Consider the following 72,089-nt stretch of genomic DNA (forward strand, 5'->3'; position numbering starts at 1 on the left):
TTTCCCCACCCCTAGCCCCGCCCCAACTCCGCCCCTTCCCCCACCCTAACTCCGCCCCCTCCTCCCTCCCACTCCCAGCCAGGGGGAAAGGGCTGCCCCAGTGCTACCAGCATCACGGTTTCCCGGGCAGCCCCCAGACCCTGCGCCCCCAGCTGGCGCTTCCCCAGCGCAGCTGGTGCCCGGGAGGGGAAGCGCCCAGCCGGGGGCGCAGGGTCTGGAGGCTGCCCAGCAAACCGTGAAGCCGGTAGCGCTCGGGCTTTGGGCAGCCCCCATGCCTCCGGACCCTGTGCCCCCAGCCGGGCACTTCCCCTCCGGGGCTCCGGCGGCTCTGCGTAACTTACACTGTATAAGTTACACAGAGCCGAAGAGGAGCAGAGCCCCCGCAGCTGGAGGCTCTGCTCCTCTTAGGCTCTGTTTAAGAGCCGGGCTGCCCCAGCGCTACCGGCTTTGGGCAGCCCCCGTGCCTCCGGACCCTGCGCCCCCAGCCGGGCACTTCCCCTCCCGGGCTCCAGCGGCACAGGGTCTCCAGGCACGGGGCTGCCCGAAGCCGGTAGCGTTCAGGCAGCCGGGCTCTTAAACAGAGCTGCCATTTTCCCGGACATGTTCCGCTTTTTGGCAATTCCCCCCGGACGGGGGTTTGACTGCCGAAAAGCCGGACATGTCCGGGAAAAAGAGGACGTATGGTAACCCTATTAGTGTGCACAAATTCAGTAGGTAGGTATCATCCCTACTGGCATGTGCACATGCTATTTGTGAGTGGAAATCAAAGTTCTTGCATGTGCAACAGCTTAGTTGCCCAAAACTAAAACTGCAGAACAGAATTTTGCTTCGTAACTTTGGAATCCCTTGAGCCACGGCACAGACACAGGTGCCCACTCCATATGGATCAGATTGCAGGCTCTCAGCTTTGGATATTAGGGATAAATCCTGACTACATTTAAGTTCATGTGAGTTTTGCCATTGTCTTCAGTTTTGCCAGGATTTCCCCTTAGGTTGAAGCCACTTTTAAAATTTGGACCATCTGTCCCACTGCTACTGAAGGATTATACCTTATGCTTTATTGTTAACATGCAATGGAAGATATCTTCAACTGCATCCTTAGGGAAGAAACTGTACAAGCTACAAATCTGACTGATGTATGAAATACTATCCAAAGTTACAACCCTCCCAAGTGGTATCAATTATGCATCACATCATTTTGAAGTGTTTCTATTTTAAAGACATGTGCCTGTGATCTATTTCTGTCTGAAAACAGATTAATACAGTACACATACTGCAGGGGCAAATACTGATCTTATTTAAATCAGGAATATCACCAGTGAGGTCAATAGAGTTGTTGTGGATTTACACTCATGTAAAAAGAAAGTCAGCATTTAATCTATTGTTTAGCCATTATTGGAATTAACTTTGCTGTCCATTAACTTAGAAAATTATGTTAACATTTTATATCTTGAATTTAGCTCTTTATTATTTAACAGTCTTTTCAATATACAGTACTTTAAATCTATTTCTTCATACTCCTTCCCTTTCACAGCCTCTGCCCCCCTGCTCTGTCTTACATATGCTGAACAAACTTTGCCACTGTCTAAGGTGTGGAAGTCTTGGAAAAAGTGGAAAGTTGGCTCAGTCCTCAGTATTTTATGTTTGCGATTAAACGTCCCAGGCAAAAAAATACTGACTTTGCTTCTCAATCCCCACACATGCTTGGAAACAAAACCAAAATCAAACCACCCATGTTAGACACTGTCCTTAAATATAGGGAAGGAACTATACCAAAAAACAAAACCTTCTGGAGGGAGAATTTTTTTCTTTAAGAGGAAAATCAGTACTTGCATTCAGAAAGTTCCTTCCTTTTATCTTATACCATATGTGTTTTATTCTCTATAGCCATCTAATTTCTAGGCTAAGGCTAAAATAATTTCTGCACACTGACAAGACTGACAAAAATTGTTATTTTCAAGTTATTTGTATGTTATGAATACCTAGCTTAATGCACTCAAAACAAGTAGTGAGGTGAATAACCACAAGTCTCTAGCCACAAGGCCAGCATTGGAGACAGTTGCCGATTGAGACAGGTATAGTGCCTGACATGTCAATACCTACATGCCTGTAATGTCTACGGTTGTGTATGCAGATTGAGATAAACCATGTAGTCCGGTGTTACTATATACTGTCCTAAATACAATTGTATACATACCATGGGCATCTGAAGCAGAAGATAAAGTATAATACTGAAAAGCCTGATATACTATAATTTTTTCATGTTACACTTTTTGGACAAGTGTCTAAAAATCAGGCCTTATACACTTATTTTGTGCGTATGACAGGTTTTTTAGATTATTGATGAGGAAGAAGTAATAAAGGCCTGAACCAAAACCCATGAAAGTTAATGGAAAGACTCCCAATGATTTTCGGATCAGGCCTTAGAGAGGACATATAGTATACACTACAGATCCATTGATAAGCATAATAATAATAACAATAATTATTATTAATAATAATAATGGGGGACACCTCCAGCAGGGCCAGCCCACAACATTTTGGCACCTGAGGTGCGGAGCTCAAATGACACCCCCATGCCCTCTCGCTTGGGCCAAAACTTTGAAAGATCTCAATTCTGCCTTCTTCTTGTTCTACTCCTCTCATGGTACTGCTCTGCTACCTACCCCAATAAAGGAGAACTAACAACTTAAAATGCCTTTTTCAAAAATTTTAAGTAACACTTAACTTTCAAATGCCTCAACAGCAAATGTAACTTTTCTTATCTGCATAGTAAACACTGGCATTTTTATCAGTTTGAATAATCAAAGTGGTGCTTTCCACGCCTTCTTGGTTACAAAGATTTGAACTGCTTCCTGAAGGTCCACAGACTGGGCCAGCTCATGCTCTATTGAGATGGTTGCAAGGCCGACCAACCTCTCCTGTGTCATTGTGGAGCACAGATGTGTTTTTATTAACTTCAGCTTGGAGAAGCTGTGTTCTCCACTGGCAACTGTTACAGGAAGTGTTAGAAGTATGCACAGAGTAACAAAAGCATTTGGAAAGAGGGTGGTCATCTTATTTGTGTACATATATTTCAGAACAGTCTTTGGAGTTGATCCTGCTGAAGTGTATCTTGAAAGGGCTTTCAGTTCATCACCTAAATAACTCGCATCAATATCGCGCATATCATCATGTGTCAACACTGTCTCTAGTGCCCTGCATTGCTGGTGTAGGTCTTCTTCAGGTATAGTGAGGAGTTTTGGAATATCATACAACATCCCAAATATATTGCTGTGTTCCTTGAGCTGCATGAAATATTCTTCAACTGGCTGTATTGCACAGTCTAGCACCTGGTTAAAGAATTCAACTTTGAATTGTTGTTTGGGGTCTCTTTATGGGATTATCCCATGCCTCTTAATCAAAATGTCTTCTTCTTCGGTGACTTTTGTATTCCTGAATGGGTGGGGAAAATAGCTTCAATGTGAAGTTCCTCCACCAACTTCTGTTCACTCTTCAAAACGTTTTGAAATCCCTCATCTGACCGGTAAGACTGTAGGTATGACTTAGCAGTCCATTTGTTCCATTGCTCCAGATATATCAAGGTCAACGCCTTGAAGTCTCTTGCTTACAACATTCATTTCAAACAGTATGTCATGCCACAACACTAAGCCACACAGAAATTTGAAGTTATGTATGTTTCTGGTGATTCCATTTCCCTCTGCCACTGTTCTCCCATGAACAGTTCCTGTCATAGCATTATCCTCCATAATGGCAACTATGTCATCATCTATCTTCCAAATTTGATGTTTGATAGGCTTTATTGCCTCCATTCGACTTTCCCATCGTGTGGCACTCAGTGATTTCAGTGTCAGAAAGGATGTTCCCAGATGTTGCTTCAAAATTTGCCATTGATGAGTTGATGCAGAGAAAAATACATAGATGCTTTGAATTACATTAAAAAATTCAGCAGCCTCACTAGAAGCTGATGCTGCATCACTGACCACCAAGTTCAACGAATGTGAACTGCATAGGACAAAAAAAGCTCGAGGGTTTAACTCTCGGATCCATGTCTGCACTCCTCTGTTCTTTCCTCTCACATTGGCACCATTATCGTAGCCCTGACCTCTCATGTCAGCTATCGCAATTCCCGTATCTTCCAGCTTTTTAAGAAGCACATTTGTCATACCAGCTCCTGTAGTATCATCAATGTCAATAAATTCTAGAAAATGCTCTATGACAGTCACTATTGCAGGGACATTTTCACTAGGTTCTGTTATTGTTACAAAATGCACCATTAAAATCATTTGTCCTGATGTCAGGTGTGCAGTCCAGAATAATAGAGTAATATCTTGCTGACTTCAGATCTGCCACAATCTTCTGTTTGACTTTTGTTGCCAGTAACTGTATGATCTCCTTTTGAATTGTTTTTCCAAGGTAGTGGTGTGTGTACATTTCTTGGGTAGTGACTCTTCTTAGATGCTCCTGGAGTACAGCATCAAACTCAGCCATCAGCGCCACAATTTTAAGGAAGTTTCCATTGTTTGGCACATACAGCTGATCTGAAGTGCCAACAGTGCTAGGTTTTGGGTAGCAAGCATTCTCACAATGGCAATGAGCCTTTTCAGAACATTTTGCCAGTAAAGAGACTCTGATGCAATCTTCTCTTGATGCTGATCATCTATGGTGGCCTTTAACCTTAGTCTCATCTCAAGCTTTTTCCACCTATGGAATGCTCTCTGGTGATTTGCTGCCTTCTCGTGGCATGCCAGACTTCTAGCCAGATTTTTCCAGTCCTTTGTTCCTGTAGAACCCAATGTGTCTGGAACATTAGACTGGAAGAGTTTGCAACAAAAACAGTATGCAGCATTCTGGGTTTTTGAGTACATAAGCCCTGGCCTCTCCACTTTGTCACCATTGCAGATTTCACACCAGTAATGTGTTGGATGGAAACTTCTATTTTCATTGTCTTTGGGGAACATGAAGTTTTTCACTTGCTGTGGCCCAAGCAATACAAGGAAGTCCCTCAGGCTACTGCTCAAGTGGGTCCACAGTCCTGAATCATCTATACTTAAGGAACTAAACTCAGCAACAGCTGTGTCTTGTGCCTCCACCACCCTCTTCTCTGATCTACACTTTTCTTCAGGAATGTGCATGGTTACATCCATTTGAGATGGAGATATAGATGCTGCCGTAGCTGCTAGGTCACCTGCACTCTGATTAACTGGAAGATCAGGCATCTCCTCACCATTCACATCCTCACTGGGGCCGGAAGGCTCACCGTGAACATTTGTGTCTATGTATCTCAGGAGAGCTCCTTCCTGCTTAGATAATAAAAGCTTCCTTTGCTTTCTTTCTTTTTCTGAATGCTGCCCCAGAGGGGCGTTTTCTTCTTTCACTCATGACTGCTGTTCTGTGCTAGCTATAGTGGCTCTCAACACTCAATTGAAAGGGACAAATAAGCAGGCTGGCAGCCAGGGCTGATGCAACCACTAGGCGAACTAGGCGGCTGCCTAGGGCGCCTAGTGGTTGAAGGCGCCTAAAAGCCCGCTCAAGCGAGGAGGTGGAGTGGAGATGAGCTGGGGCGGGAGGCACACAGCCCCCACTCTAATTCTCCTCCAATCGGCGCCGCAAGCCTGGGAGGGGAGGAGAATTAGAGTGGTGCCGGCGTGCTCAGAGGAGGAGGAGGAGTGGAGGTGACCTGGGGTAGGCTCCCCGGGAGGGGGACGGTGGGTGGGGTTAGCTGCCGTGGAGGGGGACTCCCCGGGCGGGGTTAGCTGCAGAGGGGGAGTAGCTGCTGTGCGGGGGGCTCCCCGGGCTGGGGGGGCAGCAGGCTCCCCAGGTGGGGGGGGTGGGCTGGGTTAGCTGCCGCAGTGGGCGGGGTTAGCTGCCGCAGTGGGGGCTCCTCCGGTGGGGGGGTTGGGGTGCGTGGTTAGCTGCAGCGGGGGGGGGGGGGGGGCGGGAGGCGGGATTAGCTGGGTGGTGGGGTGGCGCAAGGTGGAAGTTTCGCCTAGGGCACGAAACTTCCTGGCAGCAGGGCCTGAGTGAGGGAAGATATCAGCGTCTTAAGGGCCTAACCGGCTCCTACTACTTCAGCTGACTGCCTGTTCTCCTCAAATGGGTTCAGGGAAGCAGCAGGAAACAAGAAGCTCCCTGAGAAGCTGGTGTTAATCAATCCAGGCTCCTGGGGGTGCTAGAGAGGTACATAAGAGCTCCTCCTCCTCGCTCTCCCTGCAGCTCTTTCTGCTTTCTGTTATTCCCTCACCTTTTCTCCTGCCTGCCTGTTATGTCTCTTGTGCCCTCCTTCCTCCAGCACAGCACTCCACCATCTCTGTGCATCTAGAGCAGAGAGAATACATATGCACCAGCAGCAGACACAATTTTCTACACTCTGGGTCCTAATGGCACCCCTCCACACACAGTCTGGCACCTGAGATGGCCGCCTCAGTTTGCCTCATGGTAAGGCCAGCCCTGACCTCCAGAAGCACAAATGGGATTTGGGTACCTAATGCCCAACTGTGCCTTTGAAAGTCTCCCCTCACTAATTATCACTTTTATAGCTTTACAGAAGCAGATGGTTCACAGACCAGAAGAAGGTGGAAAACAAACTAGGAGTGGAGATTCTCTCACTTTACAGGCAGTAGGAAAGTCTGTCTGGACTGCTGAGAAACTGTTATGATAATGCAGAATAAATGCACGTGCCAACTGGGAATTGTCACAGACAGGAAACTGTGAGCCCTCCTGATAGGTCATACACTTGATACATCTTTGCCATAATAAAAAGAGACCTGGTTCTGCAAATTGTAAATGATTTCATCCTTCCCAACTTCAGATACACAATTTTAGAGCATTTCTTAACGTGTGAGTGCCTAATTTTGCAACAGTAATGTTGTTTTAACATTGTTTGTGTAAGTTTATATAAAATTGCTGTAGTATTAGTGGTAGCAAACAACCTTCATCCATTCAATTTATCAGCCTTCAGTGTATACTTTAAGACCTCCCATACCTCTAAAGTGTTGGGTAGGGCTACCTATGGTGGTATGAGACCCTGGGAATTGTGTGAGAGAGGTCAGCTAATTTCTATTATATTTATGTTTTCATGGGTTGATTTAAGATAGGGGAACTGATAAGTCTATTTAGTGTAACTTTTTCCAAAGCACTTGAGTAACTTAAAAGTCAAAGCCCCATTTTCTGAAGTGACTAGGAGCCTAAGTCTCATTAAAGGTAGCTCCTTTTCTGACTAAACTACTGTTTAGTAAACAATAGAACTGGTCAAACATTGCAAAAGTTATCCATGGATATCTAACTTTTTAAAAAAGACTCATGCCCCTTTTAGCCCTCAGCTGACATGAATAATCTAACTAATGAGTTTACTGATATGAGTGTTTGCAGAAACATTACGTTTTAAGGTAATGTTGGAGAATGTTCACAGAAAGCAGTGTTTGAGTTCACAAATGAATGTATTTGTACCAGAAATCTGTGCTCATCCAATCAGGAAGTAGAAACATGCTGTCATGCTATTCATGTGGCCAATTAAAACTATCCAGCACTGCTTAAATTTCAAATTTCAGATACAGCATACTAACAAATAATCTACAGGCAAAGAATTACTCACAGAAATTGTCTGGCAAATTTCAAACAAATGTGGCAAAGCCACAATCTGCTCACGGACAATTTGTGGACAGAAAGAGGTAAAGCTGGTTGCATATCATATTAGTTACAAACTTTACTAGACCTATAAAACCATAAATATCATTACACAGCCTTGGGAATGAGCAAACCTATGTAGAGATTTATAAGGTATATTTACACTTTTTTTTACATACATTATATTTATCTGGGTGACAAATGTTAAGACAATAACATTGTTCAAATCAACTGGAAATTACAATGAAAGTCTGAAGAACTGAATGAAAAACTGGTTTAATCTTTAAAGGCATAGTCTATGGTACCATGTGGGTTTCCCCCACTTTAGATTTCCAAGTGGCACCTTGAGCTGTCTCTGGTTGTTACACCTCCTTTTCCCAGGCTATCAATCAAGTAACAGCTGCCATCAATCTTGGGCATTCATTTGGAAGGAAAGAATCCTTGTTTGTTTTTAAAGCTTTGTGTAAATAAATTGTTTAGACAGGACTAAGAGGTGTTAAAACAGGAAAAACAGCCAGTGTCCTAATCTGCTGGTGTCAGTTACATGAAGCTATACATTTAGGGTGGGGCATGGAGAAGTCAGACTGTCAAAGGTGTCTCCTCTCTAAAGCCCCCTCTATACACAAATGAAATCATACTAGCAGTGTTCTAATCTATTTACCCTGAAAAGGGGGGGAGGGGGGAGAGGGATTTTTGCCAGAGAACTATACAAGCCAGACCATGTTACAGATGAACCCTATAGGTAGCCTTTTTAATATGGTTTTGTAACAATTGGCAGGAAGATTATGCTAGCAGCCATCAGTGACGCTAGTTTGAACACAGTTGTATGGTTGTTATCAGTACAGTTTCAAATGTAGCATGGATAGGGCCTAATATAGATGGCCATTTTCAAAAGGTTCATAGGAGTTGTTCTGCCCAGAGGCCTAATCCTGTTCCACTGAAGTGAATGGGAGTCCAAGGGAGCAGGATCTGGCCCAGATGAGCATCAAAATGTTCTGTTGCTCACTTGAATCTCACTGATCTAATCATCATCAAACTGGAAATATCACAAAAAAACGGGCTCAGAAAATTTTTAGTACAATGGAAATAGTGAAAAACTACTTTCTTTTGCTTTGAACCAAACCAGGCTTTTGAACCAAACCAGAACTTTCCTGAAATTTACAAAAAAAGTTTCAAGCTTTTTTTTAATTTTAACTGTTTCACCACCCCACTCTCTAGATCCTCCTAATCTTTTCTCCTTTAACTAAGCATTTGAAGATTTCCATCCTGAAAAAAAAAGAAATGGATTTCTCTAACAAAAGTAGAACAAACTACCAGTACTTCATAGATGTATAGAAGGTGCATAGATAAAATTATGTTTTACAGAAAAAAAATACTTAGAGATGGCCCACACTGGAACAGCTTTTCTGAACTGTCCACAAACGTTTGGTAGGAGGTTGGGGCAAGTTTGGGATCCAAACCAAGATGCACATTTTGTGATTAGGGACTCTTTCTATAATGGGAATGTGGAAGCAGAGAAAGAACTGACAGGAAGGAACTGCAATGCATGACAGTTCGTTAGCAAGAGTCAGGGTAACTGTAACCCTAATAACGCGAGATTTGTAGAAGCGAGGATTGTGTGAGGCGGGTGGGAAAGAACTGTGTGAGAAGTTGTTGCGACCTTGTGTAGATAAGATATAGAAAAATATTGTATGTAGGCTAGAGTCAAAACAAGTGAGAAAATAAGATATCAAGATGGCCTATGTATAAACAAAATGCAGCTGTCCTCGTTATTATCTGTAATGAAAGGTATAAATGCTTGCTGTAATTGGTTACCTGAGAGAGACCTGCTTAGCTCTCTCCCTCTGCACAATTGTGAGAGTTAATAAAGCATCTGACTTGCTGTACCTAAACAAAAGAGTGAGAACTTTGTTTTTCTCCGACAGGAAAAAACAGGGGCTTAAACCTGAACCTCCTAATATGGTGAGGATATAAAGTTAGTCATGAACCCGAATCTGAGAATTCCATGGTACTGACTAGAACTGTTCAGAAGAGCTTTGATGAAAATAAAAACATTCTGTGAAATCATATTAATTTCACTGACATTTTGTTTAAGAAAAAAAGGAGTGAAAAAAGTTCTAACATCAAAATGGGATGAATTGACATTTTTGGAACAAAATGTTTTGATTCTTCCTTTCAAAATGACTTGCAAAAAATTTATTATGTAAGTTATGGTAACAAAATTTTACAAAGTCAAAATCAAAACAAAATGTTTCAATATTTAGAAATGAATTTTTTGGCATTTTCCTTCTGAGAATTTCAAAATTTTGGGGGCTTTTATTCTAAATTACAATGAAAACAGATTTCAAAATCTCAAAATCCTTTGCAAAATTGAAGTTCTGTTCCGCACACAGCTCTGGTTCCAACCCATATCTACTTATAATGCCTAACTTGAATTAATGTTATCTTACAGCCAAGATTCCTAAACCTCTTCTTAGGTCCAGGGATTTATGTGTGGGGAAGCATCTCTGCCCAAACTTCATAGAATATTATTCATGAGTTAATACAACTGAATGCTATAGAACTCTGCTGTTTAAAGGAGCGGGGGTAGATTGTCCAGAGGAGCAACTGCTGCCATGTGGAAACCTGGCCTCCATCTGAAGCTTAGGGCAGTACTCTTTGCTTCTTTCACAGTGGCACAAGAGAATCCCTCACCCCCACAAAAAAATAATGCGTAGAGAACTCTGAAAGAGCACATTCAGAGTTTTTCTTCCCTCATGGAAAGGCATGATCTGGGCCATAAATATATGTGTTGGCCAAGAGAGAGTAGGGAAGGAAGTGTGAACAGACTTGGGTGGCTCTATTCTAATCTATTGTATTTGTCTGTGTTAATCACTAATTTATTATTATTTATTTTATTGCCATAGTACCTATGAGCCCTAGTCATGGACCAGGACCCCATTGTGGTAGGCGTGGTACAAACACAGAACAAAAAGACCATACCTGCCACCAGGGGTTACAATCTAGGTAGAAGACAAGAGACAACAGAGGGTATAGGCAGGTTGGAGGAGTACAAGGAAACAATGACACAATATTGGTCAGCATTATAGGCAGTAGTCTCAGTACACCAGCAGCCTGTTATCAATTTTTTTGTAGGCATCACAGCAAAGGAGAGCTTTGAGGAGGGACTGGAAGCTAGATAATGGTGGTAGCTTTGCAGATGTTTATGGGGAGCTCTTCCCAAGCATGAGTGGCAGCATGGGCGAAAACAAAGTTACAGATTTTACTCGGTATGTTAATTTTGTGTGCAATTGTGGCTACAATTGGCAAAAACACCTTTGTCCATTTGGATTTGGCAAACAAGCTCTACCCCTTGCTGTCAGACAATGTCCTGGACACCGTGACACGGACCTTTGCGACTTTCAGGCTGGATTATTCCAACTCATTACATGGCAGAATGAGTTCATTGACCTTAGTAAAACTCCAGCTGGTTCACAGCACAGCAGCCTGTCTCCTAAGCAATATTGGCCACAGAGATTACATCACTCCAGTACTCCGCTCCCTACGCTGAATCCCCATAGGATACTGGGTAAGATGCAAGATATTGGTCTTCATCTTGAGAGCTGTGGTGATAATGCCAACAAGAAGCACTTACACAGTATCTTTCAAATGAAGATCTTGAAGTGCTTTACAGCACTAATCAGTCCTCCAGAAAAAGCCTTTGAGGTAGGCATCATTATTATACCTAAAAACAGGCACAGGGAGGCTAAGTGACCTGTCAAAGATTGCACTGTGAGTCAATGCTGTCAAGAACAGAAACCCAGTGGTTTGGACAGCCCATCTCCTGTTTTAATCCTCACTGCAGAGTTGCTTTTGCAAGACAAATGGCTACGTAGGTTGAATTGAAACAGCCATGTTACTCTGAGCTCCATTATTTAATAACTTGAAAACAATTTGGCAGAGAAGTTGGGACACATCTTTCTGCTCCCCATATGGCTGGGATATAAAACCTCTGAATACAACAGTCTATGATGGGAAAAAGTAATTAATCCCAAATCAGTTGTAGAGACATGAATTAGGACAGAGTCCAGAACTTTTCTCATCTCTTGTTACTTTAGTGATGGATTAAGGTGGAGATGGAAGGCTTGGCTAGAATTCAGAATGGGTATGCAAACCAGGAACAAATGTTTTTACACCCCAGACTGAGAAAATGCTCCTGGTATCCCCACTAACTTTATCAGGGTGATCTTTCAAAGAGGAGAAAGACAGAAAAAAGTCTTCTGGGCTTCTGCTGCAAGATCAATCTTCCTACTTAGTACTAAGTTTATCTATTTTGCAGAAATATTTACTAACTCAAGCCCTAGTAGTTTTAGTTTCCAACTTTTTGAATTTAGTAAGAGATGCAATTAGTAAGAGATGAGGAGAATATCTTTAACACCTTTTAAATATTTTATTTCTTTTTTTATAAGGCTAATATGCAATGACTGGCAGAACAACTCATCCTGAAGTGCCTAGTGCCCAAAGGAAAAAATTCTTCTTACTATCCAATATCTTTCCGTTCAATGCTGCTATGTGTTGTGCAAAGATCCGTTCAATGCTGCTATGTATTGTGTGTTGAAATTAATGGGACAAGTGTCCTATATTCTTTAATATAGGACTTGGCCAAATAAAAGCAGTTGTAAATACAAGTAATGAGACTGATGCCAAAAGTGATCACAGAAAGAAGTTTCTAATAATACTTTATTCCCTTCTGCAGCACCTTCCCCTGAATTTTGCGGCACTGCAAAGCAAGTTTAGTCTTGCAACGCAACTGCAACGAAACAAATACAATACAACATCCTAATTTACAGATAGAGCCACAAAGACACCAATGATCTCATTCAGCAAGGTACTAAAGCACATGCTTACTTTTAAGTACACTAATTAGTCCAGTTGAACTCAGTGGGACTTTTGTGTGCTTACGTTTAAGCATACGCTTCAGTACCTTGCTGAAACAGAACCCAAGTAACTTTCTCAAGTTCTCACAGCAAAGTCTGGGCTTACATTGCAGTGTAGACATACCCTGAATTCATAATCTCCACTGAAGGTGCATGGGAAAGACGACAACAGCTGCATCCATTGTTTCAAATACAGGTTCTCCATTTGATCTGCAGGGCTGGCTTTCCTCCTGATTTCCTGCTGCTACATTGCACTAAATGACAGAGCAGATTTTCCTAAAATCACATCTCCGTGTGAGCATTTGCTGTAATTGCCACAGGGATGTTATGTGATGGCAACTGGGATAGGACTTCAAGTAAGTCACTCCTAATGACTATTTCCTAAATCAAAACAAACACATATTTATTCCCCACCTCTCCTGTTAGGTTAAGCCAGCATAGTATGTGATATACGACATTAGGCAGCTTTTCTGCATGGCAAATTATTCAAGCCTTTCAAGCAGCTTGTCTTCTGATCCCATGCCCCTACATCATGGTGCAGTCTCCCTCCATCCTCAAGCAGTTACGTATGCTATTGATTACATGGGCGAGGTTGTGCCTCTGCTAACCAGTCACAGCAAGTCCTATTTACTCTTTGGCCCTCCCTTATGCTCCCCAATCCTACTGCTGTAACACACGAGCATCGTTTTTCCTTTACAAAGGGAAATGCATTTTTCACTAAAACATGGTTCCTTTTTGGCAACAAAACTAAACTAAAAAAAAAAAAAAGTCAAGTGAAACTGACACTTCGGAAAGTGCTTTTTTGCTGTTTGATGACACAGGCATAAAGCCAAAAAGTTTACCCATTGTACTTCATGTGCAAAACTTCTTCACACAGCTCTAAATTGCTGACTGCCCTTTAGCTATAGCCACGCTACTGGGAACTATTATAATAGTTCACTATACCACCGTTGTGTGGCAATGTCTATGATTTGTATCCCAAAGCTGGAAGACTCACCAGTCTGTTGACTGCCTCTAAATCATTTTTTTGGAAAAGACTTAAAGCACTAAGATTGCAACTAGAATTACTATTGTTCAACTGGCTACATCCAATCTTTTTTCATTAAAAACCAAAAGAGTTTGTAGACTCTTAAAGCCCATGTGCAACCAAGCACAGGAAAATGCTTATTTTTCATAGGGGAATACATGCAATACCCTCAGCTATATGCAACCCCACAGGGCTTTTTTATTGGTGCAGAGCTGAATTTTTATTGCTACAGAATAAAGTGGTCTTGACATAAGTATTTGGCCTCTGACACTAGCAAGATTCCCTCTTGGTGGCCATTAGAATATAAATCCTCCTTCATGTCTTCTTACTTTGTATGATGCATTATCTACTAAATTTTTAGTGGGAATAGAGTCAGAGAAACAAAATAAGCAAATGTCTCACAGCTGGAGATTGGCCAAAATGAGTTGAAGCGGGTGTCAGATATCCCTAAATCTGAGAGCATTCAGCCCCTTGGGTAGGGCAACCTGCCTCAGTCTAAATCAAATGCCAGTAACTGTCATTACTCCTGGGAGTACTGGTCTGAAAAGGGGGAGGAACCGTTACACCCTCTCTTGCTGCTTGTGAGCCATCTCCTGTACCAAGGAGTATCAAAACAAAAGACAAACTAATGGTGCAAGCAGAACAGGAGCATCAGCAGCCTCTCATTATTTTCAATGTTCTGTTGTTGCTTAGTTCACTTCTATGAGACTCTTAACTGATAAGACTAATATAATTACTTTTGTAGGTGATGCCAGTTTGTTGTGCAATTTTTGGGAAGGTTGGCTACATGTACAGACTTATGCAAAACTTTTGCAGTGCTGTTCATCCTTTTTTCTGCACACTCATCCTTCTCACTTTTTTTTCCCTCAAAGAAATTAGATTATCGCTTCCCACCACCTTCCTAACTTCTTCAGCCTGAACTTGATCAAAACACTTAATTACCCCCATCAACCTTCTCTAATATCAAAATACGATAGATAAAACAGGAAGGAAGGAGGGAAGGAAACTAGAGTGCCACTGGCAACAATTGTGAACAGATTACAGCACAAGCAATTCTTAGAACCCTGTGCCTTGTATCTCATTCTCTACCACAGCAGCCACTAAGTCACATCCCACTGAATTATTCTGATCATAAATCGCTTTGTCAACCTCAATTCTAGAATGCAGCACCATTCACTGCAAGAAACCAGCAGCCTATATCATAGATGGTCTCTCTGGACACCAGAAGTCTCACACCAAGCATTGGTTCATTAATAGGAGTCCCCCTCTCTCAAAATTCAGTCTAATCTTGGTGTTAAAGTAGTATTAGAAGCCCTGAAGGAAACCCAAGTCAACACTTCTGACTTTGAACCCTGCCTTTTTTGGCTGGTGAAAGATAGTCAGGAGGACCCCTGGTCCCAGCTAACAGATACTGTCAACATTTCCTTTGAGGAAAAAACTCCAAGAACCATCAAACCTCCTTATACCCTGCCCTGTATTTAAAATTTTTGTTTAATATAACAGACCTTGCAAACTACTTCCCCATATCTAATCTCCAATTTCTGAGAAAACTAGATGAGAAGGTAATGAAGAACCACCTTCGGCTACATTATATGTCCTCTGTCAGTGTCCTGAATCCCTTCCAGTCTGGTTTAGGCCAGGACACAGAAGAAAGATCAAAATGGCCACACTAATGGATGACCAAACCTATGAGTTCTTCATAGAAGAATAGCTTCTCTGCCTCTGGAGACCTCATCTGTGGCATGTTATATTGGTCAATCCTCCCCCTGACCTATTCAACATCTAACAGAGACCACAGGAAATTGTAGGACAACATGGACTCATATACCAGAGATATACCCAAGCGCAACGCCTCTTTTACATCAAACACAAATAGTACCATCTCCCATTTATCCAAGTGCCTTCATAGGTATCAGCACTTGAATAAGCATTTGAACTCATTGCTGCTGAAGTGTTCTACCAGTGGAAAACCTCTGACCGCCAATAGCCCATTGTCATCAGCTACACTGCATACTGCACAAACTGGCTACAGCCATAACACCGCACAAGACTTGTCTCTGGATGACTTTAGATGTATGGAATCTAATTCATCATTGCACTAGGGCTCATGCTAGTTAAAGTAAATAAAATAAATAAAAACAAATGTAATGCCAAATGAAAGTATTTTATTTATTGACAGTATGTTATTGACTGTCCCCACAAATACAGGACAGATAATTGTATAATCAGTCTAATGACAACTAGCCTTTTTCGACAGACTATGGAAGCCAGAGAAGGATCTGTAAGTCAGTCCCTTTCTACCCAGCTCCAGAGAAACAGCCTTTTTCAGGGAGTCTGCCTTTAAGGGAGGCTACTTCAGGCCTCTGAATAGCCGCAGGGATGCATATAAAGAACAATACACCATGTCACGGCTGGCTGGTGAGAACAAGACAGAGGAGCCCTTGCAATGGAGCAAGCGATGAAGATGGATTGTTTGAACTGATGTTTAAATTTGGTTTATTATGGGGCTGTAGTTGACAATGCTGTGAGCTGCTCACCTCCCAGAGAGATAGGCATGTGGGCCATTCTTTGATTTCATAAATCATCCAAGAACATATCCAGAGCATTGACCTTTTACTGGGAGCGAGCTTAGGGCATGCAGCATAATTTAACACCAGCAAGTCGGATGGTGTCCAGCACAGTTTAACACTCCTTAACCTCTGCCTCATTAGACATCTGTCCTGTCATTTATCTTGCTGTTTATTTTTCAAGTGATATATTATTGGATATTAAGGAATGGGCACTGATGTTACATCATGGAGCTGCCACCAGTCAGCATGTAGCCAGGCAAAAGTTGCTGCAAGATTGGTACACAAAGCAACACGTAAAAGATTTCAGATACTTTCCTCTCTAAGCAATTTCTTCAGGGCACATGTAGTTAGCATCCCTCTTATATGATCTTTTATTTATTTTTATCCTTCCCATGTCGATTAGCCAGGATTTCATAGTCTTTTTATACTAGCAGTTACTAGGGATGGTTAAAATACCTGGCTCGTTCTTTTTTCAGCAGAAATTTCATTCAGTCCCTGGTGACTATAGCTAAGGAAGAGGCCAGTGGAGAAGTGGCCAGTCTTCAACTGAAACCACACACACACACACACACCCCAACAACAACAACAACAAAAGATCTTTGCTTTCACTTAGGCTGTTGCCATAATTGCAGATATAAAATCTTGTGTCTAAATAAAAATACTGCATCACGGCTATAGTTGATTTAATGTTGGTGGTTTCAGTTCTTATGCTTTGCTTTATCAGGTAGCAACTAACTATATAACCAAATCCTTGAATGCATTATGTGGGGGGGGGGGAGAGGGGAAAGAAATATTCCCATTTTTTCTACAATGTGTAACATATGTATTGTATTATTGGATATGAAGTAAATACCTGCTAACGTTCTTTTGTAAGATGTACTATACATCCTGTACTAAGCATGCATTTTGATTTCTATATCAATAATGGGGAAGGTGGAGTAATTTACAAGTCCAGAAGGAGCCATAAGTGGGAGGAAGACATCCAGTGTCTGTTTATAGTGTGAATATTTCCATGTATGCTCTATAATGATTGTAATAACTTGAAAAAATGTGACCATGTTTTATTTAAGCCAATAGCAACATTTTGCTTTTAAATCCATCATCACATGCAACATAATGCAATTTTGAGCAGTAACACCACTTTAGTAATAGCACTATTATTACTGAGAAACACATTGAAACAGTTAGGAATCTGTGGCTTTCCTGATGCGTTCTCCATAAGAAACAGATTCAGACTGCTATTCAAGATGACCTGAAACGTTATGATAAACAGCAGCATGCAGGTACCCTGAGCTTTGATACACAAAGATGGTAAGAGCCCTAGAAGTCAGATAACTGGGGTTCCTCTGCTGCCCTGTTTTCCATCATTCACAAAAATCACTGCACCCGAAAAACAGCACTACTAAGGACAGTACTGTTAATTTCCTTTCAGGATTGGTACTTTTAAGAATGAATTGCAAGGGTGAAGGAGAAATCTCATGTATATCTGTGGCCCTACCTCTCAACTGTACCTTATTTCTAAAGTGCATCAACCTCTTTAAACTTCCATCCCACACATTAACCTTGCCTATTATTGCCATCAGAAATATTGATGCTTACCACTGTGGTTATAGAAAATGACACCCACTAAAGAATTTACACTGCCATATGAAAATGTGAAGTAGCTCCTTGATAGTTTTGAGTCATGGTCCACATTTAGCTTTTGTGTGACGCTATTTAAAGACTAATGTCACACAATGGAATCTTAATAAGTTGAGGGCTACCATGTTTCTACCTCTTTGCCTTGTATCTTGCATTATCATTTACACCTGTACAATGCAAATATAAAAATACTACTACATCAATTCACTAATCACCACTCACTCTTCCAAGCACTGTGCATAGATGTAATTGACAATAAGTCTCAACTGCCTTGCACTGTAATTTACATCTGTTCTTGGAGCATGCTACCTCCGGTGAGCGTGAGTGTTCAATTCTGATATGGCAGCATTTTACACTTACTTTGCACGAGAGCAAATGACAATGCTAGGTACAAGGCAGTGCAGAATTAGGCCTCTTGACTTCTGAGAATTTCACCTGCAGCTTCACTAGAAAAAAAGGTGAACTCAAGTGTGCTAATGTATGGTAACTGACACAAGATAAAATCCTAGTGAATATAAGGCAGTTTGTAGTATTCATGGGCTAACAGGTAAAAATAGACCCTAAATTTCTCCATAGTCTTTAACTCGATTTGGGAACACAATAAAATAAGCATTTATGAGTGCCTATCTAATATGGCTTTCTTGAGGACCCCAGCGGGTGCTGTGCCGCATGGAGGACCGTATCCCTTGAGATCTAGACCCAGCCACTAATATCCATTTTCAGCCAGAATCCAGGGCATCGGACTGACCCTGCCCACCAGACAAAATTTCTAGAATGTCATCAAGGAAAGATTTGTCCACTGGGAGCTCCACAAGTAGGCACAAAACAAGGTGAACAGAGCCCTCCCCACTCACCTCCTGAACAAGACAGCTGTTGCTGAGAGTACCATATCTATGGCATTCTTGGGTACAATCCAGATCAGTGAGGAGTTGTGTGCCCCCCCCACACCTGAGGTGCCTCACAATGCTTCGCTGTTGTGTCTCCCACCTGAACCCTTCACAAACAGCCTTCCAGCATGCAAGTCATACCTGGAGTGTCTGTGTATAACTGCAGCCTGCCAGCCCACTCCAGTCACACTCTGGCTTCCACCAGCTTGTTACCACATTCCCATTCCTGGATTTCCCCACCCTCACCCCCCAGAAATGTGTTTTCTGTACTGCACTGTCCAGCTCTCTCCGGGACAGTTCAGATAACGAAGATCCGTTGTCCCTGTAAGGGAACAATATACAACAATGTGCCACCTTAAGTGGAGTTACCCACACAGTTCACAAGAGTGGATTAATTTTGATTAAAGAACAAAAAAGATTCATTTAAATATAAAGAAGGATTTTAATTGAGTACAAGTATTAAGGCATTACCATTAGAAATGGTTACAAGAGAAATAAAGATAAAATGATTCCTGATACTAAAACTTTGCAAACCAGGCTTGGTTCAAGGTAGAATTCTCTCCCATGCTCCCAACAGCATTACTGACCAATCTTCAGGTCAGGATCCCGCCCAAAGTCAAAGAGCTGGATTCTTTGGTCTTCTTAGATTCAAGAGAGATGGAGAGGAAGAGAGAACCTGGAGTGTTTTTGTCCCTCACTTTTATGGTTCAATCACACTGTAAATGCATTTTCCTGAGAGTGACCCCTAGATAAAGTTCTTTACAGCTGAGAGCAAGGAGACATTGAGTCTGGTGGGGAAGAGGTGTCATGTTGTTTCTTTTCACCAGTGTATGTTGAAATGCAGATTTTCTTTGTCTTCTTTCTTCGCTGTCTCACTGTCTGAGGATTCTCTGTACAGCTTATATGGAAACTGAGGTAAAGACATATCCCTTTGTCTAAGACAGACCTGCTTGACCAGTTCTACTAGGGTGACCAGACATCCCGATTTTATTGGGACTGTCCCGATATTTACTTGTGTGTCCCGTGCCCTGACCCATGTTTATTCGGGACGCGAATTGTCCTGATATTTTGCACTCCGGCACACAGGCAGAGGGGGCTCATGCCCACCCACCCCCAACTCAGCCCTGGCTCAGCCCTGAATCTGCCCCCTCCCTGCCCCATTGGATCCCTCTCCAAATCCCCACCCTGGCCCCACCTCTTCCCCAAGCATGCTGCATTCCTCCTCCTCCCCCCTCCCTCCCAGGCCTGTGCAAATCAGCTGTATGGCAGCTCCAAGCGCTGGGAGGGAGGGGGAGAAGCAGGACGCGGCAGCCCGCTCAAGGGAGATGGAGGTGAGCTGGTGCAGTGGGGGACGGGGCAGGGAGCTGCCAGTGGGTGCTCAGCCCCCACCAATTTTTCCTATGCTCTCTGCTGCTGGCTCTCATTTTTTTTTGCTCCACCAGCGACATCCCCACCCCCCTCCCCTGTGTCCTGATATTTCATGTCTCTCATCTGGTCACCCTAAGTTCTACCTAACAGGTGCTACATGAATCAAACGTGTCTTTAACATCACACAAGGGGGGAATTTCATAACTTTACATACAGAATGCTGTGACATACATTTCACGGTGCTATCATTGACCAGTGAGTTAGTAGTTTTCAAACGACACCTCACAGGGCATATTTTATACAAAGATTATTACACCAGTGTATAGGGTGTGACTACAGTGTGCATTCGGTCACAGATGGCCCTGCTGGAGAAAGTTGCTGCAGACACAGTAGATATCAAGGCCACACTACTGCTGACTTGATTAATTTTCTCTCTGCAAGTGCTGACAGGACAGGTGAATGAAGCAGACGGGAGAATATCATCAATGGAGGATCAGGTACAATAGCTCTCTGCCCAGGTGCAAAGAAGCTTCATAGACATATCTTCTCTTAACTGTAAAGTGGCAGACCTCAAGGAAAGGTCTTGCTACAATAATTTGAGAATTATAGGAGTATCTGAAGGAGCACAGAAAGGCAACCACCCTAAAATTTGTTCCCCGGCTCCTGTCAGAAGAGAGATGATTTTAAAAATTTGATTCAGAGAGTTCATAGGTCCTTGGCTCCTAAGCCAGCCTCAAATAGCAAAAATCATGCACTGATTGTCAAATTTCTCAGATTTACTGTAGAAGAAAGAATAATGCAGCTAGCTCATGGAAAAATGAACTGTTTGGGGGATGACCCAAAACAAGATAATGATTTTTCAAGATTTTTGAAAAGATGTGGTTGAACAGAGATCAGCCTTTAAAAGAGCAAGAGAACTTGCCAAGCAGGGAGGGCTCAAATATTTTATAAAGTTTCCAAGCTCAGTTTCACATCAAGGTTGGTGAGGAAGTACATCTGTTCCAAAAGCCACAAGAAGCAGAACGTTTTCTTAAATAGCTTGCAGTGAACTGAGTACCTGATCTGTTTTATACCAAGTTTACCTCCCATTTGTTATGTCTGCCCTTGCTGCACTTATGAAATTACCCAGTTACTGAGGCTTCTTACTTATTTGAATTCTCTTTGCTGCTCCAAGTTTATACTTTATGAACTTTTGGGACGTGTATATCAATTGTTAAAAGTCAGAATGTGAAGTGCCCCAGCAGGAATTAAGGGGACACCTCATCCCAAATTGATCTTGTGGGAGTGAACCGACTGTGGAAAGGATTTATTTAAATTGTGTATAATAATAAGTATCTTTTGCTCCCGTATTTGTGTTGGGGAATTAAACAATTAACATTGCTAACTGGACAGATCTACATGAATCTCTGTATTAGATCGACACCAACATACACAAAAGAGAGGAGGACAGTGCAGCTCCCTGTTGCTCTTTAAAAATTTGAGGACTCGGACTCCAATACTACTTTTTAAAATTTGTGCCAATGGGAGACCCTGCTGTGTTGCCACAACTTACTGCTGAGGGTCCTCAAAGCCCAGTAGCTTGACTTCCCACATGCTGGATGCATGAGAGATGGCTCTCCTCCCTGCAAGACATCATGGAAAGCAGCACAGGAACTGAGCAACATAGTTGTACCCTCTGTGGACCAGAGGAGCAGAAGAGAAGACCAACATGGGTTGATGAACTACATTGACACTGATTTCTGCCCTCCCTATCACCACCTACTTCCTCCCTCTCACCCGGCCCCTGCTTGCCCTTTTCCCCATGTCCCCTGCTTTCCTCATTCTCTATGCTCCCTCTCTCCCTTTTCCCTTGTTGCCACATCCCCTCTTGCTCTTAACCTTCCCCCTTCAGCTCCTTCCCCAACCCAAACACCTTCTATAAGTTCAGACCCCAAGTCCGTGAACATGAAGTTAATATAGCAGAGTCACTTGTTCAATTGGAATGTTTGGTGTGTTCTTTGGTGCGGTAATTTACAATTTGTAGGAGCACTTGGATTTGTTGCCCCTGTTAATTTTACACGGGAAGGATAACAATGTATGGTGGTAAACTAAAAGAGGGAGGGCGTACATGGTGCTGGGAAAGTAATCCTCCCAACATACATCTTGCTCAGAGTACCAAGCTCTATTACCAGTACTCCAGTGTTTGGTTAGGCAAACTGAAAAGATCACAAATTAGCGGATACTACTCAGGTTAAGAAATATTACATTTGTGGAACGTCTACTTCCTCTCTCTCTCTCTCTCCTGCTGCTACTTTGTAATATGGGCAAAGTTGGATGCCTGTTAAAATAATAATTTCAATAATGGATGTTGGCAGAGCTTCTGGCCTGGATATTGTGTCTTCCCAGCCCGCCCCATCCAGAACATATAATTGGTTTAATTTTGTTTATAGTGTTAAGTGAGAGATAATTGTTTCCTTTTCATTGTGATCTACTATGCCTGGCAATATGTTAAGTAGTTATATGTATGTTATTTGTTTGGGGTTTTTTTGCTTTAACTTGTCTTTTTGGTGCTTTTCCCTCCCCCTCTCCAGAGCCTTCTCCTCCCTGTTCTCTGGAAGTCTAACAAGTGGCAAGCAGCTGCCAATGTAATTGTGGAATATTGTGGAAAATCTGTGGAATACATGTCTGAGACATTTTATCCATACACTTTTCTATGTGGGACGGGATATAACGCAGCAAATGATACTAACATTCCATCACCTTCATTTGTAAGGCTACACATACTACAACAATTCTTAAGCACTCTTAACACAGCCAAATGGTCCAGAATCTCAGGGCTGCCCGGGGTGGGGGGGGGCAAGTGGGGCAATTTGCCCTGGGCCCCACAGGGGCCCCCACGAGAATATAGTATTCTATAGTATTGCAAATTTTTTTTATGGAACGGGCCCCCGAAATTGCTTTGCCCCAGGCCCCCTGAATCCTCTGGGCAGCTCTGCAGAATCTTAACTTTATTTCCTGGAATGTAAAGGATCTCACCACTCCAATTAAAAGAAAAAAATGTGTACTCATGACTAAGACAGCAAAGGCAGGTGCAGTGCTTTTTCAGGAGCCACACTTGATCACACATGAGGCTGCTAAATTAGAATATGACTGGGTAGGAAAAGCAGCGTCTTGTTGCTTCTCATCCAAATCCATAAAGGTAGCCTCTCTCTTCCATAAGCATTGGCAGTGACGGCATTTGAGACTATTTCAGACTATCAGGATAAAACAATTGAAGATAGTTGGCAGTTTTTCAAAGAGACATTATTAAGGGCACAAGAGCAAACTATCCCACTGCATAGGAAAGATAGGAAGTATGGCAAGAGACCACCCTGGCTTAACCAGGAGATCTTCAATGATCTAAAAATAAAAAAGAGTCCTAAAAAAAGTGGAAACTAGGCCAAATTACAAAGCATGAATATAAACAAATAACACAAGTATGAAGGGACAAAATTAGAAAGGCCAAGGCACAAAATGGGATCAAACTAGCTAGAGACATAAAGGGTAACAAGAAAACATTCTACAAATACGTTAGAAGCAAGAGGAAGACCCAGGTCAGAGTGGGCCCGTTACTCAATGAGGGGGGAGGGGGAAACAATAACAGAAAATGTGGAAATGGTAGAGGTGCTTAATGACTTCTTTGTTTCGGTTTTCACCAAGAAGGTTGGTGGTGATTGAATGTCTAACATAGTGAATGTCAATGAAAATGAAGTAGGATCAGAGGCTAAAATAGGGAAAGAACAAGTTAAAAATTATTTAGACAAATTAGATGTCTTCAAGTCACCAGCACCTGATGAAATACATCCTAGAATACTCAAGGAACTGACTGAGGAGGTATCTGAGCCATTAGTGATTATCTTTGAAAAGTCATGGAAGACGGGAGAGGTTCCACAAGACTGGAAAAGAGCAAATATAATCCCATATATAAAAAGGGAAATAAGGACAACCCAGGGAATTAGAGACCAGTTTCTAGAAGATAATAAGATAAGTAACAGTCAGCATGGATTTGTTTAAGAACAAATCTTGTCAAACCAACCTGATAGCTTTTTTTGACAGGGTAACAAGCCTTGTGGATGTGGGGAAGTGGTAAACATAGTATATCTTGACTTTAGCAAAGCTTTTGATACTATCTTGCATGACCTTCTCATAAACAAATTAGGGAAATGCAACCTAGCTGGAGCTACTATAAGGTTGGTGCATAACTGTTGGAAAACTGTTCCCAGATAGTAGTTATCAGTGGTTCACAGTCGCGGTGGAAGGGCATAACAAGTGGGGTTCCTCAGGGATCATTTCTGGGTCCGGTTCTGTTCAATATCTTCATTAATGATTTAGATAATGGCATAGAGAATACACTTATAAAGTTTGCAGACAATACCAAACTGGGAGGGGTTGCAAGTGCTTTGGAGGATAGGATTATCATTCAAAATTATCTGGACAAACTGGAGAAATGGTCTAAAGTAAATAGGATGAAATTCAATAAGACAAATACAAAGTACGCCACTTAGGAAGGAACAAGCAGTTGCACACATACAAAATGGGAAATGACTGCCTAGAATAGCTTTAGAGTGGCAAATTAAAGATCTGGGTCTACGTGATATCTGGAATCTTATACAGCCAATGGGCAAGGACTACATACTTTTTCTGATAGATAGGTTCTATGCCAGTATAGATTTCTTTTTGATCTCCAGGGACTTGGTAAATTCTGTAATTGACTCCTCTACTAATACAATTGCTGTTTCTGATCATGCCCTTATAACGCTTCAAATAACACCAGACCCAGGTGAGAAACAGCCAAGCAGACAGACATTTAGTACATCACTTTTATTAGATCCCCACTTCAAAAATTTTATTGAAAAAGAAATTGGCCTGTTGCTACCCCCAATATCTTCTCATGATAGCCTGTTAGAAACACTCAAGTCCTACCTGAGGGGTTGAATTGTAAGTTGTGTGTCTGCCCAAAACTGGAAATCTGGAGAAAATATGACAGCCCCATCTCCAGATTTTCTGTAATCCCTGAGTAATTGTAGATATGAACTCAATAAGCTGCACTTGATATAAGCTGAATTTGCTCTATTTCAACTCAGGCAGGACTTCTGGGAATCAGGTGAAAAGCTGGCAAGTCATTGGCATACCACCTAAAAACAAAAGACCACTGCATGGAGAATCATGGCCATTTGTGATAAACATAATAAATTTTGAACATTACCTAAAGATAGAGATTTTTAATTTTTATACAGGCTCATCTAGCTATCCAAGGCATACAATTTGTTTCCATGGAGTGTTAATTGATGTTATAAGCAGACAGTGCCCTTTTGTTACCATCCAAACCAGAAACCACTATTTCAGCTGTCCTATCACTAATACAAAATTTGGAACAATATCTGGTTACAAAATAAATTGGGACAAATCAAAATATTGGAAATCTCCCAGTTGTCATGTAGTGGGCCTTTTTCCTCAAGGGAATTTCCATAGGCAAACTGATGCTATTATGTACCTAGTTAGAAAATTACTAAGGCTAGGTCTACACTACCCGCCTGAATCGGCGGGTAGAAATCGACCTCTCGGGGATCGATTTATCGCGTCCCGATGGGACAATCGATCCCCGAATCGACGCTCTTACTCCACCAGCGGAGGTGGGAGTAAGCGCCGTCGACAGAAAGCCGCAGAAGTCGATTTTGCCGCCGTCCTCACAGCGGGGTAAGTCGGCTGCGATACGTCGAATTCAGCTACGCTATTCACGTAGCTGAATTTGCATATCTTAAATCGACTCCCCCCTGTAGTGTAGATGTACCCTAAGAAACATTACAAAACTAGTGAAGATAAATTTAACATATCAGTTTGGTCCAGATGCCCTAGAACTGCCAGAGGCCCAAAAGCTATTGGGAACCTTGGAAATGCTTCATAAACTCCCCAGACCCATGTCCACTGTGTATGCTTTACCAATGAAGATGAACTCCATTGGTCTGGAGTTCTTTCTGAAAATGTGAGAAGGGGGTTATCACAGCCCTTAAAACAACCCCAGTGACAAAGCATATTAGGGAATGTTAAAAATGCTTCTGTGAATCTCAGACTATGACTGATGCAGCAAAAGAATGTATTAGACACCACAGACGTTGTGCAAGATGAGGGCCTTGTCCTCTGATGTTTGTTGGCACTGTAATAAAGAGAAAGAAATCCTGGAGCATATGCTATAGGACTGTCCAACAGTCAGGCAGCTGTGGAAAGAGGTGGACACAACAGTGAAAACAGTGGTTGGCTTCAGCAACCAAACCTCAGCTGAAAATTATATCCTAGTTATGTACCTACTACACTAAGTTGAACTCCACCACAAACATTTTGGTTCTTGAGGGCTGCACTGATTACCAAGTGGCGGAATAGGCTGATGCCCAGAGCAGAACAGTGGTATTTGGACCTGTCTGAGTTAGCAGTGAAAAATAGAGTTTATCAATATAGAGAGCAATTATATTAATTTGAAGAAATTTGGACCCAATTTCTTGATACATTTGGATAAAGAATGTTGAGATAGCTCAAATAATGCCAGACTTCCATTCCACCTGACCTCTCTGCTTTTTTCTTTCCCATTAATCAGTCCCCTACTTCTCTTTTCCCCTATTTGTGTACGTCTTTTATTATTATTACTCCCACCCTAACATGTTATGTCTGTGTAATACTGTCTGATTTTTGTTTTGTCTGGTCTTGCAGTTTTGACAAGTTTTAAAGTTGCATAATTTTATTGCAAATCCTGTGAAAAGTACTGTGTTTGGTAACATATATATGCTGTAAGTCATTTACCCTTTTGTATTTTTTGTTTCTTTATGAAAATTATTAAAAATGAATCAAATATGTGGCTTCATTTGTTAGAAAGTTCATGGAGAGTACAGGAAGTGGACTACTTTATTGCTTACATTGGGAAAAAGTCTATGCCCTCAGTCCCATCTGAAATAACTGTATTCTCTGGAACAAACAAAAATAAAACAGATATTTCAAATACTAATTGGCTTTTGCTGTATAAACACATTGCACTTGAAAAAGCCTTCATCATTAGCATTCAGACATTAAAAGAATCTATGTTCATAATTAAAAGAATAACTTGGCAATCTACCCTGATGACAGAATAGGATATATCTGTGTCAGGTTATGAACCCTATGTTGCACTGTGAGTGAAACAAGCCTGGACATGCCCAAAGACAATCTATTGTACTGCATTCGGACAGCTGCCCTGCCCGGAAATAGTGTTTGACACCTCATTGAAGGACTAAGGCCACAATGTGGAGCCATTAGTTTTGGTCAATTCCCAACCCTCATGAAACAATGTTTTTTCTACACAGGGGCCTGCAGATGGGCCAGCATGACAAACTGCTTAAGAGCAGGGCTCTGCTGAGTACAGGGAAGTCAACCATTACCAAATCAATGTAAGGAGGACTTGTAGGAGACAGAGGGCAGGATGGACTCTGCCCAGCCTGAAAGGGGGCCAGATGAGATTAGGGGAGGTTACGTCTCAGGACCTTTGTTATTTTCCAAGACCAATAACTCTTGAATGCTTTACGTTTCTGTCATTAAATTCCTTTGCCAAGCCTGTGCTCTTTGCTCTCCTCCCACATTGTCCTCAAAGCCCTGGGTGCCCACAACAGACTATTTGGAGCAATGTAAGCAATTGGCAGGGATCGGGAGGGCTCTCAGATACTAGAGTTTCAGGGTCTGGGATGGCAGAACTATTTCTAGTTATGACTAGACTCTACCTAGACCCAGTTGGCTTGGGAGCACATGGAACCAGAGAACTGGATTCCCTTGTACCAGACTGATGACCTTACAGAGGGGTATCTATTTAGTATTGCATGTCCTTCTCTGATTAATGCCTGCAGTTTATCAGCTTCCTCTGAAGATGCTCAGTGCCTGCACATAACTGTACCATATGATTCATTTTTCTGTTGTCAGGATCTAAAGTAGTTATAATACAAAATTTTAAAAAATTCAAAAACAAGAAGTTGTTTCAAAATGAAATTTGAAGTGGGCGTTTTGATGCTGTTGGAACTTTTTCCCCACCGTTTTCTTCTAAAACAAAATTCCAATAAAATTGACACAATTTCATGAAGTGTTTTGCTCTCTCCTCCTAGCCCAGAGACTCCCTCCTTCCAGCCGAGGCATCCTATATCACCCGCCCCAACAGCTCCTCCCCTTTCCTTTGTCTTTCATCCCAGGTAAACAGGTCACTGGGGCCCTCTCTCTTCCATCCTTTATTTCCCTCTGGCTGGAACTGGTTGGTCAGGTCACCGGGGTCCTCTCTTTAGCCAGAACCAGCTGGCTGCCAAGCTGGGGTAGGCCTCTTAGTCACCAGGTCACCAGTTGTTAGGGTTCCCCATTTCCAGGCTGTTGTTCGAGGATCCCGGCTGCTAGGCGAGATCACACCTTGGTCCTCTGCAACAACAAACTCTCTCCCACCACCTTGTTAAACATGCAGCACACAGGGAAACTGAGGAGCGCACACACTATTCATGTAAAACACTGCAAAAATCCCCAACTTTGTCACACAGATGTCTTCATGCTCCAGGGCGTAAGTCAACTGCTGGCTGATAGGGTTAGAAAGAAGCTACCCCTACGCATAGTTATTCCCTAATTATCCACTGGACTGGATAGAACATTTGTCTGGCACTTTCCATATTCCTATGCATCCAGCAGGGGATGGGAGAAAAAGTGTTGCAGTCTGCACTGCCACAGCATTCCCCGTTTTGGTGAGCTTGCCCTGCACCAGGTTCATGCCGCTAACAGTTCACAACTGGCCCAAATCGGGCCCACAGTTCAATATCCACCTATAGCTGTAAACTGAGTGCACCTTTTTGTGTCAGTTTTGCCTACTCACTTTCATAGGTCACCAGTTTTCTCTGTTTATATAGGTCTAACCCTTTCTTTGCACTTTTGTGTTTACATACTCAGATTACTTTTATGTCATGGCTTACAAGGCAGCTTATTCCTCAGAGTAGCGTTTCCTCTTGTTTAAAAACTGTTGAGTGCCTTCTTGTATTTATGAGTGAACCTAGCCACAGTTCAAGCAGAACAGCAGAGTTTATTACAGGTCCTATTTATTACATGTCCTGGAGAATTTTATTTAACAAAATATTTGGAATTTGGGCATGCCATTATTTAGGAATTGGAGGGCAGTAAACTTATGCACAAAAGTCCAATTCTTACAATGATTCAGACAGAGAGTTATCTGTTTCCCTAGAGCTACCTCACTGACTGAAAGACACTAATTCAGCTGCAAAAATTATCAGCCATGAGGTCATGAATAAAGCTGGTCAGTTTCAGCCGTCACTTTTAGAGGCTAGTGCTTGCTGATAAAGCTAAAGGATAGAAGATACTCTAGTTTTTTGTAAGTAGCTGAGTTACAGTTTAAAGGATTTTGATTATGCTTTCTTTGAAATTTCTGGACCAGTTTTTCAGTCAACCTTTTCCATCAAGCTGGCCTGAGGAGCCAAGGACTATGACCATGTCCCAGCCAAAGAACAAGTAAGAATTTAGATTGATAGTATAGCTGGTATAACGTAACTTGGAGAAAACCTTCCAGGAAACCAGGCTCTTTTCTTAAGAAGAAAGTTCTTCAAGCTTTTGAGCTACAGAGAGTTTAATTAACACCAGTAAAAAATGCTAGTAAGTATTAAGGCAGCAAGAAATGATAAATGTATCACATCTTGAAAAGCATTCCATTATGTTCCCTGTTCTATGGAAGTTCATACACCAGACTTATCATCACAGTATTTGAGTGCCTATTTGACTGAGGGGATGTGTCAATTAATGGGAGCACCATACATAATGTGAGATGGGGCCAATTTAGCTGACCTCTAAAAGCAAAGGCCAACTTTTTTAAATGCAAGTGCTAAAATTGGATCATCCCTAAATAAAAATGGCCTGATTTCCAGCAGTGTTGAGTATCCAAAATTGCCACTGACTGTAGTACGAGTTGCAGATTTTCATCCATATTTAAGCGATCTGATGAGCACCTACAACACCCTCCAAAATCAAAGGGAGCTTGTGCAGGGATGCAGGAAGCTGTCTGCTCCAAACTCTTTCCTCCCTCCCCCCAACACACACAATTTCACACTCACACAATACCAGACAATCTGTCCATGTATGTAGAGAAGAATTCAAAATCCTGGATCAACACACCCATGTGCTATGGGAAAATTTAGATCTGGACCCAAACTTTACAAGTCAGGGTCATGTCTATTATAAGCCAGAAAGCTTTGTCATGATTAAAGCACACGGCTAATTAGTTTCAAATCAGCTGTCTAATTCAGGGGCCCCAGAATACATGTATCTTTTCTCAAAAATGAAGTGAAAGACTTTTCTGCAATTTTAGTTACACTTTGAAGTTCCAAAGTATTGGCTTATTCAGAAGCAGGGAATTAGTCTGGCCTTATCTCTTCATTTAATGTTCCTCCTTTGCAAGAGTTTTAGGATGTTTCTTTTCTGAGTGAGAATTTTACGAATCTCATATGCTGTATCAATGGCTTTTTCTTTCCTGTTTTTAGCTCTTATGAAACCAATAATAGAACTAGACTTCTCCAAATACTGCTCCATATGAAAAAAAGTAATACTTTAAAGTGTTATTTATTGCAAAACATCCAAAGTGACAGAAAAAAGGGGAAAACTATAAAAAGCTGCTGGAGAAATCTGCTTCAGCATTTTTATAATTTGATTATATTATGCCTCCTGATTGTTGCTGAGCTAAAAGTACCATTTTATTTTTTCAAATGACAAAATTACTCTCATCTGTGTGCACGAATCCGGGTCATTAATCTGGGTCACAGTTGTTTCCTTCAGCTAAACCCCATGTCCACAAGGCTTCATGTCACAGGGATCTTTCCTCTGTTTAAGAAGTGCTGAATAGGACGCTCTCTGAAAGACATCAACACCCTTCAGAGTAGTCACTGCAGCATGGCACAAATGATCATGGAGCAGGTCCTCCAGGAATCAATTATGAAACACTTAGAGGAGAGGAAAGTGATCAGGAACAGTCAGCATGGATTCACCAAGGGGAAGTCATGCCTGACTAAACTAATTGCCTTCTATGATGAGATAACTGGCTCTGTGGATGAGGGGAAAGCAGTGGATGTGTTATTTCTTGACTTTAGCAAAGCTTTTGATATGGTCTCCCACCGTATTCTTGCCGCCAAGTTAAAGAAGTATGGACTGGATGAATGGACTGTAAGGTGGATAGAAAGCTGGCTAGATCGTCGGGCTCAACAGGTAGTGATCAATGGCTCCATGTCTAGTTGGCAGCCGGTTTCAAGCGGAGTGCCCCAAGGGTCGGTCCTGGGGCCGGTTTTGTTTAATATCTTTATTAATGATCTGGAGGACGGTGTGGACTGCACTCTCAGCAAGTTTGCAGATGACACTAAACTAGGAGGCGTGGTAGATACACTAAAGGGTAGGGATCGGATACAGAGGGACCTAGACAAATTAGAGGATTGGGCCAAAAAAAACCTGATGAGGTTCAACAAGGACAAGTGCAGAGTTTTGCACTTAGGACTGAAGAATCCCATGCACTGCTACAAACTAGGGACCGAATGGCTAGGTAGCAGTTCTGCAGAAAAGGACCTAGGGGTCACAGTGGACGAGAAGCTGGATATGAGTCAACAGTGTGCTCTTGTTGCCAAGAAGGCTAATGGCATTTTGGGCTGTATAAGTAGGGGCATTGCCAGCAGATCAAGGAACGTGATCGTTCCCCTTTATTCAACATTGGTGAGGCCTCATCTGGAATACTGTGTCCGGTTTTGGGCCCCACACTACAAGAAGGATGTGGAAAAATTGGAAAGAGTCCAGCGGAGGGCAACAAAAATGATTAGGAGTCTGGAGCACATGACTTATGAGGAGAGGCTGAGGGAACTGGGATTGTTTAGTCTCCAGAAGAGAAGAACGAGGAGGGATTTGATAGCAGCCGTCAACTACCTGAAGGGGGGTTCCAAAGAGGATGGAGCTCGGCTGTTCTCAGTGGTGGCAGATGACAGAACAAGGAGCAATGGTCTCAAGTTGCAGTGGGGGAGGTCCAGGTTGGATATTAGGAAACACTATTTCACTAGGAGGGTGGTGAAGCACTGGAATGCGTTACCTAGGGAGGTGGTGGAGTCTCCTTCCTTGGAGGTTTTTAAGGCCCGGATTGACAAAGCCCTGGCTGGGATGATTTAGTTGGGGATTGGTCCTGCTTTGAGCAGGGGGTTGGACTAGATGACCTCCTGAGGTCCCTTCCAACCCTGATATTCTATGATTCTATGATCCTTCTCAGAACCAGAGCTCTCTCTACAGTAACGGTTTTCAAACTGTGGCCTGCTTGGGGACCAGCAGTGGCCCTCAGAATCTTTCTTGGTGGTACAGAATGAATCATACCCGGAACAGTGTAGCTAGAGACTGGAAATTGGTCCATGCAGGGATCTCTTATGAATTGGTCTGCAGAAGGATGCAGATCTAGACTGACTGCTACAGCATTCTCGGCTGTTGCCATTGTAGAAGTCAAACTCAAATCTCTCACATGGCAATGAAGACTTCTAACATGACAGCCACCTAACAGACCCATACAGAAGCCTTTTGGCAACCTATTTGGACTTTTAAAATATAGAACCACTTATGTCTCTTCTCTCTCTACTTTACAGATGTGCGTAGCCAGAGAAACTATACAAACAAAGCATTTTACTGGAATTAAAGAAGCCTGAATCCCATGACCACTTCCTCAGATCCCCAATGTTATAACGTCTCCCCTCTTCTCTCCCTCTCCTCCAAACTCTTTGGAGTTCACTGCAGGCCACTTGGTCTGTCTTCTGAACAATCCATTGTTGTATAGTAAACAAGATGAAGGAAGGGCTTGATATAAAACTGACACTGGGATGACCTGAAAATGCATGACTTGACTGGCATATTTGTGGCACACATTTCAGGGGCTTGGTTTGGTTCACAGCTCTCACCAGGTTTTATGTTCAGACATATAATCTCATGAGGTGAAAATGGAAAGCAGCCCCAGAACATTTGGCTATTGCTGGGAAAGAATGCAAATTAAATATCTGAAAAAGAGAGTGTGGTGCGGGGGAGTATGTCATGGAGGCTCAGAGTTCCATCAGGTGTCTAGCCAGCTTGCACAGCCTTTGTGTCCACATTGTCTGCCTGTTGGATGGAGCTAAAAGACAGAAGAATGACAGTCTGGGGTAAAGAAAGAAAGACAGTAATTATGGGACGTATGTGATTAGCATGGTAGCCAGAGAAATTAAACCACTAGTCCCAGGAATCTTCCCTTCTGTAAGATACCTGTGGTGGAAGAGAAAAGCCCCTTGCCACAGAGTTCAGTTGGAATCCACTCCCTGCTAGTTTAGTTTGATTGCTTTTCTGGATACCTACTGTGGGAGTTCAGCTCCTTGACCTTCCTTTCTATAGAACTATATTGTCCTACCATGAAGAAAGGCAGATTAAGAATTTGCAGGGATCCTTCCATCACTAGGCTCTGACAGGAGAGCTTGGGGAGTTAATTTTTCATGGCTTAAATTGCCTCAGGCCAAGATTCTTATCAAAATGGTTTGGTTTAATGTAAAGTACAGACTTTTATTTCATTTTAGCTCCATAAAACCTTCTCCCCCTCCCCCCTGCCCCAATCTCCCCTTTGAACAGTAAGTTCTTGAGCTGCTTTCCTTTGAGTAAGGTATACATTTGGGTTCAGGTTTATTGTTGCTGAGTAAATCACTTCAGTTAAGAAGTTTATAATTTATTTTCAGGGAGGTAAAATGGTTTATAACAGCTTAAACGTCTGAAAAATTCCTAGCAATAATTAATTAGACCATGTATTCATTGTTTAACTTGTGCACCACTTTTATAGCTGCAGACTTACAGGATAGTTTCCAAAAACTCTGTCCTTCTGGTGATCTTATAGTTCTTGTCAGGATAGGAATTAAAAGGAATTAAACCCCATGTAGGTTTTAGCTGGCATTTGTATGATCCATTTGGGGGTAAGGTATTCTCTATTCCTCTCAGGACAGCACTGCTCCCCCCCTTTAACTCTCAGATACCCTAAAGTTCTCACCTTATGGAAACTACTCTTCTGGTTGAGTCTGTCATTTTTAGGCAGCAACAGAAGTCACTATGTAGTGGCACAAGAAAGTCCTTCTGTTCTTATCCTCAGGAGTAGAAGGCTGCCTCTCTAAAGCTCCCAATCTTACAATTGAAAGACTAGGATCTGGAATCATGATCATCTGATGTATGGTAGTGACCACTGAGTCATTAGACCAGTCCAATATCTCCATTTTAGATAAGGTTACTTCAGTATCTGCACTATTCCCTTTCACCTGCCTGTAATGGGGAGGTGCAATACTTAAATACTGTTATTTGTTTACTGCAAATACTTAGTTATTTAAGAGGAAAATAGTAAAATTTAAGTGCTACCACTCTATCCTCATTCACAAACAGTCCACCAGACCTTCATTCTCTTCAATATTCCCCATCCCTCAAAAAAAATTTTTTTAAACCACCTCCCCAAATCACTTGATAATAGAACTTTAAATTTTTTTTTTAAAAAGTCTTAATGTTGTCTTTCACGGAGTTATAGTGCTGGAAGGGACCCTGAGACATCATCTAGTCCAGTCCCTGCACTGAGGTAGGACCAAGGAAAACTAGACCAGCCTAACTTGTTTGTAAAAACCTCCAATTCCAATAACAGGGATTGCACAACCTCCCTTGGTAACCTATTGCAGTTAAATATCCTAACAATAATTTAAAAGTTTTTCTTAATATCAAACCTAAATCTCCCTTGCTTCAGATTAAACCCATTCCTTCTTGGCCTACCTTCAGCTGACACAGAGAACAATTGATCACCATTCTCTTAACACCCCTTAATATATCTGAAGACTTAAACTCCCCTCCCCTAGTCTTCTTTTCTCAAGACTAAACCTTTCATCATTTTGTGTTGCTCTCCTATGGACTCTCTCCAATTTGTCAACATTCTCCTTAAAGTGTAGCACCAAGCACTGGACACAATACTCCAGCTGAGGCCTCACCAGTGCCAAAGAGAGTAGGACAATTACCTCTTGTGTCTTACATTTTATACTCCAATTAATATATCCCAGAATGATAACTTTTTTTTTTGCAGTTGCCTCACACTGTTGGCTCATATTCTATTTGTGATCCACTATAACCTTCAGATCCTTTTCCGCAGTACTACCACCTCACCAGTTACTCCCCATTTTGTAATTGTGCAATTGATTTTTCCCTCTTAAGTGTAATACACTTTGCACTTGTCTTTACTGAATACCATCTTGTTAATTTCTGACCAGGTCATTTTTTAATTTTAATCCTGTCCTCCAAAGTGCTTGCAGCCCCTCTGAGCTTTGTATCATCCACAAATTTTATAAGCATACTCGCCACTCCATTATCCAAGACATTAATAAAAACATTCAATGGTACTGAACCTAGAACAGACCCTAGCAGGATTCCACTTTGGGAATTTTCTAAATGAAACATTTTGATTTTCCAGTTCAAAAGGACTTTTCATTTCAAAATTTCCTTCAAATTTACTTAATCTTTTTTAAAGCTCAAAATTGAAGTAAAACATTTCATTTTACCATTACCTGTTATGCCTAACCTGCCAATCAAATATATAAAAAGTAGGCCTGTAGAATTCAATAACCTAGGATATCAGAGTCAAATACTGTAGCTGGATAGTTTTTACTTTGTGGGAATTATCCTCTTTTCAAACCTCAGAGATCTCTGTCTTGTTAGCTAACCAAATGCTGTGTACTAACAATGTGCCAGCATTCTCTCAATGTTAGAAGAAAAATAGTTGAGGCAACATATTTGATGGATTTATTTAGGGTTTTGTATCCATATGGAAGTCATTTGTTTCTCTTCTGCAAAGAGTGTTTGATTGTTCAGTATCAACATTAAGTAGACAAAGTAGCTACAATGCTCCCAGTTGTGTAGAGCACAGCTAAACCAAACACAATCTGAAAGCAGGTTCAGCATATCCTATACCCATTAGGAGAATGAATGAAGGGGAAGGAGGGGGGAAATTAAATGATGACAGGCATCTGGATTTCTCTAACAACATTCTAGTGCAAACTATATTTGAACTGTTGAATAAATTCCTATTCTGTCCATTTGCACAGAGATAAGATCCAAGAGATAGGCACAAATCCACATTTAAAAAAGGAAGTTTCAGAGTATCAGCAAATTAAGGCAAAAAGGTCCATTGCAAAGTTAATCACACAATACCTTTCCAAAGAAGAGCTCAAGCATCTCATACACCTTCCATTGGTTAGAGCAGAGCAAGTATGTAGCACTAATGGTTTCTAGCTCTTATATAGCACTTTTAATCAGTAGATCTCAAAGCACTTTACCAAGGAGGCCAGTATCTTTAGCCCCATTTTACAGATGGGGAAACTGAGGCTCTGAGCGGTGATATGACTTGCGCAAGATCACTCAGCAAACCAATGGCAGAGCGCAGACGAGAACCCAGATCTCGAGTTCCAGTCAAGTGCTCTATCCATTGGGCAACACTGCTTCCCAACATGTAAATTTATTCACTGAATTTATTTCTTATGTTCATAGAATGCCACTGACTAGCTTGCAACTTTCTAGATTCCTAATGTGAATTAACAGAAAGCACATTTCAAATTCACTGTACTATTTTATGTTTAAGCTTAAAATTAATTTTTCTAAAAATATATTTTTACCAGTAAAACTCAAAAGCAAATTTCTTTAAATATTAAATAGTCAAACTAATATTCACAGAGAGCCTTTTGCACCATTTGCTCAGCTCTAAACTCTTTATTTTAAGCTGCTGTTTCCTTTATTAGAATCACAGGTGACCAAATATAATCAACATATCTCATAATATTTCCAAAAACTTCTCTCCTGAGATTTCACTTGAAGCAATTTGGCTTCTTCAGATTGGCTACCAGAAGTACGTAAACCAAAATATTTGAAAGTGCCTGCTTTATAAAATTTCAAACTAATTTTGCAAACACAAGAGCACGGATAAGATTTGAACAAACAGTTAACTTTAAGGTATTTAGCCAAATAGCCAAACCACCCTTTTGAAGTTATCATGAACAACTAGAAATAAGATAAAGAGCAGTTTTTCAGGTTGCAGTTCACCTTGTCACTGAAAAACCAGGGATGATTCAGAGCAGAGTTTCAATTTACAAATAATAAGCATGAACATTTTGTCTATCACTTATTGAATTAAAGGCTACAAAATAGATTCTATCTTGGGCCAAAATTCAGTTTGCAGCAGGATTTGCTCAGGATATTGAAAAATTTATATCAGAGCCATACAAATGAGTAACTTTTTTGGAAAAATATACTGATCTTCCAGCTGCTCAAGCAACCCATGCATTCCAGGAGGGAGGGGGAAAGCCACTTCATAGGTATTCAAAGAGGGAGAGAAGACAAAGGGGAGGGGAAGGTGTAACATGAACATACAGGTTATACAGAGCATAAAGATCACTGCTGCTCCTACAACAGGCCTTGCAAGTGAGAGTCTCTCCAGAGTTGCTTGAATTGACACTTTTGAGCTGAGTTTTCGAATGGGTTTGTAATTAATACCCAGGTGTCTTGTTTGAGCATTGGCCTGCTAAACCCAGGGTTGTGAGTTCAATCTTTAAGGGAGCCATTTAGGGATCGGGGCAAAAATCTGTCAGGGACAGTACTAGGTCCTGCTGTGAAGGCAGGGGACTGGACTCAACTCAATGGCCGTTCAAGGTCCCTTCCAGTTCTCTGAGGCTAGGTCTACACTACCCACCTGAATCGGCGGGTAGAAATCGACCTCTCGGGGATCGATTTATCGCGTCCCGATGGGACAATCGATCCCCGAATCGATGCTCTTACTCCACCAGTGGAGGTGGGAGTAAGCGCCGTCGACAGGAAGCCGCAGAGGTCGATTTTGCCGCCGTCCCTACAGCGGGGTAAGCTATTCGCGTAGCTGAATTTGCGTATCTTAAATCGACCCCTCCCCTGTAGTGAAGACCTGCCCTAAGACAGGTATATCTAAAACAAACAAAAAACAAAAAAAAAATGGGGGGGGGAGGGATAGCTCAGTGGTTTGAGCATTGGCTTGCTAAACCCAGGGTTGTGAGTTCAATCCTTGAGGGGGCCATTTAGGTATCTGGGGCAAAAATCTGTCTGGGGATTGGTCCTGCTTTGAGCAGGGGGTTGGACTAGATGACTTCCTGAGGTCCCTTCCAACCCTGTTATTCTATGATTCTCACCTGTGCTTGCATGGCATCAAATAGTCACCTTTCACTTAAAGGCTGGAGTCTGAACCTTTCATTTCCCCCCTAACCTGGAACATCTCCACTGCCATAGATGGGCTTGCCAAAGTATACACTGCTACTTTATGTGCCCTAAAATCTTTCAATAGCACTAAACTTGGGAAAACACAGCAACAATATACTTCTACAAATAATAAATACAACACCTGCCCTGACAGTAACTTCAGCAATAGTCCTTTAATTCAACTCCTCACCCGTTTGTGTGAACATTCAATAAATCAACATCCTCTCAACAGTCACTTTCTCCCTCCCCCTTCCACTATACCCCACTCACCATTCATTGTCTGTTCTTAGTGAAGTCAAGTCCAGGAGACACTCAGACAGGTCCATCTCCTGCGCCTAGGGTAAGTGCTGCCTGGTCTAGCCCTGAGGCTCTACCATCTAACCCAGCTAGAGTGATTTCAGCTTGGTTGGTGCTGGTTTGGGGGAACAAGAGAGGGAGGCTTCAGCAGAGCTCAGTCAGCTCTAGCAACTTTCTGAAGTTTCAATGAACAGCCGCCTTGCTGGTACCACTTTGTAAAGTCTTCAGTGGATAGGAACTAATAGCACAGAGGATTCTTGAGCAGAGTCCCTACTACCCGGGACAAACTCCTTGCCAGAAAGTCAGAGTCCCTTTTTCTTTTGTGGCCATGTTCCACTATCCAGCAGTGCAAGACCAAGGTTTGCTTATGGTGACCCCTCACCCACAGCATATTAAGTACAGTTCCTTTGCCTTTTAGTCACACAAAGATAATAACATTTCATTACCCCTACACATAAAACAATGAATTTTAGCCAAAATGGCCCAAATGTTCACACAGAAATGGAAGGTAACAAGGCAAGCAAGGCCTGGCTCATTCTATTGCCTTCCCTGCCCATCAAGAGATGGCAGCAGAGAGATCCTTCCCCTATGAGCTTCTGTCTTTTTGGAGTTCAGAAGCAGCTCTGGGCTGCTCTTTCTCTTGTTCACCAATGGGAATGGTGAATTTCCTTCCCTCTAACTTCAGTGTTTACATAGTAATACTTTGTTCTTTGATAGTACCTCTTGAGGATCTTCAATCACTGCAAAAACGCTAATGAATTTGGCCTCACACCACTCCTGTGAGGAAGGTGAATATTATTCCTACAGATGAGAAAACTGAGGCACGGGATGTTAATGCCTAAATTTTACAAAATGTCCATTAATTTGGGGTGCCCAGGATTGAGACAACCTGGGCTGTGTTTTCAGAAGTACCCACAAGTACAACTGAAGTCAATAAGAGTTGCCAGTCCTGAGCCCTTCTTGGCCTCATTTTTGGATTTCTCAAGATGGGCACCTACAAATTGAGACCCACAAATTTAGGTAATTCAAAATCTGGGCCTATCTGGGAATAGAACTCAGATTTCCTGACTTCTGGTCCTATGCCTTGCCCTTGAAAGAAAAACTTGAAAGCAGAGGAGCGTTCTACCTTCTCTTTGCAAATAAACACTACAATGATTTTTAAAAAGATGTGATTTGGCTTTATTAAAATTAGCACTTGAATGAGAAGAAGTGTCTATCTAATCCTGCATCTAGCAAAAGTACCAACCTGGGGCACTTCTCTCACCCATAATCTCCATGCACAGTGGGAGGCAAATGGTGGGTCATAAGAAAACTGCCTGATTGTCCAAGACATTTCAAACTATGTATTAAGGGGTTGTGCAACTTAAGAGAAAACATCAGTACATTTTCCCATGAGGTTGTTTCTAAAAAGGGGATGATGAATGGGTGGGAAACAGTGGAGCCTGGAAGATGCCCTACAAATTATAGTGTTTTCATGTAACATGCTGAAGATTATATGGCATAGAAGGAAAACATGTGAGGAACTGAATGGACAAATATAACCCATTGCTTTCAAAAACATGCCAGGACATGGATTCCCCCACCCCCTTCTCAGTGTTAAATCTGGAATGTGTATCACATAGTGTCCCTTACTGCTTAGAGGAGGAAATAGCCATCTGCCCCCACCCAATCCTTCAGGTCCTGTGAGGGTTCTATGAGCACAAACATATCTGAGGTTTAATACAGACAATGAGCGTACAATGAAAAGACACAAAGGCCTGTACTGGGGAAAGCTCAAAGTGGTGCAGTCAGCTACTCAGACTCTTCTAATCAGCATAAAGTAGTTTAGGGATTGTCCCAACTACAGTAGCAGCAGTGAATGGCTAAAGGAGACATTGTACAGAGCAGACTGCCTTTCTGTTCTTCCATCTTCCATCTGAGATTACTTTCAAAGCTATTTGGAGTGGAAGGGAAATTTTATCATGTATTGCATGTACGTGTGCCACTAGTCTCTGGTCATAATCGTGTCTCTCTAGCTTCACAGAAAATATGTGGATAGGCAAGACAGAAAATATCTGTCTTTCCTGTCTGCATAAGTTCAGAGAAGCATGTATTTGTTTGAAGTCCACCAATTATTTGTATAAAGTTTGACTACTTCTGAGAAGGGAAACAGAAGAAATCTCATAAAGCGCTGGTGTTTAATATGAACTCCTCTTATTCCAGCTATAAAGCTGGACATAAGTCAGACAGGACCTTACAATTCCTCACACATACATCCACTTTATGCTTATGTTGTTATGATGATATTATCTGGTGGTGGTAACAGACAACTAGTAATGTGCAGGGTGCTCTCCCTATACAGTCCCTGACCTGAAAACTCATAATCAAAGAACAACAAATGAAGGGTGGGGGAGAGGTATAAAAACATACATTCGATTAATATTCTGCATGAGCATTGTTCTATAAACATAAACTACTAGAATCCCTAACTGCCCCTCAGTGTAGCCATTAGTCATTGGCTAGTTTCTTGTAGTTATCATGGGAGAAGGGCAATTTAAAGGAGAACATAGTGCAGCTATTCAGCAAGAGCATTCCATCCATACAAGCATATGTTGGAGAGCTGGACAAGTGCTAGTGGTTGGCATTGCTGGCTATGGGGCTGGGTATAGCAACATGGCCAAGTAGGCCCGGATTATACAAGTGTTTAATTTTACACACTGGGAATTGTTCCCCAGATGTCACAAGGACTACTTTCAGTAAGTAAAGTTAAACATATATGTAAGTCTTTGCAGGATTGGGGCCTTGGTAGAGTTTATGTTGCTGTTTTGATTTAATTATGAACTCATTTATTTATTTTTATTCGTCATACTGTAGCATCTAGGAGCCCTAGCCATGGACCCGAATCCCATTGTGCTAACACAGAACAAGAAGATGGTCTCTGCTTTTAAGAGGGACTTGAAGGAAGAAAATGCCCAACAGGCTTGGAAAACTAGGATGGCAAATTATGAAAAACACTATCATTCACGATCTCGCTTTAATCTATCAGAGAAAAGCATAGCAAGCACGACCAGCTGGAAGCTGAAGCCAGACAAATTCAAATCATCAATAAAGCACAAATGTTTAACAGTGACGGTGATTGGCCATTGAACAAACTACCAAAAAAAGTAGTGGATTCTCCATCTCTTGATGTCTTCAAATCAAGACTGGACAGGTTTCTGGAATGTATACATTAGCCAAATAGAAGTGATGCTTTTGTCAAACACAAGTTATTGGGCTCAATACTGAGGTCATTGGGTGAAATGTAATACTCTGTGATATATTGGAAGTCAGACTAGATCATCCTTTTTAGCCTTAAAATCTATCAAGTTCTTTGGTACTCTGGCCACACTAGTTACTATAGTAAAAATATACTAACCATTCAGATGCTGAAAGCAAACTACAATTAAAACACATATTCTGTCAACTACACTATAATGTCTACATCATTTCCATTAAAAACTTGTCATATTTATAGTCTAGCAGCACTTTGTTTCTTTGTTTCTAAGAATGGTATTAGAATTTTGTTACAGCAGGGCACTTTAGAGCTGCAAGGAACCTGCAAGTTTCAATTTACTCTGCTTTATGTAAATTACTATCATCCGTCTCCGTCATTATGGGTTCACCTCCATCCCAGTCTCTAGAACTTCACTCTGATTACTGCTGCTCAGGAAATGATTTTTCCCCACATGAAAAAAATCTCAAGAAAATTTCAATGTGAACATTCTTCATTCTCATTAAAAAAAAATGTGGGGAGGTTGTCAAAACTCCTCTCCAAAAACATTTCAGTTCTCAGATTTTCATTTCTTTTGAAAAAAAAAATGGAAAAAAAAAGTTGACATGGTTTTTGACCAGCTCTAGTTTTCAGTTCTGTATTTGAATTAATTTAGAATCTCTAATAAAAACTCAGTATACTGAAACCAAGTAGTTTCTTTCACGCATAACCATAAATTTGCCCTGGTTCATTCCAGCCAGAACATAGGCCAACTTGAAAGCTTAGAGAACTATTTTGAGAAATAAGGACTGGGATTCTAGTTTGAAGCAAAACGGACAGTGAATTTCACCTAGTTGCAGATGGAGTTGTGAACAATTCACAAAGCTCTAATGGGTAAACACAGGGGACATCATAAAGAGGTGCCACATCAGTAGCTCGCTTAGTAATTATACCCTTTTGCCCAGAATTTGCATCTACCAGAAAGATCTCTCTCTCTTTCTCTCTCTGAAGCTAAAGTTTCGCAATAATTCAAATCATGTGTGAAAAAGTATCCTTTAGATCTTCTGGTCTCAAGTTTTCTTTGGACTAGCCTGTTAATTCTGTCTAATCACCTCTGAGTCATAATCTAGGGTGGCATTTACAGATTTCTACAAGTAAACATGAAGATTTTATTAGTCCTGTCTCAAAAACCCAGCAGCTTTAAATAAAACTGTTACATTATCTAGACCCATAAACTCCCAGTTTTTCTACATAGATGAGAAACTGTTAGTAGAATTTAGTCAAAGTAGGGATTATATCTGAATAACTTGTACATCTTTAAAAGCTCATGATTATATTGTGTAGCACAGGGGTCGGCAACCTTTCAGAAGCGGTGTGCCGAGTCTTCATTTATTCACTCTAATTTAAGGTTTCGCGTGCCAGAAATACATTTTAATGTGTTTAGAAGGTCTCTTTCTATAAGTCTATAACATATAACAAAACTATTGTTGTATGTAAAGTAAATAAGGTTTTTTAAATGTTTAAGAAGCTTCATTTAAAATTTAATTAAAATGCATAGCCCCCCGGACCAGTGGCCAGGACCTAGGCAGTGTGAGTGTCACTGAAAATCAGCTTGCATGCCGCCTTCGGCACACGTGCCACAGGTTGCCTACCCCGGTGTAGCATGTGTAAGGGCAAAGGTTAGCAACAGCATCCTGCTCTTTATAACATATGCACTTCTTTTAAAAGCAACTCACTGAGATAAAATATCTACAGGAATTAGTGTATGGTATCAGAGTAATATATATGTACATGCACATGCAGATAGCAGGGGTCAGGGCCGGCTCCAGGCACCAGCCCACCAAGCTTGTGCTTGGGGCGGCACCTGGAGGGGGGCGGCGCAGCGCAGCGCTCTGGCTCCGGCCCCGGGGGGTAGCGGAGCCTCAGTGGGCTCGCCGCCCTCCTCTCAGCACTCTGGCCACCGGAGGGAGTGGAGCCCCGGCCTGCTCGCTGCCCTCCCCCCGGCGCTCTGGCCGCCGGGGAGAGCGGAGCCCCGGCTGGGCTCTCCGCCCTCCTCCCAGCGCTCTGGCCGCCGGGAAGAGAGCGGAGCCCCAGCCGGGCTCTCCGCCCTCCTCCCGGGGCTCCCGCCGCCAGCGGAGCCGCGGCAGGCTCACCTCCCTCCCCCCGGCATTCCAGCCGGTTGGGGAGAGCGGCCCGCGGCCGGGCTCGGCGCCGTCCCCTGCCGCACTGGGGGGGGGGAGGGGGCGGCGGGAGGCTTTTTTGCCTGGGGCGGCAAAAAAGCCAGAGCCGGCCCTGGCAGGAGTGGATGAGCTAACCAGTTTTTTCCACTTCTAATGACCAAGATCCTATCAAAGTAATAGTAAATGATGCCTTAACAAAATGTTGATCCCTAACTCTATTGCAGTATCACACTGGCCATAATTAGAAATGTTCTTTTTCCAATTTTATAAAAATTGAAATAATACAAATGTTTCTGGAGAGATTTCTACAGAAATCCTCGTAGCATTATATCTATATAATCCCAATAAAACACAGCGTTAAATGGATTAAAAACTGGCTGACAGATCTAAAAAAATAGTGGTCAGTGGGGAATCATCATCAAATGGAGGTGTATCTAGTGGAGTTCTGCAGGGATCACTTCTAGGCCTCATGCTATTCAACATTTTCATCAGCGCTATGGAAGTAAATATAAAATCACTGCTGATAAAATCTGCAGATGACGCAGAGTGGTAAATAATGATGAGACCAGGACAGTCAGACAAAGCAATATGGATCACTTGGTAACCTAGGCCCACTCAAACAAAATGTGCTTTAATACAGCAAAATATAAAATTATACCTCTAGGAACAAAGAATACAGCCCATACCCTCAGAGTTGGGGGGCTGTATCCTGGAAAGCAAGTGATTCTGAAAAGGATTTATGAGTCATTGCAGAGAAGCAACTCAACTTGAGCTCCCAGTGCAATGCTGTGCCTACCAAGGCTAATGCGAGTGAGAAGGAGCAGACAGGTGACTGTAGTATCCTTGTATATGACATTGGTAAGATAGATACTAGAATACTGTATTGAGTTCTGGGTTCTAAAAAGGATGTTGAAAAATTGGAGATGGTGCAGAAAAGAGTGACAAAAAATATTTGAAGGCTAGAAAAAATGCCTTACAGTGAGAGATTTTAAGAGTCCAATCTGTTTCTTTTACCAAAAAGAAGATTGAAAGGTAACTTGGATTATAGTATATAAATACCATCATGTGGAAGAAATACCTGGTCCTAAATGGCTCTTTAATCCAGCAGAGAATGGCATAACAAGAACCAATGGCTGGAATCTGATTCCAGATAATTTCAAATTAGAAATTAGGCACAAATTTTTAACAGTGAGAGTGACTAACCTTTGGAACAAATAACCAAGGGAAATGTGGATTCTCCATATTGTGACATCTTCAAATCAAGCCTAGATGCCTTTCTGAAAGATATGTTAGGCCAAACACATGTTATGCTTTAGTCAGACTTACTAGTTATTGGGCTCAGTACAGGGGTAACTGGGTGAAATGCAATGGCCTGTGTTACATTAGGTCAGACTAGATGATCTAATGGTCCCCTCTGACATCAAACTCCTAGAAACTATGATCTTACAGCACAAGAGCCCAGCATAAATCCAGCTTCCAGTCAAGCTGAAAGAATCCCATTATTTAAAAAGTGTCTGTGAAATGAATCACCTTTACATTTACGTTGTGTGTATAAATCAGAGCTGAAATTAACATCAATTTAGTACCCTATGAAAATCTGTAGGGTTGGGAGAATGATGAGGGAGGAGAGGGAATCCTAGCTCCACTGAAATCAATAGGAGGGACTTCTAGGCACTACTGCAAACAAAGAAATAATAATCTTTCACTTTAAGGTCTAGATCAGTGGTGGGCAACCTGCGGCCCATCAGGGCAATCCACTGGTGGGCCACGAGATAGTTTATTTACATTGACCATCCACAGGCATGGCCACCCGCAACTCCAGTTGGCCAGGAACAGTGAACTGCAGCCATTGGGAGCTGCGGGCGGCCATGCCTGTGGACGGTCAATGTAAACAAACTATCTCGCGGCCTGTGGATTACCCTGATGGGCCGCAGGTTGCCCACCACTGGTGGAGATTCTCATTAGATGTAAATCAGCATAGCCCCATTGAAATGAATGGAGCTACACCAATTTACACCAGCTGAGGATGTGGCTCTTTCTCTCTGTCATGCTGTTTGAAGTGGCCCACACTGTTTGAAGTGGTCCCTACCAACCTCAGGGCAGACTGCCACAAACCAGGGCACAAACCCCAAACAGGTTGTATGTTCTGTAATTATATTTCACCAACCATCAAGTGTGAACTCCTCAAGCATTATAACAGCCTTAACAGATAGTCACAGAAGTCCCCTTGGGCATTCTAGTCTATCTTGCCATTCAGGTAAACCTGCCTTTGTGATAGATAATCCCTCACACCAAAAACCCCAACAATATTCAGGTTACTCCCAGTCCCAAAGGATCAGTCACTTACCCAAGGTCAATTGTACCTTAGAACTCTCACCAAAGACAATGCTGGTAGCCAATCCTGTAATAAACAAACTAGAGGCTTATTAACTAGGAAAAAGAAATTAGAGTTATTTACAAGGTTAAAGTGGGTAAACATATACACGCAAGTGAGTTACAGTCTTAGGTTCCAAAAACTAAGAGAAGCTGTTGTAGTGTGCAAGCTCTATATGTCCTTTGCGGACAAGCCAAGCTAAGCAGTTTGGGGATACCTTGCTTATGCTTAGAAATATTGTCCTCCCCAGATTCCGGTTTCTTTGTCTCTGGCTTCATAGCAAACACTTATACAGTAACAAAGCAAACACTTAAATATTACCTTATAACATGGCTACAGATATTATAAGTGAGATTAATGCATGCCGCAACTCACAAGCATTTCATAAAATCCAAACACTAAACACATCGCTATAAATCTAATAACTATTTATCAGTACTAATGCACAGGTGAGCCAGACTGCTATGCATTTGTCAGTCTTCAGTGAGGCCTAGGGGCCTTGGCATGAGCTAACACCTGGTCTGCCACCATCGCATGTCTACACGGCAATGTAAGCCATGGGGTAGTGGGACTCAAGTCATCTGATCTGTGTCAGGGAACCCTGGGCTTGAGCATCTACATTGCATTTTAATACTAGGTTAAGAATTTTCTGATCCGTGCTCAAATCTAGGGCTTGGGCATCCCACACTGCAGTGCACTGACCCGAGTCAAAGTAACAATATCCCAGAGTGCCTAGCATTCCCTCCCTCCCCCCACAATGTGCTACTCTAGCCCTAGGAACATGGTGCATTGTGGGAAAATTCTACTGCCCACCCTTCACATTACAGGAAGTTTGAACTGCCTGCCAACACAGCCTGCCAAGCAGTCATTTGGTCTGTACGCTCCCAGCTACCAAAGGTAGCAACATGGAAGAGGCACTTTTTTATGAATTTCTCTTGCTTTCACTCTCACTCCTGTGTCAGGAAACTGGCAGAGCATCTGCCGGCACTGGTGGACATTTAGGCAACATTTTCTGTCCCACCAAACATGCCTGAGAGATTTCCTGATGGATCTGCAGGAGGAGGAGGCAGAGGAGTACCCTGGCATGGCATGGAAGAGGGAGAGGTAGGGCGGCACAATGGCTGTACAGATGGAATTTATTGAAAATTGAATTGTTGTCCCTAGGTAACTAGAGGGATACTGTTTGCTCTGTGATGCTTAATTACTCCTTACCAGGTTTTTAACTTTATTATCTCAAGTGATTGAATGATGTGATGCACTGACAAGAATAAACTGTCTTGAAAAAATAACATGCTTTATGTGTAAACAGGTCTTAAAACAGTAAACCACCCACACAGTCCTGGGCAGGCCAGCTGCCATTACAAAACCACACACCCCAAAAGAAGAAGCAAGAAATAGTACCCAACACAAACCCCCTCTGATCACTGCCACCATTCCTGTTCCAGGAACTGCTTTGCAAGTGCTAGCTCCCTTGCTGAAATACTCTCCTACACCTGGGCAGCGAGCCTCAGCCTCTTCACCCGCCTGTCGGCATGCCATTGTTCCAGTCTTTCATCCCTCTTTCTCTGGTACTGGACCTGCTGGTCTGCCCTCTCAAGAACATTGACCATAACTACATCACTTCCTTTTGGAACAGTCCATGATGGCACTTTGAGCCAGTGATCGAGTGCCTGAAGAACAGCAGGCAGTGTGAGGGTCCTCGACAAAGCTACCCCCTGTTTCGTGTCCTGTTTCAGAACCCTCAATCTATACTGCCTGCTGTTCTTCAGGAAGGGGGCCATATGGGGGGAGGGGCATGTGGGTGTGTATAGCACCCTCATTGCAAAAAGACTTTTTTCTGTCATTTCAGGCCTTTCATATTTTGGAAGACATAACAGTTCTTATGGTGCCCTCGTGGCAGAGAGCTGTTATTCCAGCTGCTGGGTGGAAACCTGCAGTGGACACAGCAGAAATATTCAAATGAATAATGACTGAACAGCACATTTGTGAGTGGAGTGGACTAGTCATCTAACGGGGGGAGGAGGGGACCACGACTGTAAAATACATTCTTCCCTGCAAAGTGACAAACTATCTGGAGTTCCTGCTTTAGGAAATGTTTGCAGCTATCAGCAGTCGGGATTGGGTCAGAATCCATGAGGGAACTGACATGATGCTGTGTTAGCTCACACATGGCTCTCCCTATTACTGCTGCATGCAGAACTCTGTGAAATCTTCAACTTTACTCCACTCCTGGATGGATTACCTCTAACTGAAATGGACTAGATTCGGAAATATAGAATACCGTTTCCCAAACACACACAGTCAGTTCACTCTTTACAGGCAGCTGCATAGACCCAGGAGGAGTGATTGCACACTGGCAAATTTCTACTTACTGCAAGGAAAACAAAAACGACTGTAGCAAAACTCTGTGACTTAACAGTTAAAATAACCTTTACAGCTATGTATGAAAGTTTGAAATTCCAAGTCGCAGTTTTGAACTATAACTGGGGGGGGGCAGGGAGGACATAAACGCTGTGATACAATCTGCAATTAGTGGCCAAACGCTGGTAGCCAAGACTTACCATTTTTGCACTGCTTCTTAAAGCTGAAATCCTTCCCATTAATGTAATCACAAACTTTTAATTTGAATCACACACTTACCGGGCTCTAGAGCACTTTCTGTCTCCACTGGTTTCTCTGCAGGCTCAGCAGCAGGCTGTTCCTTGGGGGTGGGGGGCCCAGACAACTCTTCTGAGTAGGGACCCAGAATCTGCTGTTTATCCTGATCCACCGCTGGCTCTGGGACTGGTTACATTAAAAGAGTCACTTCATGATCCTGGCTGGGAGCCTGCTGCTGGCTGCAATCAGTCCCCATGCTGGATTCAGAGGCCAGCAGTGTCCCATCATGGCTCACCAGGGCATCATGAAGCACAGTTAGCTTGTGCTGGGCAGTTGCCTGAGGTGCGATTCTTATCCCAAGTCTTCATGTATTCGCTCTTTAGCCACCCACTTCACTCCCTGCACTGATCGCCTGTCCAGAAAATCGGCAGAGCTGCCATCTTTTTAGCTATTTGCTGGTATGCATGGTCACTGCTGGTGCTTTTGCTGAAGTCCACAATTTTACTGGCCTCACACCACAGGTTCACCAAATCTGGCTGTGCTTGCCTGATCAGGAAGCACCTCACTTCGCAAAAGGCTTGATAGGATCAGTCTCCATTGCAAACCCTGGAGGCTGTCTGGTAGTGTGCTTGCAGACTGGAGATCAGAAGACAATGGGTTAATGCTGACCTGAGCTTCTGCCGTCCGCAAAAAAAGGGGGTCGCTTCAGTTTGAAATAGAGTGGATTGCAGATTGCTGGCATAGAGAGGACTAAAAGTTGCCTCAAGGAACTCTGGGATACAATTGGTTGACTCCCAAGCTGGAGCCATGACTATACTGCAGAGCAATAGGGATCGGACCCTTGGTTCCACCTTCACCTGAGCTCAGACCCTCCAGCCCTGCAAGTCCTGGGACCCTGGATTCAAGCCATGAGTTAGCATACTTGCAATGTGGACACAAGGGGGGTTTGCCTTGAGCCCAGCTCAAGCTCAAGCTTATATTGCAGTGTAGACATACTCGCAGTCTCCTTCATGTACTCCAGATTCTGGGCCTGATTTTCTTTGTCTTCCATTGTGTCACAACTTATAGCAGTTCTAAGTGGGTGTAAAATGCCACCATACCAATCTAATAGCATTTTACTAAAAGGTGTAAAAGGTGACGAAAGGGCAAGGCAGTGGAAAATCAGGCCTCTAATTTAATTTTAGCACCCAGGAATCAAGTGAAATATATTACAGTAATAAAAATATTTGGTAAAATAATTTGATATCCTGGCTTGTAAATACACATACCAAATCCAATGAATTAAATGAATCATAAGGTAGATTCCCTTGCTCTAATATGTAATATAAAGCACTATCCTCTGTCTCTCTATCCAGATAAGATTCCCATTGACTTTAGTGGGAGTTTTGCATATGAAATGACTGCAAAATTGGGTCTATAAACATATGTCAGCCGGTTAATCCATCATCTGGTTTTCCAATCACTGACACCTTGAAGCCTGCCAAAACTTAAACCTATTGCATAAATTACAGCAACACCCGCTAATGCTATTAAATTTAAGGGATTGTCATTTTCATTATAAATCTTTATTTTAAAGTTTTAGGTTGCAGATTAAACTTGGCATAAAAGCTTTCAACCTGGAAACAATTTTTACTTTTGCAAATTTTCAAAGGGATGTATTTGGCTCCTTTTAAGTTATAGGAATGCAAGAGAGAAGTTTGCCATATACTAAGATTTTGTTGTTATTGTGCTCATATAACTTGTATCTGAATGGAAATATCTTTTAAAAACATATCACTATTTTTAAATGGTTTGAGATTCCTAATCATCGATGAAATATAAATATCATTAAAGACTGAATCTGGATTCGACCATCCCTAAAGTTCAAAGGTTTTAGGTCAAGGGGTTTGGTTTGGGCCTATTTCTAATAACGTATTTTAAAGGTGAAAGGGCTTTTCTCCCACCCAGACTGGAGTTCAGGTCCTCAGAGGTCTCTGGTTCTCCAGCAACCGTAGACAACATCATTAACACCTATAGCCTCAACCCAACAAGGTGGTTAGCTTGGGCAGATCCTTGCACCAACACAGAGTTCCATTAAAGTCAATAATGTTCTGCAGAGGAACAAAGGCCGACTTGCACAGAGCATACAGGATTTGGGTCTAAATCCAGTGCTGTACTGTGCACACTTGCTTTAGTGTATCGTGCCCACAGAGATGCCACTATAGGACAGGATCTTTGGTATTAGTGTTGTCATCACCTCTGTCTGGGGATACATATGACCTTAAGGCCATTTGTTTGTATGTTTAGGGACCTTGATTAAGTTCTTGATATTTATTATTACAAAACTCACAGGTTACCATCAAACACTGATTCTTTTTTTCACATTTTTGAAGGCTCCTCAAATGGAGAAGACATTTTGAATGCCAATTTTTAATATGTTCTCTCCAAACAGATTTTAAACAGCAGAGATACAGCCTGAACTTTAGAGCTTCAGCTAAAAGTAGCAGGCTGATCCTCCTTCTGCAGTCCGGGCCTGGAAGAGTGGACAGACACTAGGCAAGCCAACGGGATGAATGGGCAGGGCAAAGGGGTCACATGCCTTCATATTGATAAATTATTGCTAATCTACTGGATTAATTCCCTTCTCCCCCTGCAATGCCCCCCCCCCCGAAATTTATGACATTGCCCTTCCCCAGAAATTGAACAATTAAGTTTTTGTTTTCCCCTTGATTTTTCATTGTTTTTTTCCTCTTTGAGACCTTTTTACCCCTCACTCTTTCTTTAGCCGAATGGAAACCCAGTGAGGTTTGAGTTTGAGCTGAACTTTTCAAGCCCACAATACTTGAGTGGCTACAGAGGTAAGCAAGATGGGTTTGCCCATTGTTGTTATCGATCAGAGACTGGATGGGCAGAATGCACAGTCTCAGACAGTTTTCCATGTTAAAGTTTCTGCATGAATTTCCACGAGAAACACTTATGTTTCACAGTGACAAAATACCTGATTTCACAAAAAGTTCTTCTATTATTGCTGAATTCCAGATGATGCTGTTTTATCGTTTTTCACCCTCGTGGATAAGAAATCCATCATTTTTACATGATGCTGTGCACTCAATAGTACTGCTGTCCTAGAGGAATAGGAAATATATTTCATTGGTGCAAAAAATGAGTTCACTGAATGCTGAACATTTTAGGAACATGCTCTTTTGTCACAATAGGCAAGATATAACCAAAACCAGTGCATTATTAGCAAATATATCAAACCCTCCACAAACTACCACTATCCCTATCAATATTTTAATATACTTGCAAAATACAATCATGGTAAATAAATTACACTATGAAGGTAAATTCACATGTAGGTTTGATTGGTGTCTGCTTTTTATTTAAAAACCAGGAAGAATACGATGCAACATGCTACAGTCTTTGTGCTACATCTGACTAGCTTGTACTGAATACTAGCTCTGTTAAGTTAAAAGGATTTCTGGTTTGTTTCAACTTGAAAGTGATTTAATACGAGGCCCACAGAGAAAATCTGTCTCAGTAATCAAATTATAACAAGTAAGGATTAAAAGTATTAAGAAGTTTAAGCAATCTTTTAGCTGCCCTGTGTTCTTGAGGTCATTTGAAGCTAGCTGTGGGAAGAAGTAAAATAAAACAAGAAGAAGAAAAAACCCAAAATATTACAGAAGGGAATCAAAGAGCGGTCTTCAGGATTAGATTATTGTACAAGAAAGGGACTGAAACATTTTCCACGATCCTTATAATTGATTTTCATTTGGGGAATAGAAGTTTAAAAGCTCTGAGGGTATTTTAATAACAGTCTCTTCTTTTTCTTCCCTAAACTGTAAATCTGGCCGCAGCAACTCTTAAAAGCTAATATTTTTATATAATGTATTTATTAAATGCTGTTACTATCCCATTGGCTCACATACTAATTAGAAGACCATGGGGATGCCCAGCTGGAAAGCCTGGAATGGGCACATGGAACTTTTTTTTAAATCTGTACCCTCTAGTTCAAATTCAGCCCAGGTCAGCAGCAACCAATGCATTAACATCAGACAGCTTTTTGGTGGCGTCCTCAGCACAAAAAGACCACCATCAGAGCTGCATTAATAGGCATACTTGTTGGCCACCTCAGTAAAGAGGCTAAGAGTAGAATGGGCATGGCAAATGAGCTACCATCTTAGCCCAAAAGATAATCTCTCTACCTCAAGCTTGAAGCTCCAAGACAGGGTTGAGGTGATCCCACGAGGGCACAGCAAATCTTTTCCTGTCAGTGCCCAAGCCAGATCTGTTCCGCAAATAGGAAATATCTGCACCTTTCACAAGAATTATATTCACTTAATATTGCTTTAAATAGTGTGCATATGAATGTCTTGTAAACTCTTTGCATCCAATCCCACTGACCCATTACTCACACATCTACTTCCACCAAAGTCAATGAGGCAATTGGCTGTACTGAAGGCTACTTATATGAGTAAGAGTTTGTGATCTATCTATTCTATAGAGGATCAGAAAACAGAAGTCATTTTTCATGAAAATTGTTTTTATTTCATGCTAATATTTTGTTTTGATGGAGATTTTCCAGCCAACTCTTCCCACCAATGTGGTTGCATGGAAAGTGCCATAAAATGAATATGAAATGATGCCCTTCCATAGTGTATATGCTCTTTGGGCCTTTTGTTTATTCTGGAGTGGAGTTCAGTCTATTTTAGAGCATCCAGGTGACCAGGATCGTGCTATATAATCCCATCTATGCATCCAGCCAGTTCCATTAGTCCTCCCCTTTCCCAGCTATGCTGCACTCCCTTGGCGACACTAGCAGATTGGGGGCAGCCCTTGTGTTCAAGAGAACTTGGGGCCTGCACTTGTTCCTGGTCACTTACCAGGAGGCCCAACGGTGTGCGAAGGAAGAAGCTTGGGGCTCTAGGCCCATCATTTGTAAATACAGACTTTAATAATGTCATCATAGGTGAGGGAGGGGGGCACCTGCCATAATTCATATTTCTTGGTAAAAGAAAATTGCATAGGGGGGATTAACAAGAGGCCTGACTGAAACTAGGTTTGATCAGCCAAGGTGGCCTATGAAAGATAGTAGCTGTGGTAGGCCATTAAGCCTTTGAAAGACAGCTGTTAATCATTGTTCCAAAGGTACATCTCCAAAAGAAAACAGCAAATCCAAACTCTATTGTAAAGAAACTGCCTCCTGGTGTCCCTGCCAGCACGTTCCCCCGCCTCAGTTCCCCTCTTCTCAGGGGCCTATCACCTACTCACATTCTCCACCATAATATCAAATGGCAGTCCCTCCTGGAACACCCTCTAGTGACAGGCCACAGCACAGAGAACATCTGCCTTGGTTTCCCCTTCAGTGGTTCCCAGAAATACCCCACACAGACTCTCCACACATAAATAGCCCATTGTGGGGTTAATGTGTTACAAGAAGTTCCACAACTCTACCAGAATTCCAACTTCCAACAGTCCATCAACACCAAGTGCAGCTCCAGCGACTCTCACCACACTCCAATGCCGCTTCATTCTCAGATTTGGTTCTAGTTCTCACCCCTCCATCATTCCCCACTCTTCAGCCTTCAGCTTTCTGGGTCTGAGAGCAAGCAAGGCTCTTTGGGCCTTTTGTTTATTCTGGAGTGGAGGCTCAGTCTATTTTAGAGCACCCAGGTGACCAAGATCTGCTGCTCTCAACTTTCAGCCCCCTCTGCTTTCTGTTGCTGTGACTCTCTGGGCTGGTGAAATTTGTAGGTAACCTCCTTCACCTACCCCCCTTCCCCACAAAAAAACCTGCCTTTAGCTTTCACCAGCCTCATCTGACTCTACTGTTCAACCAGAGAACTTTCACCACTTGCTACTTCAGGAGTAGCCGCTCCCTGAAGGTCTCATCCCAGCTCTACACCTCTTCTGAACTCTCAGTGCTCTGCTGTCTCCCATTTATAATTCCCAGGGACAGCCCCACCCTCCTCATTACACCAAACTAGGGCACAGATGGACTGGAACAGGAGTACTGGGCCCAATTTGATTTAATGGGCCAGCTACCCTATTACAAAGTGATTGAAGAAAATGGGATTAGAAAGCAGGGGTTAGCAGTCCTGGATCAGTGGTGAGGAGGGGCTTTGATAAGAGAGATCACAAAGCAAGAGGAGAGTTGTTCTCTGGAAAGCAACCAATGCTACCGGGCTGAATCGAGAGTTCCTGAAAGGGATTGTTTTCCAGGGATGCCAGCTAGTAAATTTCCTTGTTTTTCTATGTAACGAAACTTAAAATGCCTTATCTAGTTTATCTTATAAGGCACGTACATCTAGAGATGTTAAGCAAACCATTTTTGTTATTGTTCTTTTAATTCTATCATCTATGTATATTGAAAAAAATCTTTTTTCTGTTAAGACTACTAGTGTATAGGTAATTTCACACAGATGTTCTCAAACCAGAGAGAACCCTGTAACCTCTAATGTTCCTGATAGATAAAAGGTGTCTGGAACCTACACCACCCCCACTCAGTTTTAGTCAAGGGGCCTGGATAAATATGTCCAACCCCAGTGAGTTGTGGTGCTGTCAGGGTGTGGCAGGTAAATGCAAGGAGAGCAGCTGAAAGACCAGGGCAGAGACAAGAATGCTAGTCACAAAATATTTTGTTAATGAACAAAAAAACATGGCACATATAGCACTATAAATACATACCCTGTATGCGCACACAGACCCCTCTGGGTGAAAGAGGGACATTTTTTTTTGAAAAACCTTTTGTCAACTGTGCTGTCCCTTTTGTCTCAAAAAGCTTTGAAATGGGAAATTTTTCCAACCAGCTCTAAGTCAGACTTTATAAAAGTGATTTTAAAATAAAAATGATACATGTGTTGTCTTGTCTTGTCTTGTAGGGAAATATGTAAGATTTTCCTTCCTATGAAAAAGGTTCCATTTATGGGACTAAGAAATTTGATGGTGTCTCTTTAAATCTGTAACACCTACTTATGAAAACAGTGTTGCTTAATGCAAGTCCTATTTGCTGTTTCTCCTTGTCTTTATTTTAAGTGGCTGTGATGTTGTTGTATTCCTAGATGAGGAAATGAAGCTCAACACAGGCTGCTGACTGACATCCAGATGTGAATGTGTGATCACTCTTTCTATAGGCAAAAAGAGGTGTTTCCACATGCTGCCTAGATTTGTTTTCTATATATGATTATGTAAGATTGCCTATATCTCATCTAATTTTCTCAGTCCAATCATCAGGTGAAGGTTGGCCTCCTATAGGGAACTCCTGTGTTGTACAAGGCCTGATCTATGTCCTTAGAAGTCAATGTGCTTCTTGCAATGAATAACCCTTGCTAAGGATCTGATTATGAACTCCATAATCAGTCATTGACTTTAGTAGGAGCCTTGCCTGAGTAAGGATCAAGTCCTTAGAAGTCAACTGTCAATGAGACACAACCTCCCGTCATTGAACGGAGATGTTGGAGCTGGAACAGATATTTAATGAAAACAGTCTGAGGGGGAAAAAAGGCACATCCAACTGGCCTTACTCACTCAAGTAATCCAATTAATTTCAATAAGACTACTTCAAGCAAGATTGTGGCTGAGCTTGTGCTGGCTACCCCAGTCATAGGAGCAGCAGGGGGAAGGACAGACTGTGCGGCTGCCACCAGGGCCTTGTCTACACTACAGAGTTTTTCTGACAAAAGTTATGTCGACACTCAAAAAGCGCTATAATAAAAATCAGCATGGCATGTTCACACTCCCTCCCTCTATCGGCTGAGCGCATCCACAGTTGGGGCACTTGGGACCGGGCTCAATGTCCCATGATGCATTAGAATCATAGAACTGGAAGGGACCTCGAAAGGTCATCTAGTCCAGTCCCCTGCACTCAAGGCAGGACTAAGTATTATCTAGACCAGTGGTTCCCAAACTTCTTCCGCTGCTTGTGCAGGGAAAGCCCCTGGCGGGCTGGGCTGGTTTGTTTACCTGCCACGTCTGCAGGTTTGGCCAATCGCGGCTCCCAGTGGCTGCAGTTTGCTGCTCCAGGCCAATGGGAGCCGCGATTGGCCGAAACTGCAGACATGGCAGGTAAACAAACCGGCCCGGTCCACCAGGGGTTTTCCCTGCACAAGCAGCGGAACAAGTTTGGGAACCACTGATCTAGACCATCCCTGACAGGTGTTTATCCAACCTGCTCTTAAAAATCCCCAATGAGGGAGATTCCACAACCTCCCCGGGCAACTTATTCCAGTTTTTAACCACTCTGACAGTGATGACAACTATGTCATAGTTGTGTTTATTTACTAGCATTTCAAGTTCTTCCTGCTTATTCCCAATACTTCTCACATTAGCATACAGACATCTGATTTGATTCCCCCCCACCCCAGTTCTGTCTTGTCTCTCCCTTATTTCTGCTATAACAGCCCATGCTCCCCCCAGATTCCAACCCTTCTCCCAGGTCTCCATGTTTTTGACTTATCTGTGGGCTTTGGTCACCTGCCCCCATCGAACCTAGTTTAAAACCCTCCTCACTAGGTTAGCCAGTCTATAGCCAAATATTCTCTTCCCTTTCCTCGACAGGTGGACCCCATCTCTGCTTAGCAGTCCTTCTTCCTGAAACAGCATCCCATGGTCAAGGAAGCCAAAGCCCTCCTGGTGACACCATGCTCGCAGCCAGGCATTCACCTCCAGGATGCATCTGTCTCTGCTAAGGCCCCTACCTTGACTGGAAAGACTGAAGAGAACACCACCTGCACTCCCAACTCCCTCATCCTTACTCCCAGAGCCCTGTAGTCACTTCTGATCTGCTGAGGGTCAGACCTCACAGTATCATTAGTGCCCACATGGCTGAGTAGCATGGGGCAGTAGTGAGAGGGCCGGATGATCCTCGACAATTCCTCTGTAACGTCTCGGATATGGGCCCCTGGCAGGCAGCATATCTCCCAGGATGCCATGTCAGAGCGACAGATGGGTGCTTCCATCCCCCTCAGAAGAGAGTCTCCAACCACCACTACCCTACATTTCCTCCTGGGAGTGGTGGCTGCGATCTCCCAGCCTGGGGGTTACATGGCTTCTCCTCTTCAACTTTTGGGGGTGATTCCTCATCACTCGTTGCCAGGGCAGCATAACGGTTCTCCATTCCCATGGTGGGTGGGTTGGGAGTAGGCATGGAGCACTGCCTGCTGCCAGAAGTAACCAGCAGCCAGTCCTCCCTGTACCAGAGCCTTATCCTCCTCCCCCGGTGGCATGACAGCAGTCCTCTCTAGCTGGATAGCCTCCTCAGCCTTGGAAGTCTCCATATGAATATTTTCAAGGAATTCCTCATGGGCACAGATTCTCTTCAGCCTAGCCACCTCCTCCTGTAGTTCTCCCACCTGCTTCTGAGAGATTCCACCAGTAGGCACCTCTCATACTGGATGGTCCCCCCAGCCTGGCTTTTTGTGAGTGGGAAATGCAGGCCACAGTCTCTGCAAATCCACACCAGGATCTGGGTAGAGGCATCCATGGTTAGGTTCTCTGTCTGGATACAGGTGCGGGTGGAGAAGAAGGAACAGTGTTGGCATTGGCGATGCGGCCCTTCCAAACCATAGCGATTTTATTTATGACTCATAGACTCATAGACTTTAAGGTCAGAAGGGACCATTATGATCATCTAGTCTGACCCCCTGCATGCTGCAGGCCATAAAACCGTCCCTACCCCTTCCCTGGACTCTGCTGTTGAAGTCCCCAATCCTGTTTTAGGTGACTTCAATCGGCAGAGACCCTCCTGCTAGAGATCCCTGCCCCATGCTGCGGAGGAAGGCGAAAAACCTCCAGAGGCTCGGCCAATCTGCCCTGGAGGAAAATTCCTTCCCGACCCCAAAAATGGCGATCAGTCAGACCCCGAGCATATAGGCAAGAGTCACCAGCCTGACCCCTGTCAGCCATTATGTCTCCTTCCCACAAAAACTCCCTCTCTCAAACGCCCCTGTTCGCTTGCTCCCCTTGCTTAGCCTCTGGCTTTTAAGGCCTTCCCTCCTAGGTCAGCCCTGCCCCCTTGTTAATCACACAGGGGGAGGGTGATCACAAGGCTGATTGAGGCTGATCCAGGATGACCAAGGGAACGAAGGCTCCAAGGAGTCCCCAAACACACAATCCCAATTGACCCTGTAACTTAAATAACCTGAAAGAAAAAGAAAAAGAAAAACAAATGCAGGAGTTCCACATCATCATCTAACTCCACCTCTTCATCAGTGACTTCGTCCTCTGGGTTTGTCATAACTATAAAGGGAAGGGGGTAACAGCTGTCCTGTGTACAGTACTATAAAATCCCTCCTGGCCAGAGACTCCAAAATCCTTTTCCCTGTAAAGGGTTAAGAAGCTCAGGTAACCTGGCTGGCATCTGACCCAAAGGACCAATAAGGGGACAAGATACTTTCAAATCTTGGGGTGGGGAAGGCTTTTGTTTGTGCTCTTTGTTTGGGTGTTCGTTCGCTCTTAGGACTGAGAGGGACCAGACATCAATCCAGGTCGCCCACATCTTTCTAAACAAGTCTCTCCTATTTCAAACTTGTAAGTAAATAGCCAGGCAAGGCGTCTTAGTTTTACTTTGTTTTCTCAACTTGTAAATGTACCTTTTACTAGAGTGTTTATCTTTGTTTGCTGTACTTTGAACCTAAGACTAGAGGGGAGTCCTCTGAGCTCTTTAAGTTTGATTACCCTGTAAAGTTATTTTCCATACTGATTTTACAGAGATGATTTTTACCTTTTTCTTTAATTAAAAGCCTTCTTTTTAAGAACCTGATTGATTTTTCCTTGTTTTTAGATCCAAGGGGGTTGGATCTGTATTCACCAGGAGTTGGTGGGAGGAGGGGAATTGTTAATTTCTCCTTGTTTTTAGATCCAAGGGGTTTGGATCTGTATTCACCAGGAGTTGGTGGGAGAAAGGAGAGGGATGGTTAATTTCTCCTTGTTTTAAGATCCAAGGGGTTTGGATCTGTATTCACCAGGGAATTGGTGAAAGGTTTTTCAAGGCTTCCCAGGGAAGGGAATTAGCTTGAGATGGTGGCAGCGGACCAGAGCTAAGCTGGTAGTTAAGCTTAGAAGTCTTCATGCAGGCCCCCACATTGTACCCTAAAGTTCAAAGTGGGGATACAGCCTTGACAGGGTTAGGTCCTCTTTCCGCCACCTCCAGGCCCTCCAAAGTATCCAGGCAGCCAGGGCAACCACCATGCTTGCATATCCCTACAACCAGCTCTGGGGAACACAGCAGCCCCACGGGAAGTACACTGCTCTTGGAGTCACAATCTGCCTGCCAGTCAGCAACAGGGGTAGCACAACAACATGATGCTACCCTTTGCTTGGGCTTAGTAGCAAAGCCAGAATTACCCCATTAGGGAGTAAAGTGCTACTCAACATGAGGAAGGGTGGAAGCATTTGGCCCATAGAAAAGGACTCCACATCTGGCCTTTTGTTAAGATGTATAAATTAAAAACCATAGATAAGTGTCCCCACAGCCAATTTGCCCCCATTTGCCTTGTGTCTTCAGTCATAATGACATTACTCAATACATGTCAGCTAGTTGTGAGATATTGAATTCTCTTCTCTTAACAATCACTTTCTCTATGAAAGTCATTTTAAGTCAACTTCTCTCAGAGAAATACTACCCCGGCGTATAGTTGTGACATGCAGCAATAAATTAAGATTAGAACAATCTGAAGAGATTTTTAAAAAGTTATAAATGCTTTTTCAGAGCCAGTGGTTGTCATGGTAACCACTTGTACTGCCTTTTTTTCTTGGAAACACTGAGTAAACACTTACTAGAATGGGCCTCAGTGATACAGTAAATACATAAATTTATTGCTATTTGCAGACAGAGCTGGGTGAAGAAATCCAGGAGACGCACTATATTTCAGAATTTGTTTTTCTGCTCAAACTGAGGCTCCAGTGTACAAAGTCATTCAAGCAACCCAGGAGCCAGAGATGCATGTTTATTGTCTGTTTATTAACCCATCAGATGAGGCCTTGGACAGCAGCAAAGTTGGTGGCCAACCAACTTCAGCTGGGTCAAACTCAAAGAATGGATAGTGTTGAAAGAACACATTAGATTACATGATGCAAAGCTGGCATGGAAAATTTGATTTAAAAATAAGTTGTAGACTAGTTGTAGACTGTACCAATCAATTTTTTCTTTTGTAGATAAGCTTCATGAGTTAAAATATAGCACCCAGTGGAAAGAATAAGACATAATAAAAGCTGTGCTTCTCTTCAGTCTTAAAACCAGCATCCCATTAAACAAGCAATATATGTAAAGTAATATTAAAGTTTATACATAAAACATTCCAAGCCAATTGATTTTGGTTGCTAGCCCATACACTCAAAATGCTGTGGAAGACACATAAGGCCTGATATTTCAACAGGGTCGGTACCTAGGGTGACAAAAAATGCACGTGCATTTGCAGACTTAATTTGTTCACAGGTTTACACTGAGCATCTGTGCAAATAGGGTACTTGTGAACATGTGGAAACATGGTAATTTTTAAATCATTTTAATCCTAATCCCAAATTTAGTTAGTTAGGTTTTTGTTTGCTGTTTTTGAGAAAGGCTATTGTTTTAAGACAAATAAATAAACCCCTTTCTAAACAGGAAGATTATATTCAGCATTAATTCAGTTACAGCATGTAACATGTAACAGCATGATCTAGAACACAAAGTCCAGGAGTGTTCTTTCATCTCCTAAAGGTACATATAGAACATGTCTAGCCAGAGACAATTAGGTCTGAAAAAATGAAAGATTTTTGCCAGAATTCAGAGAATAAAATGTAACCGTATATTTCTATCATTAAATGTTACATAAGATGCAAAAGTCCATGAAAAAGACATTCCTTTTAAAACAGATGATTAGTTTTGTTAAAAAATGACCCACTAAACTGCTAGGTAAATTTGAGACCTGAAAACAATAGAATCATTGCTATGGAGGGGGTCTTAGTCTGTGAGATACTGTGCAGCTCCTCTGTTGTACTTAAAACCCTCAATCCCCTCCCTGACTTCAGTGGGAGTTGAGGGTACTGAGCACTTCCCTGAAACTAGCTCTAACTGCTGATTTCTTGGTTCTCACATTTTCCAGAGCTATGATTTGGAAAACTGAGCTTTGGCAAGCCTTACCTTGGTATCAAGCAAATTCACTTTCCAAACGTGTTGGATAGCCCCTGCCATAATTCTCATTTGCTGAAATCCAAATGCGAATTTCTTGGAACACATTCGGGGACATGCAGTCAACAGATTTGTGAAACGCATCCCAGTGCTTTGCCTCACTTCTTCAAGCCTCTCCTATCTTGGACTAGAATCTATTAAAGTCCATTTCAGAGGGATTCAGAGAGAAAACATTGCAGCCCAGAAGACTGCATCAGCAACTGATTCCAAAGAAACAAACTCTGCCCCTAATGTAAACTCAAATGAGCAAAAGAGAATGGAGAGCCTATCATTGAATAATCTAGTATACAGTGTGTGTTCATTTAAAATAGAATTGAGGTTAGAGATGGGCAAATTGATTTAGTATCAGAACAGATCATAAGAAGCCAAATCTTGACCCCAAACTTGAATTCCAGCACAGTGCTTTTTGGCATTTGGAAAAATTTAGTCACCCTCTTTTTTTTCTAATTGTTTTTCATTTTTCACATTCCTGAGCATTGCTAGGAACAGCTGGGTCCAGGAACAATTACTAAGTTACTGAAACAGAAGTAGCTTTTATGGCACGCAATTTCCAGGCTGCCTAGAAAGGAGACCAAAGTCAATGAGACATTTACCTGAATGAAGACAGCAGGATTTAGTCCACAATCTACTGAGGATACCATACAAAATCCTGTTCTTGTGAACTTTCCAAATCAACTGTGCAGAATAAAATGGTTCAAATGAGATTGAGCTAAGCCAAACCATTTAAATCAGTGGAGCAATGCCATTTTACACTCCCTGAGGATATGGCTATTGACATGTACCCTTTATTAGCTGAGTTATGGGGCCAAATTTTTACCTCAGACATATAAATTCAACTCCATCTGTGTATATGTATGAGAGAAAAATTTGGTCCAGTGTCTAATAAAGAAAACAGAGACAACTCTAAATAAGAGATTTATAAAAACATAGGCCTAGTTCTGAACTCACAACAGTGTAAATCAGGAATAAATCCAGTGAGGTCAATAGTTACCACTGGTGTAAAACGGTCATAAGTGAAATCAGAATGAGGTCTATAACAGATATGATTATAAATACTGCAGAGTACAATGGCTATACAGATTGATTTACCCCCCACAATAGCTCTGTTATTTGTTTTTACTTGGACAGAGATGAGAGACAGCCATTTAAATATATAAATTTGGGGGGGTCTTGCCTTTGTTGCCCTCTCCTGAATACCCAGTTCAAAAGCTTGTGTCAAAGCAACCTTCCCTCCAAGAGCCAAGAAGGAATGGACATGGCTGTTTCCAAAAACCACCAGCTCTGCACCACTCAATCACAGGACTCATTGCAGGTAACACAAGGCAACTCCTACCTCTTCTGGGGGGCTGGAAACACTCCATTGTAACCAATCTGTGGCCATCAATAGCCACATTTTTCCAACAACACAAATAGAAAACTGGTGACTAGAATTCCAGGACTGAATTCCTAGTTCCGTCACCAATTCATGACATGCACTTGGGCAACTCATTTAATGGGACAAATTTTAAGGAGGAAGGGGCTCCTACTAAAATCAGTGGGAGCTGCAGGCACTCAGCACCTCTGAAAATCGGACCTCATTTATTCCATTACCTGAATATGGATGTAGGCACCTACACTTGAAAATTGTGACCTTGATTCCTAGTACAATGAATAGCTTCAGTATCATCAAATGAAAGCTCTCATTCTAGCATCATTTTATATACAGTGAAGCCTGCTTCTCTGCAATATGAAATACAATACAAACATGTCTGGAGAAAAGCCAGAATTTTTACTGGTTTTTCATTCTGTGCAAATATGGTTACCCAGTTCTGCTAAGGGGAGTTTCCTTTCATTCTTGGTTTGTGACACAGCCTTTACTTACTGTTCACACTATCTTTTTAATAGCTTTCAAAGCAAAAAGAGGAAAAGCTTGAGTGGAACTTGATCCTGCATCAGGATCTGCTAAGAGGGAATCCAACTAATGTCAATGGGATTCCAGATGGGCACAGGAGTCTGAGTGCTGAAATCCTGATAAAGGCTGAGGGCCACAGAAATATAGGATAGTCAATAGAGTGCATGTGTTGTAAATAGATGTTGACCAACCTTTTAAAATGTAGCTTAAGTAAAATATACTGAGTTAATTCTTCATTCTTGGGGCAACAGGGCAGGGAGCATTCTGGTAGGGGAGGGAGCAGTTCACATCTGTAACAACCTCCTTGGTCAGCTGAGGATTGGTGTTGATGAGTTCCAGTCCCTTTCTTCAGGGGTTGGACCGCTGCATCGCAGCTGCATTCCCTCTTCAACAGACCCACTTCTCTGACTGCCTTCAGCCTTAGTGGCACCATGGGACAATTGCCTCTCAAGACCACACAGCATCCAAGCTGCTTCTTTCCTTCCCATCCTCCTGTTCTGAGATTTTGGTGCACTGCAAGTTGTATGTTGGATGGGAACTCCAGAGTGCCACTGAATTTTAAAGCAGGAAGAAAAATGGCCCAAGTAGGAGTGGGTCCTGCTTCTTTGAACTATGGGAATACAAGAAGATCCCACACTGGAAGTGGAAAGCGGGCTGCCCCAAAGACAGTCCACCAACCCCAAAGAGAGCAACATGGCAGGATGAAAAGAGTTGAATTGTGCTGGGAGGAAAGGATCAAAAGGGAAGGGAGAAAGCTTGGCACAGCAGACTGCTCCCAAAGGTTTGTATAACTAATCTTCTGAAGTTTTTGATGTTTGTACCTCCTGAATTCCCATTAGGGTTGCCAATTTAGGATGGACATATTCCTGGAGGTTTTATCACTTGACATAATATTTAATTAAGATTAATCTTTAAATTCCTGGAGACTCCACTCCAGGACAATCCTGGAGGGTTGGCAACCCCAATTCCCATCATCCACTGCTGAGTACAGCAGTGACCATGTGGCCTTTGGTAGTCAAGGAATAAGTACAGCACGAGTCTGGGCACTGTGCTACTTTACATATAAAGTACCGTCATAATAAAAATACCTATTAGTTTTCATCTGTAGATCATAAAGCCTTCCCAAAGACCCTTTTACAGATGAAGAAACTGAGCTTGATAAACTGGGCCAGGGTCATACAACAATAAGTCAGTGGCAGAACCTGGAAAAAGAGCCCAGCTATTCTAACCTCTAGTTCTGTTCCCATAGTACTAGACCATGATACAATTATTTTAAAAGTGATTCCCATTCCCAGGGTACAATGGGCCAGATTCTTTGCTGTCACCCAGATCTGCTCAGCACAGCAAAGAAGGAAGACGTCATCGGGGATCTGCTTACAGCTCCCTGATTCTCTGCCAGCCTTGGCTCCAGCCCCAATATAGGTTAGAGCAGCTCCAGGCTGACAGTGGTCTCAAAGAACTGGAGCACAGTAGCAGTCCAGTCGTGCCCCATTTTGCCTCTGGCACCACTCCCTACACTGGAACTGGTAGGAAGGTGGCATAGGATCTCACTATGCCAGTTTTGTGTCTGTCTGATGTGAACTCCCCCATGATGAGGGAAATTTCACTTGGCCAGACACACAGCAGCACGAAGGGGCCAGAACAGGGAAGAGAGCCAGAACAGGGAAGAGAGCCTGTCCCAATTTGGTTTCGGCGTATCGTTCTTGTTAACTCATTATTCGAGAAAATCTCATCATTTTTAAAGATCCCTGCTGCAGTGTCATGCTATGGCAATCCCACAATGTTATGTTATGCTATGTGATATAACTCAATGTCACTCACACATCCCAAAGTGAGAGGTCACATCAAGGAGAGCATCAGCCAAGAAATCTGACAAGAAACAGCTTTCCTTGTGCTAATGGAGCCAAGATTTACTGAAAAGGCTGTTGCTGAAGACTAAAAAGATAGCAACCTCACCAGTGATAACCAACTCTTACACAATAACTGCCATGGTTACAGAAAATCCTTCTCAGACGAATACGTGACAGAAGAACAGTTATTTGAAGAGGTATATTTTCTGTAAATCAAAATACAGAAAATACAGTGAAGCTCTTTCACATTAGTTGTACCCTTAGATAAAGGAACACACTTGTTAGAATAATAAATGTCCAGTGAAAAAAAGAAATAAAAAAACTCTCTCTCTATTATGTGAAAATAGATGGATATTAGAAATACAGGGCCAACTGAAGTCAATGGACTTATGCTAGCAAGAATTCAGGCTCTCATTTTAATTGGGAGGACAATTACTGTGGCGGTGACTAGGGTTATCCTCCACCCTTTTCATAGTATGCCAGAAAAAACAATGTTGTCTAGAGATTCGAGCAGGGGACTGATGGTCAGTATTACAGGGTTCTGTTCCTGCTTCTGGTGCCTTGCTGGGTGACGGTCCTTGGACAAGTCACTTAATTTGTATGTTCCCTAATTTATCCATCTAGAAAACAAGCCATTCTTTAGCTAGACAGAGAGAAGGAAAGGTTAGGCAAAAGTCAGTTCAGGATAATTTTTAAATGACCTGGAGCTCAAAAACTGTTTTATTTTCTTCAAACTTTACCAAAACATTTGGCTTTGTTTTCAGAATAAATATGGCAATTTTCAGGCCAAACCAATTTCCCAAGCCAACGTTCTAGGGGAATCATGAAAGGGCTTTAGAATGGAAGATGGTTGCAACCTTAGCTATGAAGAGGCTACTGCTAAAATATTAGTTAAAGAGGTGTGGTAAGAATTAAATACTGATTGCTTGTAAAATGCTTAGGGGTCTTTTGGGATTAAATGGGTCACAGAAGAAATTTAAATTCTACCAGAGAAAAGTAGAATGGATTTGCATTTAATGTCTCTTATGAAAGATGGCAGCTCCCACATTACAGCAAATGCTGGAACTGTATTGCTCTATCCAGAAGGGCTGTGAGTTTGAGTTAGACTTCAACTGATAACCTTCTGGTTTGTTGACAAGGGAGGACAGCAAAGTTAACCACTAAAAGATTAGTGAAGAGTGAACCTAATGAAATCACTGTTCATTTTCTATCTTCCAAACCTGATGAACTCATACCTTTCCTGTGGATGTCATTACAAAATGACAGAAGCCCAAGCTAACCCACACTCTGGGAAAGGATTATGGCTGTCAGGAAAAGGATGACAATATAGGGAAATAGTTGGATTTTTCCTCTGGGGGCAGGCTTCTTGACTGACCATTTTCAAGGCTGTCAGCCCTCTTTTAACTATAATAATTGTAATAATCTCTTGTATAGCACTTTTTAGACTGTTTTACAAAAGTAGGACAAGTATCATTATTCCCATGCTACAGCTTGGGAAACCAAGGCACAGAGAAGTGAAGTGACTTGTCCAAGGTCACAGAGCAGACCAGTAGCTGAGCCAGGAATAAAATCCAGATTTCCTAGCTCCCAGTTCAGTGCCATATCCATCATACAGTGCTGCCTCCTGTTGCTACCTACATTCATTTCTTGGTGAACAAGCTGTTCCTGGCAGCAATTGTCATATAAGGACGCTTACATCATGATATGGGTGGTTCAAGTTAATCAAATGTAACAGCCAGAACCTGAACTTATTTGGATAAGCTCCCAGAGCATGGAGTGACCTGCTGCTGTTGAATACGCCAGACCCGAATGCACAATTTTCACATTAAACAAAAAGTGTGTTCAGATGGTCTTGAAGTTTTTCTAAATCACTCACCCTGTCCTAAAAATCCCATTTAAAGAATTGGTCTCATTCCTACCAAGTGTGTGTCCATATTAAAAAAAGAACACCATAACTGGTACTTGTTGGCACCCTGGCAATCTCAGCAGAGAGGACAGACAACATCAAAATGAACTACCCTCTGACCCCTGGAGGAGTTGGTGCTTCTAAATCAGGGAGAGGCATTCGGCAAAGCTTGCACCTCTGTTGCCCTGGTTTATATGTTCTGTAGGAAAATGGAAGACCTTAGTGCTCAAGGCTGTCTGCCAACTTTCACAAGCAGCAAATTAACTTTTAAAAATAACAAAAACCCTCCTTTAACTTGAACTATATAAACAATTTCTAATGATATTCATATTATAAAAGTAACATTTTATATTATGTTTGCAGTGTTGTTGTAGCCATGTAGATCCCAGGATATTAGAGATACAAGGTGAGTGAGGTAGTATCTTTTATTGGATCAATTTGAAATAAATCTTTCTTAAACTCTCCTCTTTTCCCCCTGGCAATGAGTTCTGGAGGTTGACTGCGTATTGTGTTATAGAGTATTTCCTTTTATTTGTTTTAAAACTGCTGCCTATTAATTACATTGGGTGACTCCTAGTTCTTGTGTTACGAGGTGGAGTACATAACACTTCCCTATTCAACCAAAACTGCATGCAGCAAAGTGTGATCATACCATGGATTTAAATAGTTGCATTATATTTTTCTGTCTTCTTCTCAATCCCTTTCCTAATGGTTCCTAACAATGTTAGCATTTTTGATTGCTACTGAACATTGAGCGGATGTTTTCAGAGAGCTATCCATGATGATTCCAAGGTCTTTCTTGACTGGTAACAGCTAATTTAGATCCCACGATTTTTTATGTATAGTTGGGATTATATTTATATAATATAGTATGGTATATATATTATACTATATTACTTTGCATTTATCAACCTTTATCACCTTGAATGATCTCTGACAATATATGTTAAATACTTATACTAAACAATCTGCTCCACCTTGTATTTAGCTGTCACCCTGAGGACCTTTTCCAGACGTGAAGAGCTCTGTGTAGCTCAAAAGCTTGTCTCTCTCACCAACAGAAGTTGGTCCAATAAACGATATTTCTTCACCCACCTTGTCACTTTATATAATGATTAATCCACAGATTTCAAAGGTCTTTTACTAATGTTGACTAAATGCAATTTATTAATATTAATAAATATAAGCACTACATTTACTCAACATTTCAGTAATGGCATAGATGATAGATTACACATAAAAAAGCTCCATTAAATAGAACATTAAGGTTGCAAAGTCAAGCATTCACAAGTTAGGAAATGCCAGAATTTATTATACAGTTTCCCATGATACAGTCTTTAATTACATGATCACGTGTAATTCTTGCCACAGAACCCTCACCTCATGTGGTGCACAGAATGGATGGTGCTCACTTAAGTGCAGCTATTCAATATTTTGTTTTCTCCTTGTTGTTCAATCTATAGCCCTAGTCTCTAGTGTACACTATTCAAACCCTACTTTGAAGACTGAAGTATTGATTTCCTCCTCATGGGTATGTGTCTATGGTGCTCATCACTGTAGTATCTGAGTGCTTTGCTTCACAAACATTAAATAACTCTACTTTCACAATACCCCTGTGAGATGAAGTGATATCATCCCCATTTTACGGTTGAGCAACAGAGGCACAGAAAGATTAAGTTCAAAAGTATCCACTAATTTTTGGTGTTCAATTTGAGATGCTAAGGGTACATCTTCCCAGCCTGGACATGCATAAGCTCTGCTCAAGTTGCTTGTTAAAAAAAGCAGTGTGAACATTGCAGCATGGGCTAGCCACCTGAGCTTGGACCCAAGAAGTCAAGCAAGTTTTTACGTAGGTGGCTAGCCCAAGCCAACGCCAGTGCTGCAACATCCACACTGCTAATTTTAGCATGCTAGCTTGAGCGGAGCCAGCACGTCTGGCTATCCAAGCTGGGAGGTATGCTCCCAGCTGCAGTGAAGACATACCCTTAGGGACTGATTCTTCAGAGTACTCAGCATTATATAGCACTGTATACGTTCAACGAACAGCTCCCAGCAACTTCATTTACAGATATGAGCACCCAGCACTTCTGCAAATCAGATTCCAGAGTCTCAAGTTGGGCATTCAGAAAATGAGGAACACACAATTAGTGGGCCCCTGTGAAAAGTTTGGTTTAAGTGACTTGAATAGTGTCACACAGGAACTCTGTGGCAGAGGGAGGTATAGAATCCCATTCTCCAGGACAGTATTAAAGTTTAATTGTGAGGCCATCCTTTTCCTTCATGTAATCCCCTCCCTCATTCACACCTTCCAACTTCTGCAACAAATAAAGCAGGGATCCTACAGACAACAGTCTCCTTCAACCCTGATTCATCCCCAGAGCATGGTCCATCCTGTGCACTGAATGAATCAAGGGTCCTATTGAAAAAAAAAGTATGTTGTTGTGTTACTAAAGACTGAATCATAATGCATGTGCACTAGGGGACTGAATTAAAAGTTCCACAGGCAACTTTCATTTTGGCATTTCCTACGTTTTGAGTGTTTGACTTTGCAACCTTAATTATGCTGTTTTAACAGGGGTTTTTTGGTCCATATTCTTCTAGGTTTTTAAAAAAGCAAACTGAAAACACAGAAATTCCATCATACTGACACTTATACAGATCATCAACAGGATTGGACCTTTTAGATCCACAGCACATCCTCTGTCACTTAATGAAGTAACTGATAGTAGTAGTAGGTTGTCATCCTCTATACAAACCAACTCTAGAGAAGGATGGAACACACGCTTTGCCAGTAGGTTTCACAGATATTTGCTGACAGCAAAGGAATGTGGAGACTAAGAAAACTTGCTTTTGATTCCAGGTTCTGGAGGTATTGTGCTCTTGTGGACACAGACCCTTCAACTCCATTCCTCCCAAGACTTATCCTTATGCCAATGCTCCTTCTGGCCTGTACCTGTGCCAGTCCTGTGTCTCCCACACCATCAACTCATCCCAACCTCCACCCTCCCACCTAGCTCCTCCTCCCATTTCAGTCTCCTGCCCAATCTTCTGCCCCCCCTTATGGCTCTTCATCTGATCTCTCTTCACTTCTTCCACTGGTTCCCAGCCCCTCCTCCACACACCCTCAGTCCCAGTTTCCTTGCCCAGAACTTGCCTATATCCAGTCTCAGTCTCCTTGCTAAACTGATCATTAGTATTCTCTCCCATCCCCACCAGATCCTAACTCCCAGGCCTAGTCTTCTTCCTAAGGCTCTCTGACCCAACCTTCTCCCTCCACCCCCATCCCAATGCTTCCCGGGTCCAGTCCACCATCAACTGCATTTCAGTCAGATTGCTTCTTCCTCCTCTTCCTCTACTTTTTGGGAACCTGCAGGGGGAACATTGAGCACACAGTCTCCCTGCTCCTGGTTCCTGTATCTGGCACCACAGTGTCCCTCCCCCGGCCTCCACAAGCAGCAATTGCAGAGAAAATGCTGCTTAGTGCCTGCTGCTGCAGACTGGAGTACACCCGGTGCAGATGGAATCTTCAGAGAATTTAGCTGCCGAATTTTAACACATCTCTGTTGAACACTGAGGTTTTTCAGAAGCTTATAACTCGGCCAAATTTGGGTGAATTTCACAGGGACAGCAAAGGCCACCCTTTGTCAAATTTCAAAGTTCCTGCTCCAAAAGTATGGGGGAACAAAAGCTGCTCAAAGGGTTGTAAGATTTAAAAATGCAAAATTATGTATTTTCCCACAATCTCATTCTCAGAAACAGCCAAAACATTTTAGCTAAATATTTGAAAGAAAAAAAAAGGAAATTTTCAGCCCAAAAAGTTCAAGTTTGGCAAAGTTATAATCAACTGGAAATGAGATTTTATAATGGGAAGTGTAGGTCAATCTTAACTTTAAGTGACACTACCAAGATTTTCCTATAACACTACAGCTGGATTGTTTATATTGGCCTATATCATTTCCTTTGAAAAAAATGCAGAGAAGGGGCAAACTTATATGAGAAAGTGAAAGTTGACACTCACATAGTTCTCAACTCATCCCGTCGATGCAACGACCTGCAGAGGAAGGAGGTTGTGGCAGATTTAGGGGATAAGGTGGGAGGGAGAACGACAGGCCAACAGCAGGTAACAAAATCTGTATCACTTTAACTATATTGACATAATTAAAGCAATACAACTCTCCCCTCTACCCCACCCCAGCATGAACATAGTTATACAGATATTAAAAGTATTTATAGCACTATAGCCAGATATCAGACCAGA

Source organism: Malaclemys terrapin, chromosome 3 (genome assembly GCF_027887155.1).
Source record: "Malaclemys terrapin pileata isolate rMalTer1 chromosome 3, rMalTer1.hap1, whole genome shotgun sequence".
Classification (NCBI taxonomy): domain Eukaryota; kingdom Metazoa; phylum Chordata; order Testudines; family Emydidae; genus Malaclemys; species Malaclemys terrapin.